General features: G+C 40.4%; 8 protein-coding genes across 8 annotated transcripts in view; 5 read left to right on the plus strand and 3 right to left on the minus strand.

Moving 5' to 3' along the window:
- Window positions 1-19905: 19905 nt before the first annotated feature.
- chst3b (carbohydrate (chondroitin 6) sulfotransferase 3b) lies at window positions 19906-26467 on the minus strand. Its single transcript, XM_076092865.1, has 3 exons — window positions 26057-26467; window positions 22287-22502; window positions 19906-22082 (listed from the first exon to the last, which is right to left on the minus strand). The coding sequence occupies exons 2-3, from the start codon at window positions 22364-22366 to the stop codon at window positions 20855-20857; spliced, it is 1308 nt and encodes a 435-aa protein (XP_075948980.1). The 5' UTR covers window positions 22367-22502; window positions 26057-26467; the 3' UTR covers window positions 19906-20854.
- Window positions 26468-27172: 705 nt separating this feature from the next.
- ghitm (growth hormone inducible transmembrane protein) lies at window positions 27173-30829 on the plus strand. The gene is made up of 9 exons (XM_076093908.1): window positions 27173-27255; window positions 27626-27763; window positions 28283-28379; window positions 28594-28705; window positions 28824-28965; window positions 29136-29244; window positions 29471-29659; window positions 29907-30078; window positions 30193-30829. The coding sequence occupies exons 2-9, from the start codon at window positions 27647-27649 to the stop codon at window positions 30275-30277; spliced, it is 1023 nt and encodes a 340-aa protein (XP_075950023.1). The 5' UTR covers window positions 27173-27255; window positions 27626-27646; the 3' UTR covers window positions 30278-30829.
- Window positions 30830-31043: 214 nt separating this feature from the next.
- Window positions 31044-44447, plus strand: LOC142951968 (cadherin-related family member 1a). Its single transcript, XM_076093909.1, has 17 exons — window positions 31044-33794; window positions 34207-34302; window positions 34639-34784; window positions 34871-34921; window positions 35137-35226; window positions 35329-35415; window positions 36356-36472; window positions 37543-37686; window positions 37762-37840; window positions 37927-38027; window positions 38118-38321; window positions 38506-38658; window positions 39209-39373; window positions 39976-40043; window positions 40768-40996; window positions 41086-41340; window positions 42845-44447. The coding sequence occupies exons 1-17, from the start codon at window positions 33734-33736 to the stop codon at window positions 43352-43354; spliced, it is 2556 nt and encodes an 851-aa protein (XP_075950024.1). The 5' UTR covers window positions 31044-33733; the 3' UTR covers window positions 43355-44447.
- A 1131-nt stretch (window positions 44448-45578) lies between these two features.
- On the minus strand, window positions 45579-47605 carry LOC142952165 (leucine-rich repeat, immunoglobulin-like domain and transmembrane domain-containing protein 2). Its single transcript, XM_076094221.1, has 3 exons — window positions 47496-47605; window positions 46512-47293; window positions 45579-46339 (listed from the first exon to the last, which is right to left on the minus strand). The coding sequence occupies exons 1-3, from the start codon at window positions 47603-47605 to the stop codon at window positions 45579-45581; spliced, it is 1653 nt and encodes a 550-aa protein (XP_075950336.1).
- A 1967-nt stretch (window positions 47606-49572) lies between these two features.
- Window positions 49573-52832, minus strand: lrit1b (leucine-rich repeat, immunoglobulin-like and transmembrane domains 1b). The gene is made up of 4 exons (XM_076093050.1): window positions 52253-52832; window positions 51399-51859; window positions 50781-51086; window positions 49573-50633 (listed from the first exon to the last, which is right to left on the minus strand). The coding sequence occupies exons 1-4, from the start codon at window positions 52372-52374 to the stop codon at window positions 49573-49575; spliced, it is 1950 nt and encodes a 649-aa protein (XP_075949165.1). The 5' UTR covers window positions 52375-52832.
- Window positions 52833-55305: 2473 nt separating this feature from the next.
- On the plus strand, window positions 55306-58659 carry rgrb (retinal G protein coupled receptor b). The gene is made up of 7 exons (XM_076092904.1): window positions 55306-55701; window positions 55943-56099; window positions 56833-56954; window positions 57045-57198; window positions 57420-57537; window positions 57842-57955; window positions 58234-58659. The coding sequence occupies exons 1-7, from the start codon at window positions 55626-55628 to the stop codon at window positions 58372-58374; spliced, it is 882 nt and encodes a 293-aa protein (XP_075949019.1). The 5' UTR covers window positions 55306-55625; the 3' UTR covers window positions 58375-58659.
- Window positions 58660-64358: 5699 nt separating this feature from the next.
- slc18a3b (solute carrier family 18 member 3b) lies at window positions 64359-65927 on the plus strand. Its single transcript, XM_076092725.1, has one exon. The coding sequence runs from the start codon at window positions 64359-64361 to the stop codon at window positions 65925-65927; it is 1569 nt and encodes a 522-aa protein (XP_075948840.1).
- Window positions 65928-68177: 2250 nt separating this feature from the next.
- The window catches only part of chatb (choline O-acetyltransferase b), a 7930-nt gene continuing 6149 nt past the window's right edge, over window positions 68178-69958 (plus strand). Inside the window, exons 1-3 of the mRNA XM_076093226.1 lie at window positions 68178-68222; window positions 68992-69183; window positions 69851-69958. The exon at window positions 69851-69958 is cut by the window's right edge and continues 11 nt beyond it. Of these exons, the coding sequence (XP_075949341.1) occupies window positions 68178-68222; window positions 68992-69183; window positions 69851-69958 (345 nt within the window). The remainder of the gene's footprint in view (window positions 68223-68991; window positions 69184-69850) is intronic.

Genomic DNA, 69958 nt, shown 5'->3' on the forward strand with positions numbered 1-69958 from the left:
TCCCAGTGACTGCCATTTGCCCCTGTTTGGTGGATATAGGAGTGTAGGTGGCAGCGATGTTGGGGAGTGGGTGGGGTTGGGAGGAGGGTGGATAAGGGTGATAGCACCTTAAAACCAACCAAGCTGCAAAAGCAATGAATATTAAATTCACGCCTAAATAGCTAGGTCTATGTGAAGCATTACTGTATTATAATTTTAGATTTGTCACCGATGGGATGCAGGTTTGACTTGGAACAACAAGGCACGTCAAAGCAATCTTTGCTCCTCTGATAACGGCACAGCTGTAAATTGATAATCTTATCATGAATTATTTTGAATTTGGCTTTTGATGGTCTTGCAATCGGACAAATGCAAATAAAGTGTGTTTTATTTGTGCTGGGAAGTGCGATAAGGTAAGACAGTGAAAATAGGCACATATAACAATTAAGAGGCAAATATAATTTCTCTTTACCCATCCATGTCCCAGGCAGAGTGTAAATGTTGAAGGACTCCCATCAGGCCATTGTATAAATTAGCCAAACCCTTACTGTGCTGAAATCCATCCCCAACTGTTTGAGTGAGAAAGCAGAGATTTTTCCCTCCTTTTTTAGATTTAATTATCTTTTGTTGTTCTTTTTATCTACCTTCAAGGATTGTCCTCAGTGGGGGGTTAAAAGAATGGGAAGTGGAAAAGACGAGGGGGGTGTCTGATAGCGAGCGCCGGGTATGTAGGGCTAGTTTGTCCTCTGTTTGATCTGATTCCTTACAATGACACAGCGGGAAATTAAATATGAAACCGAATTAAAACCACTACTTAATGAACAACGGGGAAATAAAGCTGGCTCCCTTCCAAATTAAGTGAAAGTCTAACTTCTCCTCAGAGCATTATCTCTTTAGTTCAGCTTAGTCTGAGGTAATTTTCGCTTCATTTAGACACAACATTTAGGGAAGTGTTTGATGATTTGTAATAAAATCCCAATTTCAAACCATTTATCTCAGAAAATATATCTGGAAACAGAAAAACATGAAATCTACACTGACTTTTGATGGTTTGAAGTGTAAAATCCAGCAGTTTAATTACTCACTTCACTTTCTGCGAGATGTATTGGAGGTGAGTTATCCACAGTGGCAAGCCTTCCCACATATTGATTTAATAGACCTTCTGAAGGAGCTTTGCTTTGCTCCTTTGAGAGAAACAACACATGTAGAACATTAGCTGAATTGGTGTTGTTAAATAATTTAGTATCAACCTATACTGTATGTGTGCAGTCATTCAAGTGAAGGCTGAGGTACAGTACAGAAATAAAACATCGTTATTGGCTGTTCCATTTGTTTCTTTTCTCTGGTTTGTTGCTCTGTACTTCTGCTACACTCAGCTTTAGATGGTCGCTCTTTAGAAAATGTTACAGCCGTCAGAAATATCTGGCGATAGCTGAGTTTTTGTTGTGTTTTTACTTCATTGAACCTCAACATAAATGTGTGAGAATGTCAGGGATAAGTAACATGAACAGAATCAAGCATTTAAACATTATTTAATACTAGAAATGAGCTTGGATATCTAATTGTTCTTTCACTTTTAGTTTCAAACGATAAAATCCTACCTGTAAACATATCCGCATATTGTTTCACTCCTGACAAGTGGAAATACGGAGGAATAATTTCAAACTGAAAGAATACTGAATGTCACAAAAACACTGTCGAATGATGCCTTTGGCAGGTGGAACTGCTCCCCTGCCAAACTGTCACCATTTAGGCCCCGATAACGCAGGTAATTGCATTTCCAGAAGAGCAGGAGCAGATGAAACATGCTGTGGACAGATACTGCTGGCACACTGGCCCCTTCTGTTGGAAAATTTCATTTTTCCACAAGGAAGCCATGAATGCTAAGGCTGAATCCAAATCCGTTTTTTTCCGCACTTTATCAGTGTGTGGCCCACCAAGTGGGGAGATGGAGGTAATTCATTCAGCTGAGACTCACCACCCTAATCCAATTTCCAGCCTCCCCCAGCAAGAGATAATTACAAGTATTAAAGCTGTTAGGACAGGGGGGGAAAGGGCCCTCTCTCTGAAACTCTGCTGCAGGCCCTGGAAATATCGACTGAGCGGGGGAATTTCTACTGGGAGAACTCAAGCTAAGGTATTGTTCAAAACTAAGAAAGTGTGTTAACTAATGAGGCAAAGGGATTCTCAAGGTATAAAAGGACACCCGTGGCCACATGTCATTACAGACCCCAGGACTTAAAAAAAAAAATCTTTCTCCTCGTGCATCACTTAAGCCTGCACGAACAATTGGTCATTTCATGTGTAAAGACAAGTAAGGGTTCCTGCACAATCAGTATGCATATAATAGTGCTCGGAATGTCTCATCGCTTTTAACTCCATATGAACTTCATATTCAGATGCGCCGCACTCCACTGTAACTACAGCTCTGAAAGAAATACTCTAAACTCAAGCTGTGCCTTCTCACTAGTTACTAAAATGCCAACAGTGCTTGTAAAACTACCAACAAGTAGCCCTGTAGTTTATCATAATGCTCTCTAGGGTGAAAAATCTCACTTTTTACTGTTAGTCCCCATTTCAGCCACTCCAACAAGCAGCCACCTACACCCCAACCAGTGGTAAACTATACCTTTTCATGTCTTTGAAGCCACAATGGAGGACTGGGGTTGGAGCAACACAGAGGGTTTCTTCTTTCTTTTTTCTTTTTTTCCTCTCCGCTGCTTAAACTTTGACTCCTCAAGGAGCGGAAGCGCAAAAAAAGCTCTAATTAACGGAAGCAGAGACGCTCCTGCGCTCTCCCATTCAGTGCGCCACAATAGACAAACCTGTGAAGCAGAACCAGGAATGGAATATTAAAGGAATGAATGGAAATGCACCCAAATAAGAGACCCGGCATCACCCCTGTGCACTCTTAGTCCTTGCTCTTTATTGTTTATCTTTGTTGAAGAGGGTCTGCCACAGGAGTCCCATTCTCTATCAATTACTGGAGATCAAAGAGGCATAGAGAAGAGGCATGCTGACGTAAAGAAAGGTTTTTATTTCATCTGAGAATACCTTTTCTATGATTATAGGTATGTCACACACAAATAAGAACCATCTAGTTCATTTTTAAAGGATATCCCCAAGGCTGCACAATTCTCTAAATTTGTTATTTTACAGTAGCTGTAGAAAATGTTTTTCCTCTGCTACTTGTCTGTATGAAGAATGCACACAGTGATTAAAAACGAAATAATAGGCTATTCCTAATGTGCACGATTGTATTCATCCAATTCAATTGTATTCGTTCAATTAATAAGTAGAACTTAAGAAAGTGGCAAAAATGGTAAAAGATAAAATGTTGCACAAGAGACAATACTTTGTCACTTCTCCATATTTAGATGTTACTTGAGTTATAAAAGATAAATTGTTAACTCACATTTCGGAGACTTCCCACAGCTCCATGCTTATTATTACGGCCATTTTAGAGAGATGTTAATCCAATTAATGAGACTCAAACTGGTCCTCTCCCATTGCTATGTAGGTGCTCCATGATGATTCAGTCAGCCCTGTTTGAATGTTGTGGTAATTGAAGGATTGAGCTCGAAACGTTTCTGCAACAGGTTCCATCAACATAGACGTTGGGAATGCAGTGTTGTTCCTCTTCAAAATGGTTTATTTCTGCTCTGACCTGTTTTCAATCGATGAAATCATCTCCTGCAGCAATCCAGGGTTTTAGGTCATTTTCCCCCCAAAAGTGTAAACAATAAATACGTGACAGTCAGTGACAAATGTTGTGTCAAAACATTAATAATGCAAGTTTATTTGTATAGCACCTTTCAACAGCAGGTCATTTAAAAGTGCTTTACAAAGCACGCAAAAGGCATTCAGACAAGATATCAAGATATAAAAAGACACATGAATAGGATTTAAAAAGAGTGAAAATAGATAAAAGATTAAAAAAACTGTGGCAAACAGAAAGAAGAAGAAGACAGAAAAGTCTTAAGTCTTAACCAAAGTAAGTCAGGGAGTCACAATACGCTGCAGATGAAGAATGAACTTACGATAAGCATGTGTTCACCATTTAGTAGTTTGGGTTTTGTTAATTATCCCTCTCATTAAAGAAGTTTAAGAGTGCTATACTGTATATTGTTGCCGAAGCAGCAGAGATAGCCTTGCTGCTCATGCTATTTGAAAAACTGACATTCCAATCTTTAACAAGAATGTTTGCTATTGCGTAAAATATTACATACACCTCGGTGCAGGGGGAAACTGCACGGGGTCTTGTGTGAAGTTTTTAATATGTCACAGGCATAGTGCTGTTTGGAAATGCAGTGTATTTTGCTCAGCCCCCCAATAATCTATTCTGTTCAGCCAGGCGCACACATTGACAAATGTTTCCAGCATTAGGTATTTACCTAGTGGAATGTAATGGATGTAAAGAGTTTGAAAACGCCTGGCGCACTAACAGCATGGGCAGTGGCAAGACTATCTAGACTGAGGAGAAAATACACTATTCAAAACAGAATCAATGGCTCTGAAGGATGGTGTGTGCGTTTGTGTGCATGGTCATGTGCGTGCATGCATATGTTTGTGTTTATCTTGCTCTGTATATATATATATATATATATATACGTGTGTATCTCTGTTTGTGCTCGTAAGCGCCGACTGTAAACTTACCATAAGTCACTCTCGACACAATAATAGTTCCAGCAAAATCCATGCGGTGGAAATGTAAATATTTTTCTTTTACGCCAAAAGACAACGTAGAGGCATTTAGTGTCACAAAGTGTTCCTGTCTGAAAGAATAAATGGTGACTGCCAGTGCCGCCCAAGAGTTTAGTGGTGAGAAGGTATTGCAGGCTGTGAGGATTTTTCAGAATACTGAGGTCATCCACCACAGCAGGACACCAAAAACTGCATATTTATTTATTCATATTTGAATGATTGATTCATCGTTCAGTTGTATTTTTATTGTTTTATTTTCTTCATCCCTGAGGTCTACGCCGAACATCTATTCTGGTCTGAATGCTGTTTTCAAAGAGTCGTCTGAACACTGCCAGGAATACAATTCTGGCGACGATATTCTTCCCAAAGATAGTCAATAGTCAGGGCTCAAGTTGTAGTTGTAAAATGTAAACCACCTCTGATCGCTAAATTCCTGAATTTCCAGGGAGAAATAACGAGGACAAAACCTGATCTTGTGGCCTTTGGAGCTCAGTGCCGCTTGAACATTTCAGTAGCATTGCCAGATACAGTGTCTTACATCCTGCGGTGAATATATGCACATGTTTTTTTGACTAAACGCTTTTTTTCCCTATTTTATAGCAAAACAAGTTCTCGATATGTTGGTGTTGTAACAGGTGCACAAGCATGTTTTCTAAATAAGATTAAATCATTTCATATTCAGTCAGGAAATATCTGATCAAAGAAGAAGTACGCAAAACTAAGAATCTGACAAAGCATTCGACACAAACTTTCAGCACTTGACAGTTTTGGTCTCCAGTTAAAGATACCCGGTGCTATAGACTCATTAGGTCTGTACTAAAAACAATAAAGTTCAACCTTATAGATCTACGTCTCTGGCAGGCTGAGAGACGAGACGTTCTGCTGGGACAGAGGTCGCTTTTGGGACAGTTTGAAGGGGCTGATCCCCGGTTCAGCTTGGATTCTCCTCTCAACATCTGTTGGCTGATCTTTTTCTCTTTCTCTCCCTCTCCCTCTCTCTCTCTCCCTCTCTCTCTCTCTCTCTCTCTCTCTCTCTCTCCCCTTGAAACAACTTTTCAGCCCTGTAGAGGCCTACACCAGCCATCTCATTCATCACATGTACCGTGCGTCCAGTCAAGACGTACGGGCGGGCAGGACACTTTCAGACAAAAAGGGGTAAGCTAATTTAAAGTACAACGATTTTCTAGGTCTACTAAAAGTATTACCAACACTGTACTTTACAAATAGTATCAACGTCATTGGCTTTGTATTGGATCAAATGTCTGATTACCATACATGTAAAGTAACTTCTCAGGGACTTTAAGGTCGACTTTGAAACAGTTTTGGGTTTAATGTCTGTGTAAATGGGGGGGAAGGAACATGTGCTGAGGTTTAAGAAAAGGCAGGTCTGACACATCAAAAGTCTCATATATCTTTTCGAAATAGGATTTATAATCCAGCCTACAACAGGAGGGCTGCTATGATGTGCAGTCAATATATGGGTGGCACTCCCCATAAAGGCCTCGGCCTTCTTTCTGTGTTTGATTTATTGTCACAGCAGCTCGGCTCAGACAGTCTCATGAAACCATTGTCAGTCCAGTAATGACACTGTTTTTGTTATTTGAATCATTTTTTTGCCATCCTTTAACAGTTTCTCTCTATATTCCTTCACCAAGCGAGTCACTGTTTCAACTTCTACAAACAGCAACATCACCTTTTTTTTTTTTTTTAACTGAGGATAGAACTGTTGTTTTAAAGGAACAGCTATGCTTTTAAGAAAAGAGCATAAATGGTATTTTTGCTTTTCTGTATTTTACAAATATTCAAATCACAAACTGAGTTGTCCTGCTGAAGGAGGTCGAGGCTTTCTGACTAAAAACACACTACTAAAGAATGAATTACTGTTCTTTGATGCCAATGAGCAATGACATCTTTAAACTGTACATTGTGTTTAGTGTACAAGATGAAACCGTTAGTCTGACATACTGATGGATATAATTTACCACATCATGTTGACGACATGGACAGTTATATTTTCATTTGAACAATTATTCAGTTATAGTAGATGCTCAGGTTCAAGGGTGTTGTTTACTTTACTTACAATCTTATTTTACATGGGCACATCCATTCTTTTTTCTTCAACATCTCTTTGTACTCGTAAAGTATGATGTTTTATTACAGTAAAATAAGTGTGAGATTTGTTATCCACATTACCAAATTAGCAGATTTAAGGTTAACATGGGTTTACTTACATCCCAGATCAATAGAATAATTATTTATTTTCTGTCATTACTGAGGGACTTTTTCTAATAAATATATTCCTTTATTTTTAAGGACAGACATGTCAGCTGCTGTATGAAACCAACCTTTGCCAAAATCCCCTTGTAATTTGAGTTTAATGTTGCTCCAGACAAATTAAGTGCAAGTTAATGATTAAGCCATGAATCCATGAGACACTTGGTATGGGAAAGTTTTAGGGAGGAACAGCTTGGCCCGGCTCAACAATCATTAAAACGTGCTGACAGCGATGGGAGAACAAGTTCCCACTTTGATCCGATGACAGATCTGAGCTCAGCCTAACGTCATCATCCTGCTCGGCCTTCGCTCTCTCACATTTATTAACTCTGAGGTTCTGACAAACAATGCCGACCACTTAAAATCTGCCACTTAATACTCATATGAAGGGTATTATGGCATATCAGGAGCATAATCCACCTGGAGTGCACTTAAGACCTGCGTTGCCTTGTTTAACTTTCATTCATAATTTGTTTGCGTCACAGATTCGTAAAAATATGAAGTAAAGATGTTAGGATGTGATTTTTTTCTCTCTATACTTCTTCATTTTAATAGTGTCATCATGCATTAAGATGCGGTTATTTAGTACTTAACATCTAACAATCACGCTCATTATTGTCTGTCTGTGCAATGACATTTGACATTCTTTGCAATCTCTGTTTTTGCTCTAAATATAAGTTATAAGCATAATTAAATAAAACTGATTTATTAAGAGGATCTTAAGTATTGAGATATAGTTCTGAATATTTGCATTAAACACTTTTTGCTAATAGTTAAGTTTTTTGACTTTGCGTTCGCTTTTTTAGCGTCTGACAAAGAGAGACAGAGGCAGAATAAGAAAGAAAGAAGTTTCTATGAAATCTTTGTTTGTAAGAGCAAACTTTACTGTTTGTTTTTGAAGGATTTATCAGCCGCCTGAATCATGTCCTGACTCGAGCCTCAGCTGTAGGTGACAGTGGTGTAAGTCAGCCATAAGCAGCTGCCCCAGAGTAGAAATGAAGGTCTTCTGCTGCCCCCCAGGGGTTAATAGAGGAGATCACACACAGTCCTGCAGCCAGCAGCTCTCTCATTTGAGGCGATAGAGCTTAAACGTGTGTATACGTTCATGCTGAGGGAACAGATCTCGGGACAGTAGGGTGGACATTGTTTGCTTTTCTATGAACATCATGCTCAAAACAATCCCAAACTAACCGCTTGCACTCTTTCACATTTGTGAATATGCATATTTATTTACACTGTGTCCGGGCTGCACAGGTAGTATGCAGATTTACATTTTTATATATTTTCATTTTTTATTTCTGTTATGTTACAATGAAACCAATGCACTTAATGCAATGATTAAACGTTTATTGTGTTTTCTTTTCTGCTCTGAAACACATTTTCAGAAGAATAAATCAAATTGGTATTTAAATGACAATTAGAACATCCGTAAAAAACAATCATGGCCTTTATTACCGAGTACATATTTTCTCCAGCTGCAGAAAACAAGGCCTCGACAACAAACCATGTGTAAAGACGTCTTATTGAATCGCAGCATGGAGCCCCACTGTATAAAGATGAAACGCTGAAGTGAATTAGGACACAGAAATGCTCATAACATCTGTTTCCTTTGTGTTACAGAGGATATCGCTTTTGCAGCAAGCAATATGTGCCATCAGTGACTGGTGGGATAATATTTGTGTTCCCCCCTCAAACAGACACACTGTCACAGAAGCACTTGTCTACATTTTGTAGTTGCTCGAGGAAAATAATTGCCTTATCTGCAACTGTCAAAATGATGAATGCCCCCGAGAGCACCGAGAATTGACTGATGGAATTGGGGGGAAATCTAATCCCTGATCTGAACACTTTGTGTAATACATTATCCCCTCTGGTACAATAGGCTGCACAGAAACAGATTTGTATAGACTTGCAGAAATAAATTCAACAGAGGCTGAAGGATCGATAGAAACATCAGGAGTTATGGCGTCGTCTGCACCGAGTCAAACAGAGCGTCAGGAAGCATTAAGTGTATGAAGATGCATGGAGCGTTTGAGTCAAAGAACACATGCAAAAATAGAATGTGATATAATGCAAACATATCTGCATTATCTGCCACATATCAAACTATAATTGGATAAATAGATTGTGGGACATTGAGGTGTTACAGCAGCTAGGGTCACATACGATACAAAAAAAGGTAAAAATCAAAATACAATGAAAAAGCCAAATTATATACTATAATTTAAATTCAACAAAAACTGAGAGAATTAAAATATGAACTTCAATATGCATTGAATATACACTGTGCAGTGATTGTGGTCAGATTTTGAAATGTTTCAGTTACTGTATTTGAACGTTTCATTTTTATTTTTCAACCTGGTGACAGTGTAAAATGTATTTAAAATGATAACGAAAAACGAAATAAATAACTTTTTTTCCCCTGGCAGCATAGAAAACCACACTTCAGTATCACGTGTCAGGCTTGGCGATACGGTTAAGATGAATATCCTATACGATATTTTTGTCAATATAAAATCATGTGGCAAATGTATAGAAAATTGCTTATAAAATGACCGTACTGATGTTTAATGCAGCTACCACTGAACATTTAATACAAAAGTTCAATAACTTCCTTCATACCACATATATAAGATATATATATAAGAAATGGAAGTCTTTTCCAAAAAACAAACGAAACATTTGCTGTTCAAATTGGTTTTAAAGAGAATTTTCATTAATAAGCAAAGACCAAAAAAGCAAAGACCAAAAAATAAAAAAGTTCTTCATCCTGTTATACAAACGTGCTTGAGTGCAATCTTCTCTTTAGCTGAACATTTAGGTCACAATGGCAAAGAAATGATGGTTTGGTTAAGAATTTAGTGCTATAAATGAACACTGTGGGATATGCACAGGAGGATGATGGGAAATTATCCTGTGCTCTTCCTCTATCGGTCCACAAGCAGCAGAGTGGAAAACTCACCCAGATATGAAGGGATATCTCTCTTGATTAAAAACCATATTAACTTTTCATAAGCTAATGTTCCCAAATGAAGTTTTCTAAAAAAATGAATGAATACCTCCCCCCTTTTTTGTCACACTTGGGTGAAATACATTATCCCCAATATTAGGGGAGAACATACCTGTAACAGGTTAATGACCTCACACTTTCCACACCATTTCACTTAGCGGGCCATAGCCAGGAAAAGCGACGCGCTTCACTCCCAATTCACTAAATTATGAATTAGCCAAAAGGTGAGGCGATTAAAGATTCAACATTTTACGGTTCGACCAATAGACGATCTCCTCGTTGAGCTCCGGTGGTGATATCTTCAACCATTAGCTGAAAACTGTCTTGATATCCAATACGGAGAGTATAAATATTGGAACAGGAGCACAAATAATCCAGAAATTACCAATCAAAGTGTTTGCAACCTCAGAGAGAAATTACTATCTGTAGTATAACTAAAATCAACACCACAATCTTCATCTATATACATTTATAAATAAATTACACACTGGAAAGCCTTGAATCACGGCTGTCAATTTTATCACATAACCCAAGACTGATTTTGATTATTTTCAACAACATAAACGAGCATTTCTTAACAGATGACCTGAAATTTGGAGAAAACTATTCTCACACTGGTGTTTTCCAACCATCCAAAGCTGACAGTCGCCTCGGCGTGTCACACTTCTTCAGCCTTAACTGCTCCGTAACGAGCGCTGACAGGTCACATGGCACAAACTGTGATGTCTGAATAATTTGAACAAATGCTAAATCATTGCAAAGCAGCCAGAGAGATCAGCGACGTGAAAGTGAAGTGTTTGCGCTTCCCCAAGGCTCGGTGGCATCTGTTCTACATGTGTGCAGCCAAAACATCCATGTTTCACCAATTAACTGTGCTTGTATTAGAGTAAATATTTGACTTTGAAGCGCTAAAGCGTTAATTGGGGGTCCCTTTCTGCAAGGAAGCCCATGCGTTAATATTCCACAGCAAAATGTGAGTCATTTAATGGGAAATCCTTTTAATAGGAAATCCTTTTTAAATGGTCTTAAATTCTTATTTGACATCAATGATTTTGAACTTGTAGAAGTGGCGTACATTTTCAGAATCTCCCTTTTCCTTTAAGTCTTAGAGTGTTAGTCCTGAGCACAAATCAGCAGAATAAGACAGGCTGATGGCTCTCCTTAATTCTGTAAATTGGGAGGTTGTGAGTCCTATTACGGTCTGTTGGTTCAGCTCGAGGCCACCAGGGAGAGCTGTGCTTGTTTCTCAGAGTCACTGGAACAAACCACTCCAACAGCCTCAGCCCTGCAAAGGAAAGTTAATCACTAATTACAATTTCCCTTCTTTATTGGCTTTGTTGGATTACCGCACTGTAAAAAGAAGTATTTTGTCACAATAATCTTGTCTGAGTTTGAAAAGTTCAGACGCAGATTTGAGGTTGTGACTTTCATGGAGAAGATATAGATTCTGATATTTTTTTTTTCCTCCTGCAATTATTTCAGATTTTCACAATTAGGGACTTTTTTTTAACCTGGCAAAGGAATTATGTACATGAAACCTCTGCAGGATGTGAGGTTGTTGGGGTCCGTTGCTCCTACTGGCCATTAACTGGGGATTAGTGCTGCTGGGCCACACATCCCTTGGAAGAGGTAATTCCTCACACTTCCTTGCTATAGAAAATCAGGAAGCAATCATAGAAGAAACTATGCAGATGGTCCAGACAGTGAAGCCTGTGAACATTTTTCTCTTAAGTCACAATTAAGACAATTAAGAAGAGTAGCCGCTGCCATTGTGTAAACTCAGCACATCAGGAAATCCAAGAATTAGATCCCGGCTTAAAACTGAAGGGAGGGGTGGGGGTGGGGGGAGTAACAGTGAGATCAAATGTTTTTTTGTCACTGCAAATAGTATTTACAAGCTTGTGTAACTCAGCACAGTCACTTCACAGTTTTCCATATATCTGTCAACACAATATAGCATGTGTAAGGCTGTCACACTATAAAAGCTGTTGTGAGGGGAGATCATAATGATGTCGAGGCTCGGAGAAGTTAAGAGTATATGCTAGGGAGAGTGATGAATGGGCATAAATGATTGTGCTGTGGCTAAAAAAGGGAAAGTTATTAGTGCTGTATGTTGGAGCAAACTGACCTTTACAGGGACAAAAGGTCACCAGATAAATATCTCCGTTGGGAGTCTGGGGTTCTGCTGACATTAACTTTTCAAACAGAGGAAAGTCATCTGTGTGTTATATTTAGATGTTACGAAATTCCTCACAGTTGTTCTCAAGTTAAAACACTTTAGTTTATGTGTACTGTACTACACTGTACAGCAGGTTCCTCTCAGGTTTCCTCTGGTGGTCTCTCTGGTAAATTGTTAGCATGTCGTGCAAGCTAACCGTACAGTGTTGTATATAGCACTGGGGGTTTGTTCACTCTTTTTGGGCTGTTTCTGTATTTTAAATCACTGACTTTGTAAAACCAGAGGCCGCATGGTTTTTTACTTGCAAAGCTAAATTGAAGGTTGGAGATAGCGCTTGTATTTAAAGTTAGCACGTGGGTGTTTACTCCGTTAAGTTTGACATCAGAACACAAACATGTGAATTATTTCTTTTATAAGGTGCAATTCTGCCTTTACAGAGTTTGCTTTGGTTTCTCCCAGTGAGGAGTCTGTAAAGGCACATATTTGGTATGTTTTCTCGTGCCATTTTAAATTCATATAGATTTTGTCAAACCAACTGTAAAATAGCAATATCGATCAATATCTCATCAGTCTTATTATTTACTGGTGGTTTCTCAGCTGTGTGCTTCTCAAAAACTAAAAGTGCATCATAAAGACAATCTCTTTTACAAAACAAAACAAAAGAGAAGAGATGTTCAACATATTTGGTGACTTGTTTTTAAACAGAAACCTTTCGTTTGATTCTTTTTGTGTTCCTTTTCTATTGCCATACTTACTTTATGTATTTTTTTTACATTATTTTATATTTTGTTATGTTGTATCGAGGTACTTTAATGTAATATATGAATCCTATACTGTGTTTGCACATGGACTTTCACATTTCATATCTTAATCATCACTTGAATCTGCATGCAAGTGAATTCGATTGAAAGAATAATCTCTAAAGCTCAATGAATATAACACGGGCAAAGTTACGTCACATGTAGAAGGATAACTGTGAGAGACAATATTTAACTTGATTAGACAAGAGAGCCAGATTATACATGATGAATCCACAATAAAGGGAGGCATTGTGTAAATGTGGTCATTTCTGGTTAATTCATTCAAGAGGGTAACTGTCTTATCACAGTATCTAACACCAGTAAACAATTGACTTGTGTGTTTGGAAATCAAACATTGCTTCAATCACAGCAGTCACATGTTATGTTATCTTCGTTTCTTTTAGCCAAACGTCAGCTACGTGACCCAGCTGGAGGGGCCCCCGGGGGCCACAGTCACGGCTCCCTCTGCTTCAAGCTGCTGCCATCGGATTATCGGCGGCTGGGTTACACGTCAGCCGGCCAGAGATTTGATAAGCAGCGTCTGTGGAAGAGAAAAGTCAAGGGGCAAGCATGGGAACTGACTTATCTGCCTGTGGAGCAACTGGTCATTTACGAGGCATGTGAGAGGCCCACGTTGCCTGTGGGTACTGATTTTCACTTTCTGGGGATTTTTGCATCATGCCTTTTTAACCACACATTTCAGAAACAGAAGATTTATTGTTTGACAATAATCTGCGACTTAAGAATGTTGATGACACTGAATGGAAATGAATAATTCTGGTTATGTAAAACCCAGATAATGGTGACTTTAAGTCAGTGTTTTTCCCTCCACAGATCAACTGTATACCAAATTCCCAAATGCTAAATACAAGAAACTAGGTGTTCAACTGCTGCCCTCGGAAAAGTAAAGAGAGGTGTGACTCCCCCCTCCGAGGGGCCCTCGGAGGGGGGAGTCACACCTCTCCTTCCTGCACAAACTTAACAAAGTACCAAGGTGGTTGAAAGAGGGGAAAGGAGAGTAGAGGCAGCTGAAGCTCAGGTGGTAGAGTGAGTGAGCCGTTTTGCTTGATCTCTTGCTTCCTCTGTCTGCATGTCGATGTGTCCTTTCAGCAAGAAGCTAAACCACAAATTGCTCCAGATGAGTGTGCATGCGTCGGAGGTAAATCTGTTAAGACAAAGCAAGTGAATGTAATGTAAAACACTGTGTCAGGCTGTTCTGAAATAAATACACATGATGCTCACTGATATAATCTGAAAGAATTTGAATCCTCTTTTTTGTGGAACATCCAATTCACCAATAACCTGGCCGCTCTTGAATCCAAAATGTATATTTAATTTACAGTTCATAGTACAAAAGCGCTTTCAGTCCATTCAGCTATAGTGTGCTTATCTGTCACCAGGCCTTAATGAAGGGTCTGGGCCTTACCACCTGTTCAGCATATTCTAGTGCTACGCAGATGTTGCTGTCGCTGCAGGGGACGCCGCTCTGAGGCCAGCATTTGTTGTCCTGTACGGTATGTGCAGCACCCGTCCAGTTTGCCCTACCTCTATAATAATAATAATATAAGTCTTCTCTGTTCTTTGTTTTAAAGTATGCACACCTGAATCTGTCCTCACCAGGACACGCAGGTGCACAGCAACCCAAAAAAACGCTTTATTTCTTTGCCCTTGTAGAACAGTATGGTGGTGGAAAGATTATAGCACGGCAGTCTTAGTTCCTCTGAGGGATTCTCAGGATGCGTCTCTTGAAATGTGTTTTGTTTTTGTAACAAATTCTATAAGAAGTCCTGCAAGTATTGTTATAGTTTACTATAAACCAGATTGATGGACAAAGACAGACTGGTTGGGATGGGTAAGGTGCCCCTTTGGGAGTGAATCTTGCAATAAGAAATGTGCGCATTGGTCTCTAAGAATGTAAAATTCCCTTCGGAGCTTTTCTCCAAGGGGAATTTTACAGCCACTTTCTCTGCACCGACCATCCGTATGTGTATGAGACCACAGCTTTGTGCGCTAGGAATAGAGAAGCTTTGTGTACAAGAAATGTCCGGGGCAAAGGTATGAAAACTTTCCCTTCCTGCTGCCCCCAGTCAAAGTGAGAGGCCACTGTCGAAAGGGCTGACTTGTTTTCTTCTGTGTTGACTCCTTTAGGTTTTATACAATGTATATTTATAGGAGGTTGAGCTAGAACAGAAAATAGAAGGAGAAGAGAATCATGAAGAGTTTCATTGTCTATCTGTTGTACACCTCGAGTTATAGAGCCATTGTTAGGATTGAATTTGATTTAATGTCCTGGAAATGCCTGCCCAGATTTTAGGCCACACTGTAGGTGGATTGATTTCTTGTCATCATCACTTAAAGCAATTTAAATAGCATCTTAAGTGAATGCTAGTAACATTAAGCTTGACAAATGACCATATGATCCTCATTTTGTTCTTTTATGAGTTACACGCTGGCACACTGGACAGGGGTGCGTTCAGTTATTTTAACACTGCAGTTTGTGGTCAAATGTGGACCTGGAGCTCTATTTTTGTTACTGGCCCATATTAAATTTATCTCGGTATAATAAATATAAAAAAAATATATTTAATGTTTGCCATGACAACTCCAGATTCTAAATCCCACAACGTGGTGCCACAGTCTGTAATTATTGTTCAACTTATAGTCAAAATAAACTCTGGTCCCCGGTCAGTGGTACATGACGCGTTATGAATAACACAAAATATATTTTTGTTTCTGTAGCTGCTCCTTGAAGAAGAAACCTTCGAAGTGGGCAGAAAGGTGGGAATGGAAGCCCACAATTATGATTTTTTTCAAACGTCTGCGGTTCAGTTTCTCCACCATCATTTCCTCCGTGTAAAAATGGATACTCGCTGTCTGCTTCCGGTGGTCACTCTGGTCTGCTGTGCAAACATCTTTCTGCATCTTTGTTGGCTCCTTTCATTGGTGGCAACCATGCAGCAGCATCACATGGTTGGTGCTCACATGGCATATGTCGCGTCAAAAAGGAAAAGGCCTGTCATGACAGTGTTGAGGCTGGAGATTAATCTATAGTCGGTAAATGCATCAGCACCACATCTTACAGGGAAATGAAGACGTTCTCTATTGATGCTTAATTTTTTCCCATTAGCCCCCCTGCTCCTTTTGACTCTTTTTTTTTAGTCCTAAACTGTAATGCCTGTTTTATTGTGACTAATAGTGGCACTAGAAAGGCACTTACTCCGTATTTGGTGGAAAGCCAACAGAGTGGGACAAATGGAGCGACCCATTCAGTCGTTCTAAACTTTTTTAGAGACCTCTTCGCTCTGGCTTGGTGCTGACATAAAAGGAGGTATTGATGTGAGAAAAGACTGAAGCTTTGTGTTATGCCCAACAGAACTGGCGGAGGAAACCGCTCTTTCACGAACATTAATTTAAAATGCAAATGGTGGCACATCTTGTACTCGAGAATCCTACAGTAAGCCCATTTTATGTGAGCTCTGCAGTACTTGAGTGGCACACAACAAGGACATTTAAGAAATGGTGCTGTTTTTAATGGGATATTGACATGGCAAAGTTAATATATTTATTTATATATATATATATATATTCTTCTTGTTTTTCTTTTTTACACACACTCTTGTCTAAAATGGGCATGCTGTTCAGTGCTCTGGTCAGCTTCTCTGAGGCCTAAAACAAAGAAAAGAAGCACACAAATGCATTAATAGCTGTGTGTGGCATGGCAGAAATGAATTTTGTGGCCTTGAATTGTCTCAGGAAGAATGTCAGTCTGGGTTTGAAAAATGTTCATGATGAGTGTATTTCCTCGTTAAAAAAAAGACACATTAAATATGGGAATGAAACCTTTTCACTGAGAATCAGAGCAGCCCTTTGTCATTTTGTTCTCTTTGCACCACCTGCTGACCTAAGTATTTACTTAAACTCTCCTATTACCCACAAAGCCATTGTTTGTACTGGAGGAGGCTGAGTGCAACTAAATGTCATGCTAGATTGCTAAAACCATGAAACGTCTTTGTTATTTCAAACTAGAATAGAGATCTAAATTTAGAGTGGGGGTAACGCTTAATGTTTTCTTGTGTGATTGGGTAGAGAGGTTGGCAGTGCTTTGCGTTAACACCGAGTTCATATTCAAAATGAAAAAGCCCGGTCCAGTGAAAACAAACGCAAGCCAAGAGAAAACCAAGTAGGGAAATGAAAGATTACAATGTATTTGGGTAGAAAATCCCTGGTGTTTATCGCAGCACATGCCCTTTAATAGTACGCCAACATGATCTTTCTAGAGATGAGGTGACATTCAACCCCAAAGCATCAACAAAATACAAAGTAATTGAAACATGAATGCAAATTCACTTTACACTTTTTTTGCAAGGGACATTTTTTAAGAAGTAGGATTGTTTGTTTGTATTTTGGCAAACACCTCAGAGACCGTCTGGACTTTATTGTAAGGGTGAAAACGGGTTACTGCATTTCTTTAGCGACCACAGTCATCACAATTATTGTTATTTTGTGTCTTTATATCTTTAAGTGGCAAATACAACTCGAGCCTCTGACCACATCTCGAGGGCACTTTTCACTTGTTTTGCCAAATCTAAATCCAGAGAAAATGGGCATCCATTTACGTTTTTACGGATTTTTTGGTGCTGTCAGCCACAATGGAGTTTGTTATGTGTCGTGTCACAAAGAAATCTCTAGTCTTCTGTGACAAAGCACGATGAAACAGTCGCTGACTTCCGCCTGAAAGATGAATGGACACATAGATAAGATGGCAGGGGATTTACGTAGATAATGTTTTGCAACATCCTTGATAAGTTAGAGCCGTAACGGTCATTTGTGTATCAGAAAAACTGGTGTCCTTACTCACTTCTACACTGCTTTTGCAAAGTGTGTTGACACATCAGTGCATCTGATCACACATCAGATCTTTGATGTCTGTCTATGGGTTGTATGTGAAGACAAAATACTAACAGCACTCATTAATCCCCAGGTTACCATTTCCTGTTTAAGCACAAAATTTAAAAAAAGTGTCTGGCTTTATTAACAGCGAGACAGTTCCTGTGAAATTTGATCCAATGTCAATAAAGGCCTGTGAAAAACAGGTTTTATTGCCCCTATTTTATTTGAAGCAGCATGATATTGGACAAGAAGTGCTTCCTGTGCAAAGTTTACCACAGAGCTTTGTGCAACTTTTGCTGACACACTGAAAATCTGCCCCTATGGATTTCATGTATAGTTGGAAAATGGTCAAAGATGAACGGAAACTCGATAATGGTGACATTTCCAATGCACCAGTTTTATATGACAGATAAAAACTGCCTAATGTGTCTTCTCATCACTCATCAGCTGCATACAGTCAGTTTTGTGCATAAAAGATTCTGTGCCCGCTCCTCGCAAAGTCACTCATTATCGCATGCAACAACCTGAGTTTTATGAATTGCATTCTTCAGTGTGAGATCATTTACTGTGTATTTAGATTTATGTCTCCTCCTTAGCCATCATTATCGAGTTGTATTTGCAGCTCTGAGACACGTCTGAATTAACTCAATGTTGTGTCTGTTTCTCACAGATCTTACAGCAAGGTATCATACAGATGATAGATCCTCTGCTCATGCTGTTTTGCATGTGTCAAACCCCTCATGGTTGATGTGGCAGGGCTCCATATGACAGAGCGCGAAGGGTGGGGTTACCTAAATGCCCTCATTTTACTGCGGGGGGGGGGGGGGGGTGAGAAGGCTTTAACTTCGTGGAAAGTGGTTCTTCTATATTTGCTTCAACCATACAGTTACTCCACCCTCCACAAGTCCCACATAAAGCCACTTTAATATAAGAGTTTATGAATGCGGAACCTCTTCTCATTAGGTTTAGACTCTTTAGAAGCAGCTGTAGAACCTGGGAACACTTTTTATTAAAATAGAACAACCAGCCCAAACTAACCAGATAATGATCTGTTGATATGAATGAATGTAGTTTAAGTGCTCTGATGTGGCTTTGCCATGTGTGACAGCTAAGATGAATGAGTTAACAAATGTTTGAACCACAAAGTCCCTTTTTCATGTAAAAGAGAATGACTGAGACCGAAAGACTGTAAATGACTGCCTCCCTGCTTTTTCTGTAAGCGGGCGGGGTCAGGTGGACGAAAACGACTTGGACCACGTTGTATGTAAAGTTGGTAATTACTAGGTTTGGAGATTTAAATAGCCACAGCGGTAAACACACTGTGAGTCAAGGCAGCTGCCTCCAGTATCCTTCCTTCTTGGCTCCTAAGAGACGAAGTTGGTGTGCAGAAATCTTCAACATTTGATTTAGATAGAACCGGAGTAAAAAGCCAAAGATGCGTCAATTTACCATTGCAACAGAAATGTAAGAGGCTTCAGTAAGTGGTCTTTCGCAGCTAAAAGTATGAAATGAATTGTGAACGTTTCTTTTTTCGTTTCTTTTTTGCACACAACAGTTCAACAAACTCTTGTATGCACATAAAGTTGTACTGTTAGTGGAGCAAATAACAGGAAGAGCTGAATGTGCCAGTATACTGAAGTGCTTGTCAGATGGTGGAATAGCTTCAGAAACCCCATCTCTCTACACCTACACAAATAATCTATGAATCTTTCAGTGTTGGTGAGTCTTCTTGTGCCCACTGTTCCTACGTCTGGTATAAATACACTGGCAACGACAAGCTGTAGTTAAAAGCAGACCCCCACTAACACTGATACTCAATTAGAAGCTTTACGAAGGTAGTGTTTATTGCAGGTGAGCTGTTTACTGTATCGACAGGCTGTCCTTGTATTTTAAACCACACGGTTATCTTTTGCATAGCTCTGCCACATCTACTTCCGTGCTCTTTGTTCATTAATAAGCGACAACTGAAAAAGATGACGGAATGAGGAAGTTGTGCTCATGTCAGTTGAATGTGAAACCCAGACAAAGTTAACTAAAATAACAGTTTTGCCACAGTTACGAATGCAGTATTTTCATGCCAAAAGTGAGATGTTTTACAGTTAATGTAAAAGAATTTATTGTTACAAACAAGTTGCAAAAAGAACTGTCAGGGCAGAGTATCAGGGCCTCTTTTCATCACCAGCCAAGAGACTTGTGTCAACAGACAGGCCTGCCGACAAACCTCACACAATACTGCAAACCAGCTGCAGTTGGAATGTTCGCATACAGTGGCAGTGTAAACATCTGTTTTTACAGAATGGGTTCTTCCGATCACGAGGACCACTTCAAAAAACCTTTGGCCAATTACAAACATGCATGTACAGCAAACTACAGTATATGTGTGCAAGAAAAGCACCTACGGAGGGCAAACGAACCTGTGCACATTCAGAGCTGGAGTCATTATGACTCTTAGCAAAGAAGAAATAAATAAATTAACATGGGACACTAAGTCTCATGCGTAGAAATAACAAAACATTGGTGTTTCCTCATCCTGCCATAAGCATTGCTATACAAAGCTATTTTTATTTTTTGGCTATGCATTAACATTTCGTTTCAAGTTTCTTTGGTGTAAAAGCAGCCTATGTCGCTAACTCAAGTTGCTGGAAAAAAATAACTAATGAAGGTTCCTGGACGGGTTTAAAACAGCTATCTCCCACAGGACTTTCCTATATTTGCTAAGAACAAGCCAACGATACAGTTTGGACAGAGAAAATAGTCTGGAGTGCAAAAACAAAGATAGCGTCCTATTTTCCCAAATGTAAAGTCTCTATATACACCCTTGCTACAATATTATAAAGCTTTATATTAACTTTCTGCTCAACAATACATTTTCTTCATCAAACTATTTTAAATATTACAAACCTTTAAATAGCACACACAGAAAATATATGGCTCTCTGTATCAGGATAAATGACTCTAATATATATGTAACTTCAGAGTTTTCCTGCATCTGGGTTCAGAATTCATGTCCGTGAAAGTCTATGAAAAGTTGAACACTTTGTCCTCGATCAAACTAATAGACTTATCTGTTAGCATTTCTTCACTGCTTACAAATTTATACCCAAAAAGCTTCAGTGTTGGTCCACAAACTTTCTGTACAACCTGGGCTACTTTAAATGGTAAAGTGAACCTCCATTTCTCTACTTGTTCTGAGGAGTTTTTCTGTGTGGAGTAAACACCGCTGGCCTCCTTGGAGGCCTGGGTGTTCTTCAGGATCCAGGATTTCACTTGTGGAGTGAACGGGATTCCGGTAAACCTGTACATCTCCGTCGCCTTCCTCATGGGGAACCGAGCGATGTCCTCGTACCGCACCAGCATGTAACGCCTGCGCAGCCACGGTGGCTGTCTGAGGCCGATCTCAGCCGACATCCTGATGTTGTCGCAGTTCCCTTTCAGCTTTCGCACTTCGCCATCATCAATTGGCACATCCCCATCCATAGCCCACTGCTTCCAGTTCTTGTATTTGGCTGCAAAGGCCACCATGCGCGAGGCAAGCACAGCCCGAGGATCCCGAACCAGCTGAATGAACTTCACGTCAAGGCGCGGGTCCTCAGCCAGAGGACGGAGGTTCTCCAGCTGGCGCACTCTCACTGACTTGATGGCCCTGTGCTCCTTTTGGAGGCAGGACTCAGACGCCATGGTGAAGTTCAGGGGACCACAGTGTCTAGTCCTGCAGTGATAACGCTCAAAGACCCCCTTGATGAAGGGGCTGCAGACCGACTCCTCGCATAGAGAGCTGCTGGACTCTCTGCGGAATAGAGCGGGGGTGATGTGGTCCACAGGGAGGGGGTCAATGAAACTCTCCAGCAGGGAGAAGTCACACAGTAAGAGCTGCTGGAGCACATCGCGGTAGGCCTTAACTGCCGCTGTGGCGTTGGTGCCGCCGGTCTCCAGCGTCAACATCTTCTCCACGTGCCACAGCGGCTCAAACAGGTAAAACATGTTGTCGCCCTGCTGGTTGAAAAACTCGCCCACAAACGAGGAGCCCGTCCTGGTGGTGGCTAACAGGAGGATGTGCTTCCTGCCGGTCGTCACCACCTCCTGGTGCTGGCTGTAGTCCTCCAGGCGCCGCTTCATCAGCGTGAAGGCAGAGTTCCTCTTGCCGAGTGAGGTAAAGGAACCATTGTGCTTCAGCAGTATGTGGGATAAACCACTCGGCTGCAGAGGGGTCTGGGGGGTCTGCTTTAAGGTGAGCTTATCTGACACCCTGAAAGTGCGAGAGGAATCACAAAGTTGTATTATCTTTTACTGGAAGAAGTCATAGCTGTGTTATTTAACTCGACATTTGCAGCAACTTTGTGTTGCAAAAGTTTTTTTTTTTTTAAATGTCTTTCAAGCTGGGAAGAGATAAACGCACACAAACCTGCTGGGAATCACTAACGCACTCCATTGATCACTGAAATGGACTTACCTTGAGATAATGTTGTTTTCCTTCTCAATGATAACAAGTGCCACAAAAAAGACGATGGATATTGTGTATTTGATCCTCATTCTTGGATGTAGCTGTGCCTGGATATGCTTTTACAGACTGCTTCTTAATGGGTTCTGCCAATCTTGCAAGTCTCCAGTCGCCTTCTTAAAGAGCCTTCCAGTTGTTTGTATTCCCCGTTGTAGGCGATGTTTCATCCTGTAAATGAAATGAACATCAACCTGTCAGTTACACATTTTGCACATTTGAGCACGGCGGTGAGTAAACCTACTTTAGTCTCAATTCATTCTGTCGAAACACATCAAGGTATTTGTTTTAACCACTCGTGGAAAATGGGAAGTTGACAGTATATTGCTGCATATGTAAAACTGCACTGTGATGCCGAGTCAGAGTAGTGGTTACAGAGAGCACTTCTCCTTCTCATGCCCTTTTCTATTTATTATTCCTACACAGCATCACTGTACGGTGTAATGCAAAACCAACGATGGAGGCATTTACTCAGAGACAAAAATATCATATCTCAGGAGGGTAAGAATAGAAAATAGCTGAGTGTTTAAGGCTGGAATCTGAGCCAGTTCTTACAAGGAAGTCCTTGTTATCTTTAAGTGCACCAGTGCATTTCAGGAACATGCCCAACCACCCTGCAAGACAGAAGACTGGTGCACATAATGAAGCTGTATTTATGAGTCAGTCTTAGAAACAAAGAAACAATTGCAAGAGCACAAATGAAATATGAGCCTGAGCCTGCAATCAAGCACAATTTTGTAATGAAACTGTAATTCCACAACTGCAAAGCTGCTTGCTTAAAAAAACTTGTCTAGGTTAGAGTGATTATCCAACCGCCCACTGATGGTACCAGTGTGGTCCAAACTACCAGCTGCTGCTCCATGTCAACACTGGGAGGAGATCTTTTCAACAGAGGCCCTCAGTGACATAATACAGTAGACCATCTGGTGACGGGCTAATGGCTTGCTGCTTCCCAATAATGTGTCTTTGTGCTTCTGATTTGAGACTGAAGGGGGACACATGTCCAAACGCTGAGAGGTATAACTGCAGAGTGCTGAAATTGAAGGGGAAAGCCTGCTTGTCATGGAGACATAAATTGCAGCGCTCTGAGCCTGCAGGCCGTTCAGTACTTGTGTTACTCTGTAGACGGCCGACAGCGGGGAAGTCAAATGAAGTTAAGAGTGGATTTAATGGTGCCTATGTGTATTTGGGGATGTCTTGCACATCCCTGAAAGATGATATTTTAAGATAATGGCAGCTTGGCTCAGATCCCTGACTAATCTTTGGATTTTAGCATAATCCTGCCTTACCTCGTCTGCCAGAGAAAGGGTCAATAGCACGGCAAGAATAAATGAGATCGTCTCCACCCTGAGGAAATTGGCAGTGTGTCAGTTTGATGTGTGCCCACCAAAATGCCATGTTAGGAATTTAGAAGCATATAAGTAAGCACACAGAGGGTGCACTGTACAGTCAGTCTTTTAAAATCCTGAATCAAACGTCTGGGTCTGTGAAAGCATTTGTTTATTGGATCCGTCAGGTGCTACGCACAGACTCCTGAGTGTGTCTGTGATTTCTTATGGATCAGTGTTAAACGATTGCAGGTTTAGCCTCTGGGCCGACACATTAGTGAAACTGCAGCTATTAATCAGCAGAGCCAAAAGCCAACAGACCAGCCTTTTCACTCAATGACTACAGCAATAGTCACATGTTTGACACACGAAACAAGCAGCACTGTGTAGGAAGCCTGATACACGAGCATCATTTTCTGAATTCTGATGAGCCCGAATGTCTTTTGAGTTCCAACACGTCTGGAGGTCCAGTTCTCACATCCTGTTGCAACCTCTGTCCCGGGCCAATTTTGTGCACAGAAGCCAGTCCAAATGACTGAAATCTCAACACAGGGAATGGTTGGACACTGCCTGCGAAATTCTCTGAGAGGGAATGGGACGTTTTCAGCTCCAATAGAGCACTGTTGACGTGGAACGGCGTGTAATGAAAAGGTGAACAGCTTATGTACTGAGACACGTTTTCTCCGGGAGGAAAAAATCAGCTCTGTCTTGCACCACCCTGCCGCATGCCACAACCACAAAGGTCTCTTTACACAGGGGTGACTTGAAACCTCCTTTGGGCTGAGATCGCAGAACATAAACTTGCCAGGTCACTCACACGTCACGGGGTCAGTGAGTAACCCCCTGATGTTACAAGTCCCATGGTACATGTCAGATAGTCGGTTGCACCACAGGAAACGACTCAGTCCTTTAGTGTTCAGTGGTCATTTAACATTGCAGTTACAGTCACAGTTTGTAAGTAAACCACCAGAAGATCTGAGTAAATATACCGTTATAGAACAATTAACTGTTCTTTCAGTGAAAAAAAAGTTAATTTGACATACCTTTAGAGTTCTACAATATGTGTTAAAGCAGTTTTAGTTTTCTCCATGTATGGTTTTAAATAAACCTAAGAAAGCCACATCAATAAAATAAGTGGTTTGAGGTTTTGTCATTTATATGGTAAATTAGATGTACACCAATTATCTCACCGTATTGCAGCTGCTGTGCAAAGTGAAAAAAAGAAAACACATGAGCTGACATTGTTGAATATTCACAAACCACTGAGGCATATGACACTTTTGATCATCTACTCATAACAAAACTGCCACTGCACCATTTATCATCTTGCTACAAATGCTTTTAATAGCTGCCTCTTATTTAATGTAAATCTATGTGAAGACGAATTAAACACCACCCAGCCAAACCCACTATGTCTGAGATGTTGTCAGTGTGATTCCATTCCAATCCCTAAACAACAGGTGAAGGGATTATTTTAGATCTTCTCTTAAATACAGTAGGCGTGATAATTATAGGATGTGTGTCTCGAAATACAAAAACAACAGACTAGAAAAAATGGGATGCATTGTTACTTAAGGTATTTAATTAGCCAAACACAGACATTCCCATCTGAGATGTTTCTTAATTTACTCTCCAGAGAAAGCTAAATTTACAATCACGATATAGAACACAATACAAGCCTATACTGTGATAGTGGATTATTTTCTATCTGCAGTGTTTTTATTGTAGAATGTTTATCATGACCACATATCAAAGGAAAACAAGGTAGACTGTGTTCAACCGTTATCCTGTTTGATTGGCAAGTTTGTTATTAGTCAGTTATACTGACAGGTCGGTTTTTTAGTGAGAGTTATATCATGCACCATCAAAAGGAGGTTTTGGACAGATCTTTGTTGGAGATGATCATACTAGTAGCCTATATAAGGAATGTTGCCGAAGAAATCCTTAAAAAGTAGAGCGGAGTATGCAAGCAACGGGTTTAGTTGAGGTCGTTAAAGAGTGTAGAGAGTCATACTTGTTGATAGAATATGTTGAAATGCACAGCAGTGCATTAGCCATGCAGCAACATGTCACTACAAATTCATAAACCGGTTGAAAGACCGGAAAAGTCTGACTTCTTTCATGCAACAGTGTGCAGGGTCTCTGCAGAGCATGCACTGCATTTAAAGGTAAAAGGGACAAACCGTCAAAACTGAAGTCATGCTTTCTTAATAGGAAGATACTTGAAAAGAAAAGCCACTTCATATTTTATGTCAGAGATTCACAACAATTGTATGGTGATTTTATTGTACTCAATGTTGTTTTTAGGGTGTTGTTAGAGCCTAACATGTGACATTATTAGTTCATACTTTTAGTTAATTACAAAGTAGCCTCTCAAAGTCCACTCTCCATACCCACCATCATGATGAGCTGCGGTGTCTGAAGGCTTCCCGCTTCGGTTGATCAGCCTTTCCTCAAAGAGCGACTCCGGATAGAAATTAAAGCCATTATACTTCCCAACAAGACTTCACTCGTGTGACAAAAAACTATCCGATCCGAAAGAAGAAGCAGCTCGACTAGTTTTAGGAAGTAAAACCTGTGGATCAGATGGACTCATGTTTGAGGAGGCTGCCGGTCGGGCTGCTGAACCGAATGACAAGTAGGTTCTAACAGTTGCGACTCAGTGCATCACATGGGGAAAGTTTGGTGTAAAGGAGCGGAGTTTCATGCAGGAGGCGCACCGCCACCACCCCTCACGGAGCATGAGTCAGTGATAATGAATAACAAACAAACTTTATACACATAAAACACACGATAAGCAATGGTAAAGGCATAATACTGTTGTTATGTGTTGCTGTCATTTGGTCTATTTTATGTTTTTTGTAATTTATGATGTAGTCTCAACCAATGAAGAGGCAAGCGCTCCACCTAGTGGACGAGGTGCGTCTCGATTTCTACATTGACTGCATGTGGAAATCATTCCAAAACACTTTTCTGACTATATCGCGATTCGTGTTACATCAAATAAAAAAACAAGTAATTTACTCTACTATACCTGTGATTACTACACTTCAAGAGGAAACATAGCGTACTTTTTACTCCACTACATGTATTTGGCAGCTGTCATTTGTTGCTTTACATATTAGGGTTTTGAATATATAACATCATATGAATTGTGTTTTTGTATGTATTTGTACTTATATGTAAAGTAGTTTAAATTACGTCTGATTGAGCACTCCTAACACATTACTGCATGATTTATAATAAAACAGTGATAGTGTATAGTGAAATAATAACACAGAGGGGTTATTTGCGCATTCTGAGTACCCTTCTTTTTGAGTCTTAAAGTACCATTTGTTCATAACACCTGCCTTTTTTACATTTTGATATGGTTATTTGCTTCTTGGATCTGAATACTTCTTCAACCAATGATTACAGTAATTATATTATACGATTATAAAATGCAGCCCGATTAAGAACTCCAATCCCCAACAAACCTGTCGCTTAATGATGACGCGCTAATGGGAGAATCGTCACGAAGGTTGCAAAACAATTGCGTCAGAAAATCGCGCAGTAGTTTCTGGAAAGGTGAACGACGAACGTTTCTCTCTCTCTCGGTATGTAACATTATCGTTACTTTACATCTAAATGTCTTGAAGTTAGACATCATACATCAGAAAAGAATTTGCTCGTGATAACAGTTAATCTATTTGGCCAGACGAAACACTGTAATACCGGAAGTTAACAAAGACTTTAGCGAAAAGAGTCTCAAACGTTTAGCAGCTAGCTATGTGACGTTAGCTAACGTTAGCTAGCTTACTTACTAACGTTGAATGTTATGATATGAAAGATAATGTCCTTAGCTGTTATTACTGCATTACTTTAACGCTGTTGCCTTACCGGCTTTGTGACTGTAATCATAATTACATAATTATGCCACACGACTGTTTGTCATTTACTGTAACGTTACCTCTCTTTATATTTCAGACAGGATAATATATTGTGACCATGTTGGTGGCGAGGCTGATGTGCCTGAGGAGTCTTCCTCTCTCCGGGCTGCGTCCTGTGCTGACACAGAGAGCACCCACCCTGAAGGCCTGTCCACTGCTGCTCAGGCCCCAGCAGGTACTGTAAAGTCACCACCAACAGGATGGCATTCATAGGTTTCCAACACTTCTCTAAGCTCTCTTACCACAAGAAGAATGGATAAAGACAGTAAACAATGTCTGTGTAGGAGAGAAACAGACTAAATGTGTATGTAAACGTTAGTTTGAAGCACGTCTGATGCCTCGGATTTGACTAATTACCTCGACCAAGGCCGTGGGTAGGAGCAAAAGTTATTAGCCTCAGAGGGACCTGCAGGGTCAGAAACTGCCGCCTGATATTCAGAATGAATGGCACAGTAATGACGTTACAAAATCGGAGTTGTTGGCAGCAATTCAGTGGTCTGACAGAAAGGCTTAACAACTGCCCTGTAATTAAGGGGTCACGTATTTTAAACTCTGCAGCAGATGGCTGAAATGAAGTTCAATAAGTCGTGTACCCATACCACTCCCTGGTTGTTTTTATGTTACTGGGTGTAAAAATCCAAGTCACTTAATCTAAAGTTTCGGTTTTGTGTAACATGTGTTTTTCTTTCACCAGGGTTATTCTACTAAGGCCAGATTTGGTTTCCGCCGTGGGACCAAAGAGCAGCTCAAAGAAGCAGCTTTTGAGCCAGCAACGAATACCGCTATCAGAAGTAATCACTATTACATATACTAGTTAAATGTACTATTACATGCTGTTACATAGACTGTACTGTTACATGACTGGAGTTTTATAATATCCACTCTCTTGAAAAGGTCAAGGTTGTGCCAACATACAATATACTCGCATAGTCTCAAGCTTTCTTTAATGGCTGGCTAAATAGCCAATACGCTAAATTTAAAAACAAATATTGTTGTGTCCCACAGTTGACAGCATGGGAAGAATGTTTCTGGCTGGAGGTGCAGCAGTTGGCCTTGGAGCTCTCTGCTACTATGGACTCGGCATGTCCAATGAAATCGGTGCCATTGAGAAATCAGTGTGAGTAACAGCTTTTTGTTTCCGGCAGCTTGATTTAGTTCTGAAACACGGGTCAGTACGGGTGTTCGTTCCCCTTCCAAGAGCTCCATATTCACCTGGCTCTCCGCTCTCTGTGCAGGATCTGGCCTCAGTATGTGAAGGACAGGATCCACTCCACCTACATGTACTTTGCAGGCAGTATTGGACTGACTGCTTTGTCGGCTGTAGCAGTGAGCAGAACCCCGGCACTGATGGGTCTGATGGCGGGAGGCTCCTGGCTGGTAAGCTATGTAACTCAAGTCGACATAGATCCTCACTGCTTAGCAACATTTATTTTAATAATGAAGGCTAATGCACCATTGAGCTGGTTTAGTAATCTCTTTATTTTTCAACATGTTTAGGTGTATGTACAGGTTATTAATATGAATGCCTGTTGTTTGTCCTATCCCAGGCTATTGGAGCAACGTTTGCGGCTATGATTGGTGCCGGCATGCTGGTTAGGTCCATTTCGTATGAGCAGAGCCCGATGCCCAAACACCTCGCTTGGATGCTCCATGCAGGTTTGTAAGACAATGTCCAGTGGGGAATGATTATTCTGTTATGATGTCTCACTTGGGCCTTGTATTTTGCTTATGTAGTTGCCTTAATTGGACACTAGAGGGAAGTCATGTAAAGGCTCAGAGCCTCAGCTCAACCACTACATTTAGACTTGTGGCGCAGATCTGTTTTTTGTTGTATGTTTTGAATGTGGTGTTGAGATGTCTTCTTGCTTTATTTATCGATAAGGTGTGATGGGTGCTGTCATCGCTCCCCTCACTCTCCTCGGAGGACCTCTGATGATGAGGGCCGCCTGGTACACAGCAGGAATTGTGGGAGGTCTGTCCACTGTGGCGATGTGTGCCCCAAGTGAGAAGTTCCTCAATATGGGCGGGCCATTGGCTGTTGGCTTCGGAGTGGTCTTCGCTTCCTCTATTGGTCAGTATATTGCAGTTTTAACCTCATAACCCCGTCTCAGTACTGATTGCTAGTTTTGGGGCTTACAGTTCATATACATGTGTTAATTATTAAGTGCTGTGCCAGTCAGATAAACATCTCATTGGTTTTTATAGTAACCACCTACATGCATATTAAAATGAGACAATCAGCTCATGAATTATTTAGGTCTGTATCATTTTTAATCTGTACTTGTTAGTCTCACAGCAAGTCTTCTTGTCTTCTTCAGGATCAATGTTCCTGCCGCCCACGTCAGCGTTCGGAGCAGGCCTGTACTCGATTGCCATCTATGGAGGCCTGGTCCTGTTCAGCATGTTCCTCCTCTACGACACACAGAAGGTTGTCAAGAGGGCAGAGACACACCCACTCTATGGCGTACAGAAATATGACCCCATTAACGCGTAAGTCCCTCCAGAAAATGTTCAATTTCACTTTAAATGCAGTTTTTTAGCAGAATAATGTTAGGTATGTACTTGCACAAAGATGCGGGTCTCATATTCTTCTCTATCACACAGGTGTATGGGGATTTACATGGACACACTGAACATCTTCATGAGACTGGTGATGATTATGTCTGGTGGTGGTGGCAAAAAGAAGTAAACGGCAGCATTTTGGCTTTAGCTTCAATCTTACTCTCCACAGAGCTGAACAAAATCATATTTTATTAAGAGCAGCATACGCCAGGTGTTAATTCTGAGTGACAAGTCTCATCTAACTTGTTAAAAATACGTGATTGCTTTGCAAGAGTGTGAAGAAGAGGACTGCACTCTCTGGTGCAAAGAAGACATTGATAACATACTGAGAGCTCTTACCTTGATGGTGGAATATCTGCTTTATCCTGTGGGTGACAGAGGGGCTCAATCTGTCAGCGTCATTATGCCTGCCTCACATATCGTTTGTATTCTTTATGTTTTTGTATTTATTTCAACTTTATGGTTTCTGTTTCCAATATGAATAAAAGTTCACGCAGCAGACATGCCACACACATCAACCATAGACCGGTCCAGATCATCACTGACTGCTCCTGCTCCAGTATACGTTGTTATTGCCCTTTAGTTGATGTGTTAAATCAGTGGGAACTAGTTTGTATATTTCTGAGAAAATATGAAGTAGTTTTATTAATTGAATCACTCAATAAATACGTTGAAAGTTTATTTTGTCAGAAGTTGCTGTTAGCTATTTTGATAATAAAATCCAGCAGAGATTTAGCAGACAGAGTTCCTGTTCAATGCCTTTTTCACAGAAGACATTTTGACAGTAGGAAGAACCCTACTACTATTTCTACTACTACTACTACTGATAGTGAAATACATATTTGCACACTTGGAGTTTTGGTTCTTATAATTTCTTCTTAAATCAATTATTAAATGTCATTTTTAAAGTCCGTCAATTATCTTCTTGGAATGCGACTTGATCATTTACATTAGAACGGTACCAAATGTTTATAAAATCGCATTGATCCTGGTTGAACATGTCTACTTGATTGCTGGCATTGGTATTATGACAATGTTGGAAAGAATGGACTTATCCTACAATGGTATAGTCCACCCGATTTTACGAAAAACGTCTATTGGTAGCAATCATTAAGTTGTCCACTAACATTACAAATTAGTTCAGTGACCTGCAATAACACTCAAACAATTAATTGTGAGCCGTGTCTCAAGTCAGTGGGTGGAAACTTTTGTCCACAGCCTCTCACAGCTGTTACTGCTTGAGCCAAAACCTGCATATTTTACCGTTCGTCATCCACACTCTCGGCAGCTCTGACCAGACTATGAGGGACCGGCGAGGTCCACCTTGTATTTGCTTATAAACAGTCAGTGTGTAGCAGCAGATGACAAAGGCTTAGTGCAGTAATCCTCTTGTCCACCATCTGGCTGTTCCTCTAAAATTAAACCTCCAAACCAGGGCACTTGCAACAGATGCTAACATCTGTGAATATTCAGGTGCTTCATTAAAGCACGTTCACATGGCGCAAACAGCTGCCAACAGTGCTTCAATCTCTCAGATCATGTTCACGTTTAGCACACGTATGAGTCATATATATACTGTGCATCGGCAGATGGGAGGGTTAAAGAGGGCAATAATGGATGAGATTGTGGAAAGCTTCAGCATTTGGAGATCTGGCATTACTGGGGATAAAAGTTGCTCTCTGGCAGTAATTTTCAGATTGATGACCAATATTTGGTTTGGGACCAGGGATTTGCTTAATGTAGACTTTTTTATTTGTGTGTGTGTGAGAGAGAGAGAGAGAGAGAGATAGACAATAAGCAAGTGCAGTGGACATTGACAGATGGCTCAGAGTATAGTTATAATTCCCCGCCTTTAGAACTCTGGCCTCTCACTTTGTTTTGCATTACCACGCAGAGAACAATGTGTAATCAGTTCATTTCCAAAATAGATTAAATTATCTGAACAACTATGAGCTGTTGTACAATATTCATGGTCCCCAGAGGATGAATCTTACAGACTTTGGTAAGCCCCTGAATTTTACTATAGCGCCACCATGAAATCGACATTTGTGATTTTAAGTGAAATGTTTCGACAATAACTCTATGGTTTGGTGCAAGCACTCATGTATATATAAGTACCCTATAAGAAACATTTTAAATACACTTTGATGATCCCCTGATCTGGCCTCTACCGTCATTATCAGGTCACACCTTTAATTTGCCCAAAATTTTCGTTTATGACTAAATACAAACTACTGACATTCCCATCAACCTCATCTGCTCATATTTTAGTTATTTTGCTGAAAGCATATCATTTTTACACAGTTATTTACTTATTAACAACTCTAAAACAGTTCAAAAATCTGCTGATCATGCTCAAGAAAGTTGTCGCCATCCTGCTGTTTCTTCTCTAAATAAGTAAAATAAATCTAATTAGCTCCACCTCGGTCAACTACAACGTAAAAGTATTGCGTTCATGTTAATGAATCAGTAATAATATTCCGATCATAGAATATATAACTCTCCTAAAGGGGACGTCCTGCTTAATGTTTACTTGTACTATTAATTCATAAGAACATTTTGCTAATAATACTTTTACTTAAGTAATATTTTGAATGCAGGACGTCTTCTTGAACTTAAGCATTTTATTTATTTGCATAAAACAAATATGCATATGCAGAGTTCTTCCATACATTTTCTGCCTTAAATCTTTTACCAGGTTATTGTGTCTGCTCTATAAACACTGAGCAGTCCATAGATTCTGTGTTTATTTTAGTGAGAGCCGATTCGTCATCGGCTGTGAGAGCATTGAGTGTGTCGTTGAGCGTCAGACCCTATTTTCATACCTGTGAAAGTAGGAAGTGCACAAGTCAGCACCTCTACGTGGTTAAGTCAATACACTTAAAACACCTCACAGAAACAGCAGGGAAATGTGTACTCGCATGACACCTGCTTATATGCGGCTCCGAAAAAACTCGTCCAAATTGTGTTAAACAATAAAAAGTACTCAGTTTTCTACTTTGGTCTTTTTTTAATCAGATCAGCTGTTTATTATTGGGTTGTATCTCTTTGAATGTGAGAGCAGCGTTTTGGTTTGACCTCCTTAAACTGCGAGTGATTCACAGCAGGAGGAGTTCTCATCAGACAGTGATCGTGGCAAACACCTTCTGTAACATGACAGTAAGCTGAACTCAAAATGAAAAGTATACTAGCATCTTGATTTCAAACACTCAACTGTAAAGCAGAAGCCTCAGTAAGTCTATTATGTTATAACGCCTTTTATTTAACAGTAATCACGGATTCAGTGCCTCATGTGTGCATTTTCACATGTCTGCAGAGGTGTGATGATCACACCGTATTGTGTGAAACCTGAACACCCATCCCTCCACGCACAGTTTTTCAGATCAAAATTGGAGAGGGAGCAGTGCGGTGTAAGATGTCTGTGTAAGGAAGGGATGCGTCACTGGATTAGTTCCTGAGAATCTTCCCCAGCTTCTTCCTCCTGAGCTGCTGAGACGCCACCAGAAGGGCAAGACACTCGCTGCTCGCGTTCCCTCCACCAAGCCTTCCACATGAGCCAGCCAAGCCTTGCCTCCCCACCAGGATGAAGAAAGAAAAGAAAACGCATGCTTTACTGTTTGTCCTCCTGCTTCACTTCACTTTAGGTAAGGCTTTTCTTTTCTTTTTGTTCTTTGTGTGTGGTTGAGACTTCTTGTCTTGATCTTATCTGGTTAATCCTCTAACACAAAGAGGGCATGTCCATCTTAGTGTAGACTGCTCATGCTGCCTGTACCTCACATCTAAATGTGTGATAGTATGTTTGTGTTGTGATCGTAGAAAGTTACATCCAAATATATTCATAATTCATTTCCATCCTCCTCCTACTCCCTGCTTTCGGTTCCTGCCCTTTTTAGCAAGTGAGTGCAACAGTTATGTCTTAATTATATAAGCATTTCCATTAGAAATAGAACAATATATAGACAAATTTATGTGGCTTTTGTGATTTTCTTTTCAGATTTATACTGTATATAGGCTTGCTTCTGCTCAAATAACTTGGAGCATGTTTGATGTTTACAGGGCAATCAGACTATGCTCCGTATTTTTATGACAATGGGCCCAGCAGTACACATGGGAATATGGCCTCGTTCAGCATCTCTGAGGATACACCAGTCGGTAAGTCTCGTTGTAGTAATTACCGATCTGGTTCATTTCAGTAAGGTATTCTATTTTCAGGCGTACAGGTGTAAAGATGAAATTGTCACACTGGTATTGAGGCACCAGCTAATCACTGTAACACCTTTTGGATTGTGACGTACGTCAAGATTTACGAGACGAAAACAATTTGGGCGGTGGCTCATCAGGTGACTGGATTATTAAACGTTCGATTTACACCGAATGAAAAAAAACAAGAATTGAAACGCAGGATTCACATGGTTTTAATCAACACGGAAATGTCATGTTTTTGTTTGACTTTATTGTTTATTGTTTATTGTCATTTTCACCACAAAGGCACACAGATATACATTCTGAACGGTACAGATCCAGAGGGAGATCCAGTGCGATTTGGTCTGACTTTTGAAATGGGCTCCAAAGAATATTTTAGGGTGGACTCCAAATCAGGAGAGGTGACTCTGATTCAGGAGCTCGACAGAGAGGTGAGTCTGTCGATGAGACTCTTATTTTGACTGCTTTGAATTTGCCACCGCTGTGGCTCAAAGTGATGTTCGCCTTTTCTTTGTAGAAGCAAGCTGAAATCTCAGTGCTCGTGAGCATAACAGACGGTCGCAATAAAGTAAGTTTATATTGTTTTTGTGATATGTTTATGTTTACTCTATTGTCTTGAATTCACTGTATTAATCACATCATTGACACACAATCTGCATGTGAAAGAAAAACAAAAATGATATATATGATATTTACACCTATAGATAATACGAGTTGTGTCGTGAAATAAATACCAAATGTTGAGTTTTTGTTTGTGATAATTCATTTTATTTTTGCTTTCAGGTTGTTGAGACAGTTCGAGTGTTTGTCACTGATGCCAATGATGAACCGCCCGAATTTCAAAATCTGCCTTTCATCATTTACATCCCAGAGGTACAGTATCATCTAAATCCACCCAATATAATATGATAAATACAATACGACCTCTAAACAATTAACAATGATTGAAAATGAAGTGTCTCTTGCCTCTTCTAGGATACTGCTCCGGGAAGTAGCATCTACAGAGTCCAAGCAGCAGATAGAGATATGGGCTCAGGAGGCAGCGTCTCATATTATTTACAGGTAACCCTATAGCTTCGTTGTTAATGATGCACAGTTGTGGCTCTCTAAAGCTTTGTCTCGGTGAAATTCTGTGCTAGATAGAAAAATGAAGCGTCTAAATTAGAACAAGGCTGTTCTGGGTTTTTTTGCCACTGAATTTCAGGAACACACTGGAGGCTCAGTGTTGAATTTTACGCAGTAAATCTTTATTTTGACTCGGGTGAAGAGAATTATCCAAATTTGCAATACACCCAAATATTTCCTAAATGTAATTTATCATTTTAGTTTGTCTTGCTCAGACTGCTGCATCTACTCGGGCATTGGGTGGAAAAACATCTCCAGGCTTTGATTTATTTTAGCCTCCTTGCACATGGCCCACAGTTGATTTCATTGTGATTGTAAAATGTTAGTAATCACATTTACTGTAGCTTAGCTCCAGCCTACCTGACCTCTTTACTTTTACACACTGTGATGCATCCTGAAGTCTACCAACAGGTTTATCCTCTCGGTTCACAAATCCTTTTGTTGATGTTTTTCTATTGTTTTTCTTTTTAAAAAAACAACAGGTTATTTATTATAACAACTGCACCATTATTGTCTACATGACGATGCTGTTAACTGACTTGGTGTGGCCTTAACACTCGGGCGTGAGACCAGAGGTCGAGCTGACATCGTGAGAGCTGTGCTGCCATGTGGAAAGAGGAAAAGGGCATTCGAGTAATAGGACAGTGTGTGGACAGGAAAGATTAATCTCACACCAGAGAGCAGTCTGGAAATTACTTTAGTGGATTAATTTTCAATTACATTTGAGTAAGGCACTGAAGGCTAAATAGGGGCTTAGGTTTGGTCCAGGCCAACAGCTGACAGCGCAGTAGTTGTTACTGTTCATGTGTCAACTGTGAGATAAAAAAAAAAACTATCCTTACAACTACTGAAACTGTGTGGCTTTTTACATGATCAGACCTCACAGTTTGCCAAGTTTACCATCGATGGGAACAGCGGGATCCTAAGAGTCAAACCTGGGGAGACTTTGGACTACGAGACCACGCCTACTCACTTTGTGACCGTGGTTGCAAAGGTGAGACATTGCACATATCACACTTTGTCTTTGGGTTTGTCTTCACAGGTGCCTTAAACACACATCCACGCGGTGAGCAGCAGCTTACCATCCATAACCCCAACAACCTTTGTCCATTGCTTTTTGACACGTTAAGTCTAAAAATAGAAAGTTTCGAAAGGGCTGAGATGAAACAATGAAACTATTGGCAGGAAAGTCGGGCAGCTCAGCGACACATCTGCTGCTCGCCAAAAGTCATGACAAGTTCAGTCACGAATAAGCTTTTCTGAACATCAACACTTTTCTGAATTTCCACAATCTCAGTATGTGAAGTGAATGGGAGTCTGAAGTGTTGACAGTGTTTCTTCCAGTGTGAATCACCCGAAGTGTAATCCTTCCATTGTGAGTAATAATGATGGAGAGGCTTTTTTTAGCCTCTGCTTCTCTGTACGCCTGTGGAATAACATACACGATGTCAATTAGTGCTCGTTAAAGAACAAATCAGATCCTGAGAAGGTGCATCAATGATAAAATATATGATTGTAGAAGATGTGTGTGTACCATCAGTATAATCAGTTCAACTCACTGATGGTTAAACTGAAACAACACACGGCAGCATTTTCTCCACACGGAATGAGACGGCATCTGTCGCTGTCACAGAAGCAAAATATTATAATGAACATATCCATGCAAATTAAATTACAAATTCCACTGTCCAAGTTATACTGATGTTGACATGCTAAGAGTGGTTTATTTGTAATTCTATTTAGCTAGTCAACAGAAAATCATCAAAGCCTTTCAAGCTCGACATTTGGTTACTTGCGGCCTCCAACGATATGATTTTAGTTGGGAAAGTGCTCAGAGTAAAATTAAATCTCTGTACAGGGATTTTAAAAAATACCTCAATGCTGCAGATATTACTTTATGAGAGGGGGCAGCCTTTACAAATATCACATAAATGTCCTGTACCAACACCTTTTTATTTCAGTTTTTATCATACTTCCCCATGGATAGAAGTATTATACGAAGTTTACATTAAACACTATGAAATGTGTTAACTCTCCCTTCTGCCTCACTGTTTGTTTTCTCAGGATGGAGGTGGAAAGTGCAAGGGGAAGCACCAGGTTTTGACCTCGACAGCCACCATGACAATCAATGTACTTGATGCCCAAGACATGCCTCCATCCTTCATAGGAACCCCTTACTTTGGCTACGTCTATGAAGTCTCAGTTCCTGTAAGAGTCTTCCTGTTATTCTTTACACACATGCAGTAAGTATGGATACGATTAATTATATTTCCTTTCTTCCAGGGTTCTGAAATATTCACAGTGTACGCTAAAGATGGAGATCAAGGCAACTCTAACCCAATATATTATTCCATTATGAATGGTAAGATCAATGCAACAAGAGATAAAATCCACGTTGAGCTATCTTTTATCAGACACATTCACAACATATCTTTAATCACCTTTCAGGTAGTGATGCTGTCTTTGACATAAACAGCACCAGTGGATGCATCACTCTGTCGACTTTTCCAACTCTGCTGAGAAATGAATTATATGAAATTATAGTCAAGGTAATGTTTTTTTTCTTCTTCTTTCAGTCTCCTCACAGTTATTTCTTGTAACCTGCTGTTATTACTACTGAATGCGTTTTTTAAACCCAGGCGTCTGAGGTAGGACCTAACGATCAGCAGCAGGACTACGACGTTACCACAGTGACGATCCGGGTGGTGGATCTCAACAACCACCCTCCGACCTTTTACGGGCAGAACGGACCACAGAGCAACTTTGAGGTCACCATGTACGAGCATCCTCCTGCAGGGGAGATCCTGCGAGGCTTTAAGATCACCGTCAATGACTCCGATCAGGTACATTTATTCCCACATTTCCTCGACGCATCCTTTGATTCTAGATGTGTATTGGTCTGTGTGTTCCTGCTCTGCTTCAACTAACATGCATTCATCAACACATCTGCCAGATGTTTTTCTAGGAAGCTTATTTACTTTACAAATTTACGGTTTTCTAAATTTTGCTGTTTATTTTTCTTTGCAGGGAGCAAATGCTAAATTTAAACTGAGACTAGTGGGGCCGAGTCGAGTACTGCGAGTGGTTCCTCAGACCGTCCTCAATGAAGCGCAGGTGACCATCATTGTGGAGGACACATCTGGCATCGACTATGAAAAGGGAAGAACCCTCTCTTTTAAGGTTTGACTTCATATATCACTAATGACTCAGATATTTTATCTGGGGCTGAAACTATTTTATCAACCGATTATTTGCTTTGCACATTTTCAGGATTTCTTAACTTTCCATCCAGCACCTTCATCAGGTCAAAATTTCAATTCGTCCAACAATGTGGTTTATGATCAAATATTTTCCGAATGAATGACACTCTTTTAAGCCTTAGCTGTGCGACTTTGATTGTTAGTACTACATTGACATGCACACGCTTAACTGTAATAATATTAAAACAATAATCATTTCTCATGTAAAAACTTGTATTACATTATATAACAATTCACCACTAATCCCAAGGACTAGTCTCGTAGGTTAAAGGTGCAATGCGTAGAGATTTCCTGAAAAAACAATGTATGGATTTGGATAAACTCATCACTTATGACCCGCTAAACGTGTGTGGCGGTATCTAGCAGTTTTGTTTTACAATGAACCTTTCAGTCTCACAGAGCTCCTAGTGTGACTCCTAGTGTTGTTGTTTAGGCACTGATTTAATCACACTTTGTCTCTCTCTCTGCAGCTGCTCGCGGTAGAGATCGACACTCCTGAGAGGTTCAGTGCAACAGCTGACATAGTGATCAACCTGCTGGACACCAACGACAACATCCCCAAATTCACATCCGAGTATTACATCGCCAGGGTCCCTGAGAACTCTCCCGGAGGCTCCAGCGTTGTGTGTGTAACGGTGAGTCAATCATGATTAAACTCTCCTTTAACCCGACCAAAGTGATTATATAATCCAACGGTCTTCCAATAAATGCATATTTCTCGGTGCGGTTCATTAGATGAAAGAGCTCACTGCTCCCTGGCTTTGTTTTTGTTGGTCCTAGTTATGAAATCCATGTGTCCGTGTGACTCTCTGGCATGTGCTTCTTGCTATAACTCAGGCAGGGCTTTCATTTATAGTAATATTGGCACATTTGTCTCCTCCGTTCCATTATATTGTATGTATCCTGCAACCAGGCATCAGTGTGTGGTAAAAAGCTTAATTTTACCCCAAGGTTAATCTTGCTGACCTATACTTCCATCCTCACTCATCACAGGAAGAGACTTATAGCCTGCCCCACCCACATGAGCTTAAGACCCTAGCTTTATCCTCAGCCAGTCAGTAAAAACATCTAAATGGACCACCTTCAATCACCTTGGTTGAGTTTTTTCCCTGCCAGATTTTTGATTAAATGTATCAGATTGATAAATAATCTTTCTCACAAAGTGTACATGTTTCACACTTTATTGTGTGTGCGATAAGTATTGGGGTTTTAATCTCTGTCCTGTCCCGTCCTCTAGGCAAATGATCCAGATTCAGGGCCCTGGGGTGAAGTCAAATACACGATTTATGGATCAGGATCAGATTTGTAAGTAAAAACCTTTCACTCCTGCCAGTTTATGTTTGGTCTGATCAGATACTTAACACTTGCACTTCCTCAAAGCACATGTCATCGACTAAAAACATGTGATTGGCCCCTCTGCTACACAAACAACTCGCTCTAAAATGGCTGCAAGATGCTGGCTAATCTCCTAATTGGATTGGAGGTTTAAAAATAGACAGGCCCGTCTCACGTAGGGAGAGCCAATTAACATGCAATGTGACAGCTGGAGCCACAGAAATGACAGCTTTGAGAAGCAAGGTAGCATGCAGTGAAAGAAAAGTGAGAATATATGCTCCTTTTTGAAGCAGTGACTTAATTGTGTGAAAGTTATCAGTTTCAAGGCAACTTGTGAATTTTCACAGTAGAAATTGAGGCAGCTGAATAAAAATGGCCGTAAGCCCAAAATTGAACTGGAAAGCACTTTGAGAGCACAAACCCACAGCCATGCTATGAATTCATTTCTTAAAGAGATGTCATATCATACATAGATGTGACATGATTGAAGTCTATAAGATTTTTGACAGAATATATGACATTACAGCCGAGTCTGTAATCCACTTTTGGAATAATATGTATAATTTAAGAGCGAAACAAACAAACTGTCATGACAAACAAACACAACATAATTGGCGAAAATAACTTAAATGACGCAGAATGGACAGCTGTGGTTATGACTCATACACTGTGTCACCTTGCTCTGAACCTGCAGGTTCGCCATCAACCGGACATCAGGCCTCATCTCCACGCAGCCCTGGACCAGCCTAGATGCAGAGGTTAGGTCCAAATACAACTTCTACGTCAAGGCTGAAGATTCGGAGGGAAAGTACAGCTTGTCTGAAGTCTTTGTCACCGTCCTCGACATGAACGACCACTCTCCAGCATTTGATGAAAATCTCCTGGAGAAGACCATGATTATTGGCACACCTGTCAAAGTAGAGGTACATCGTGCTAAATCATTTCGTCTTAAAAAATTGATAAGAAAATCGAAATATGCATCCATTATGTGTTATTCTGCTACTTTTCACAGGCAGTGGATGACGATGCAGAGTCCCCGAACAACGTCATTGAATACTCCATCATGACGGCCGATCCTGACAATGCGTTTGATATCAACGCAGACACCGGAGAGATCAAGCTGAAGCCGTACATCAAGACCATGGAGATTGTGCAGAACATCACCAAGCAAAAGGACTGCAAGTGGTCTCTGGTGGTCCAAGCCAGGGACAGAGGCTCTCCATCCTTCAGCACAACAGCTGTGGTCAACATCGATATCACAGAGGCGGTAAGACTTATAGCTCTGACTTGCAGCATGCTCGCAGCGCTTTCTATTCCAAGCTTTCGGCAGCACGAGCTGTAGATTCGAGCAGTTTACCATGTGATAAAATGCATTGTCGTCATGCTACGCAACTGCTTAATTCAGCATCCTTGTTTCAGCCAGTCACACTTCATTGATCTCATATTCTTAAAAGGATAATGCCGGCCATTTTTATGCTTTTATTATCACATGTTGACAACACAAAGGTTGCTCATATTAATTACTTATAACTTATATATGCCATTTGTCACTATTTAGTCTTTTTCTAAATAAATTACAGTTGCCATGTTCATCGAGATCTTCTGTGTTTTTAATCGCTTTTGGACAATATTGGAGTTTTATGGCACGGAGGCTATCATGGCTGCACGAATGATGCTTGTTAGTTGCATAAAGTCATACGGTTTCTTCAGTACATTTTAAGATATTAGTATGAAATATAAAATAACAGCAGCATTATCCTTTAAAGTTTTCATTCACATATTTTACTCTATGTTTTCACCATGTGTTCATTCCTTCACTACATGATCAGATGACTCGGTGTTTTTGGTCTTGTTTCTGTGTTGTGTATCGTGCTTTTCAGATCAAAGGTCGAATTGTTTCATACTTCATGGGCCTCAGCAAGCGTCCGCTGACTGTTTTTGGAATTTGTCTCAGCATTGTCACTTCCCTCATTTTACTAACAATCTGCATATCCACAGTCCTGTACTGTAACTCAGTGAAAAAGTCCCGAATCAACCCTGAGAGTAACTATATCAAAGTGGTGCGCAGACTCAAGTGAGAAATATTTGAGACCCGTACCTCATTACTTATTCATAACCTTTAAAAAGATGTCTATTTTTTTACTGACCAGCTATTGTCTGTAAAAGAGTACTGGAGCACATTTGAAAGAAGAATACAACATTATAGTGAAGGTCTTTTGTCGATTTTACTTTTTTATTATTTTTGAGTGGAAAATATTGTAAAACACAATATTTTTGGATTTTTACACTCTCAAATGTTCTCTTAATCAAGTAAAACACATTTTGTTTTATAGCGCATGACTCAAAGTGACAAAGATGAAGTACTTTTCTTCTGGATTCACTCACTTAAACTCCATTTTTATCTCACAGATATGCACATCTCCCCATTTTGTTCTCATGAACTGTCATCGTTCTTGTTCAGTCCTCATCAGTCACACACCGAAGAGAAATCCTAATGCACCGCACTGCCAGACGCATTCCCAACAACTACTGTTCTGCATAGTTCTTAGCTTTGCACTAGCAGTCCTGTATTGTAGAACAGGAGCAAGATGGATGACTTGAGTGTGATTGTGAGTGTGTCACATTTTTGGTAGACATGTTGTTTGGGCCTCCTCTGTCAGTGCTTTGCGCATCCATCTCATGCTTGCATGCTTTGGACAAATGCTCCGTCAACACTTGGATTCAGTCCCTTGGACTTGATTTAAACTATTTTGTATTGTGCTCTTTCACAGACTCCTCTCAAGGGGCCTATGGCAGCCTTTTTAATGAAAAGTAGGGACAGTCCTATGAAAGCTCTAGGCATGGTCACTGTTGTCATTAGCTTATTGGTAGGGGTGACTGCCTTGATCTCTGCGGCTATGTACATGCGAAACTCAAAGTCAAACAGGATCACGCCAGCACGTCGCATCATTAAGAGGCGACCCAGGGACCAGCAGCCCTGGATCTTCAACATGCCTGTTCTCAAATTCAGCAACCCTGCAGATAAGTTCCTTATTGTCAACCAAGAGAGAAGCCCGCGGCCAAAGCCTCCCCCCCCCAGCGCTCCCCCGCCCCCATGTATCACACGGCTGTATGAGAGGCCCCGGGCGGTCCCGACCATATCTGGTGTGCTGGCCTCCAAAGGTTCCAAAAAAGCTAAATCTAATCGCCATAAAGAGGGAAATATGAGCTCTGCTCTGGTGTCAGAGCTTAAAAGGAAGCTTGAGCAGAAAATGATTGAGAGCAACCAAGGTTACTATTAACTCTGTCATGTCTTGTTAAAGGTCCTTTGGCGACTCTACTTGCTCTTAGCTTATCTACTGTCCGAGACTTCTCACCCTTATGTGATGATCTGGTAGGGTGGGCCTACCTGTAGATTATTCATGAGTAAATGGAGAAAAGGAAGGTTTACAGATATTTGATGTCTTAAGATGAGATATGAAACAAGTGGGCATCCTCGGTCGACCTGGCTTGGGTAAAGAGAGGAGAGCGCTTGAGTCTGTGTGGTATAACGGTAAATAATTCACCACACTGCCATCTCTAGGAAGATTACATAATGAGAAGCACCAATGTAAATTGCCCAGGGAGAGGATTACTAAGACTTACTGTGTATACATAAGTTGCATAACTTCTTGAAAAGTGTAATTTAAAAAATATCCTACAAAAAAACCTTTCCTCTTGCTCACTGGAGCGCGCAGCTGAATGACACAGTCATGAAAAACATGCTTCTTATAAAGTGCTAAAGGACCTGTTTTAATATTTTTTACCGCGTTACATCAGCCGCTCGACAGCTGAGAGGTTGCTCTTTTGTATAATTACAATGTGCCACTGTAGGTTTTCACAGTAACACAAGCTAACAGAGTTGCTTTTATTCATTTGAGTGTTTAATTCTAGAAAAATGCTTTTATATAAATAACACATGTCCATTTTAAATGTATACATATATATATATGCATGTATGACAAGATATGAGCATTTCCCTGTTGTATCTTGTAGAAGTAAATAGGTACAAATTAAACCATCTAACTCCACTTAAGATGTTCAAAGCACAGGTCCCTATGTATATAACCTGCTTAGACATTCTCATTGTAGATATAGATGTGGAAATATAGAGTCTGTGTCGAACATTTTGGTTCCTCTCGTGGTTACTTACCATGTGTACCTTCAATGCCTTCAAATATAGGCACCTAAAATTAGAGTTGGTTAATTGATGTTGCCCATATCTTGTATCGGACTGTATCTTAACTCATAGCTATCTGAAATAAGTTGAGATAAACTATACATCTTAACTATACATTTCACTTGCTTGGTCCTTTTGAAGTAACATATTTGTACCGTCTTTGTACCGTCTTGATTTTGAATAAATATTTGAAAATGATTTGGTCTGTGCTCAATTTTGTCCCGGAGGCTATTTTGGTTTAAGTTGGAAAAGGACATTTGTGAAATCTTGGGAGGCGAAGTAAACTTGATTCTTTGTGCCGGATACAGAATATTATGCTGTAGTTCATGTTTACCTTAGGTCAGCTTTGTTTGCCTTATATTTTACCCATGGTGTCTATGTACATTTTCCTGTTTCTAATGACATTTTTACATACTACACTATGACTTTTCTGACATGCTATAATATTACTTTTTGAAAAAGAATATTGAAAATCTAAGAATACCCTTTATTTGCCTCCAATTGATATGGAGACACACAGTGAGCTTGAAGCTGTCATTAAATGAAAATATCATGTCCTGCTGATAGGATTCAGATAGAAAATCACTTTAATCTGCTTACGGGTGTATGTATAAATGCACGGGAAAACACTGCTTATGTAACAAATCCGCTGAGTGATTGTGCTAAAAAATCAGAGTATGTCTCAGCAATTCATCTCTGACTTCTCTTTAATCCACATCAAACATCATGTCATTCCATTACAAGACAGCAAATCGGGAGTTGGAGCTGGAATTGAATTGGAGTCTGCGAAAAAACAACAATCAATACAAAAATATATTTTTTTAACAAGTCGATTGAAATCTCCTTACATATCACACTTACAATTTAGTTTTGGTTGACAACAAATAAATATACACAATAATAATTATTTACATTATTCAGGATTTTTTTTTGCATTAAGTATAAAAACTTTAAGAAAAAAAAATGAAACCAAAGAACTGTCAAATGTATTTTATCACAAACTTCTTTCTGTACATGTATATTGACACAGATAATGCAAAATAAGGAAGAAAGGCATCTCCACTTTGAGCTGATATAGCTTGCGATATATTTACATGATGACTATAATATCTATAATAGCTCCGGTCTATGCCTCTCATTAGTGTGTTAGTGTTACATCCAGTCACAGAGCTTCTGAATATGATCTTTGAAAAATGTAATAATGTAATAATAATACAAGAGATGCACACTGACATTATTTACAAATACACATGTATGTACATTTCTTGACTTTGATGCTAGTACAATTGAGCTGCACTTCCACCTTTTCACCTATCCTCAGACTTCCGCCTCTTTTTCGGCTTATCCTCAGAGTCCCTGCACAGGCCTTCATCGCTGGCTGCCTGCAGGCTGTCAAAAGTGCCTTGCCTCTCAGACGTTCCCTGCAGGTTCCTTCCGTGCAGTCTGCGCCTCCTCCACAGATTAGCGCAGCGATCCACGCAGCTGAATCTAGCCTCCGTGGTGCAGGCGTACATGCCGGCCGGCACTGCCAGCATCATGGCACACACAATAACAATAATGTGGATGAGTCTCGCTCTTTGCTCCAGCTCACTGATGTCACTTCCTGTCACAAACACGATGCAGTGGCCCTCCCTCGGTGGATGGTTCTTCAGGGTCACGCACACCTCGTATTTGGTGACAGGAAGCAGGTCGCTGACAGAGTAGCTGTTGATGCCGGGACCAATGTAGATCATCTCCTTTTTGGGTGAGTCATATTTGCCAAAGTGGATGGTGAACCAAGTTTCTGCTGGGTTGTCTGTTACTGCGTACCACTCCAGGGTGATACCGTAAACTGTCTGCTTGGCGATGCGGATGTCAATGTTGATATTCTCATCGGAAGACAACATGGGGACAGGTGGAGGGAGAAGAGCAGAGGAATTGAAGGAGTTGATGTTAACTATGATGCTGACAGAGGAGTTGCCAATGAAGTTGTTGGCCATGCAGGTATAGAGTCCTCGGTCTGCCAGGTGAAGAGAGGGGATCACCAGCTGAGAGGTGACGGTCTCCTCGTCTATGTGAGTCTCTGTAGCTGCAAGTAGAAACCATAGCGTCTGATAAAAACATAGATAACCCTCAAGACGGTATTGCTCATGAATCTTTTCATAAAGCAGATGCAGCCTGAAAGTACAACCTATACCACGTTAAGTGCTCCCAGAGCAGGTTCACAACTTAATGGATAGTAGTAATAAATAAATTCTTACCTGCAGATCCTCTTATAATCTTCAGAGTGTACATCCACTGAACGGTTGGGCCTGGCCTGGCCTTTACTAAGCATGTGAGTGTTGCATTTGCTCCGAGAGGTAAAGTGATGTTAGTCTCTGGGGCAGAGGCCACCGGCTTCATGCATGTTTTTAACTGGATCTCGTGGAAAAACTTCTCAGCTTTTGAGGCGGGGCCCAAGCACATCAAATAAGAGTTCATGAGAATGATGGGAGGGCTGACCGCCCTGATGAACTCAACAAAGCCTTTGAGGCGGCAATCGCACAACCAGGGGTTATCATGCAGCGCCAGAACCACATTTGAGACTATCCCTTCTTTACCCCACGCTTTCTCTGCTGTTTGGTAAAGTGGCCAATTAATGAAGACATCTTTTGATATGACACAAAGCTGATTGAAGGATAAATCTAAGTAGGTCAGTGCAGGTAAGTGTCTCAGAGCGTGTTCGGGGAGGACGTCCAGTCGATTGTGCTTCAGGTCCAAAATCTTCAGTTTCGGTGTGTCCTGAAAGGCCGTCCATGTTACTGAAGTCAGCTGGTTCCCTTGCAGCCTGAGCTCAGTCAGGTTGGCCAGCCCGTCCAGGCTTTTTATGTTCATAAGTGTGATCTCATTGAAATTTAGCCAGAGGAACTCTAAGGCACTAACTTTAGAGAAAGATCCTCGAGGTAACTCAGTCAGGTGGCAGTTTTCAATTCGGATTTTTGTGAAATCATGTGGGATGTCCTCCGGTATTTTTCCCATGGAGGTTTCCATACATAGTAAAGACCTAGGATGGTAAGACGAGATATCTTTAGACAAGAAAAGTGCACATTTTATCTACAGCTACACATGTACATGCACCATTTGCTCACATTTAGTGTTTGTAGGATTTAGAATCATTTGGTTAGCAGGTTACATTTAAAACAACAGTGTTGTGACTAACACATAACCTACTCTTCATAGTTTGTATAGTTCTAATGGTCGCTTACCTTCCCAAGTTGTCATCTGTGCAGGAGCAACCAGTCAGACACGTTGATGATCCAGAGGTGATGAGATAAAATACCAAAGCGATACGTAATGCGACATAAAAGGCGTCCATATTCCTGCGGGAGCATGTGAAATAGGCCTGCGAGGACAGGACACGGGCTGTGTAGCAGAAAGCCTATTAGCTTAATCTTGCTTGACGTAACACTTAAAGACACCGAGTGACATGTGAGACACACATAGGTAAGGTGTATTTATAGCAATCGTCCACTTTGTCAAATCTCATCAAAAGCATGAAATCACTCCCCATAAATGTTCAACCAAGATTTAAGGAGTTAAGTTTGATATTGCAGTTCTACTTTCAGGTATGACCCCAAACTGCTTTGCATCAGTCTAATTTATTGTATTTGTCCAGCACCAAAGCAGAGGCATTGACATGACAGGAGGGCCATCTGTATTAAGTGGGCCGGAGCCCGTTGGGCTTAGCAGCACAGAGAGGGAGGGCTGCACAGAGACAGAGAGACAGATGTCTGGACTGTAATCTGACCTCAATAATCTGAACACTGGTTGCCTCTCAGGTTGTTAAATCAGCATATAAAGAATATGTGGAAAAGGACAAAATCTACAGCACTTTGGTTTCAATCCTTAACAGGCATTTTTCCTTTTCATTGGTGTCCATGCTCAACATTTAACAGGCAGAGAGAAAGAGTTTAATCAGGTGTTCGGTAATGTAGGCAACTCCCAGTTATGCGACAAGTTTTAAATCAAGCATATAGATATATTAATGATCTCATATTTTAGTTTACTTGCACAGCAAAAATAACAAATAGAGATGCACAGATACCGATACTGATATTGGATATCTGTACGATATTAACTCAAATAGCTAGATCGAGTATCGGAGACAATAGGCCGATCTGGTATTGCATACCATTATTTTAATAATAACAATTGAGTGTATTTATGTCTATGTATTTATTTGTTACATTTTGTTTTACAAAGTTTGGAAGCAATGTTTAAGTCAAGCCCGATGTTGCCTTACACATAAACTAAATGTATACTAGTCACTTCCACACAATGAGGCATACATCCGAGTAACACTGAATCGGATCGGTACTCGCTATCAGCCGCTACCCAAAGCCCGCAGGTATAGGTGTCGGCATTAGAACTGAAATTTAGCAATCTTTATAATAGCATATATTTACAGCCATTAAATTATACTTTTTAATGCACATAAGTTAATTTCTGCTTTAGTCAAGATACATATCGATCTATTCGAAAATCAATATTCTGAGATGTAAGACAAAAAGCTTGAGAGTACTTTTTGTCCCCGTTAAAGTTTTTTTGGGAGTTTTTCCTGTGCCGATGTGAGGATCCTGGGACAGACGATGTCGTATGTGTACAGATTGTAAAGCCCTCTGAGGCACATTTGTGATTTTGGGCTATAAAAAAATAAATAAATTGAATTGAACCGAATTAAATTGAATATATCAATATAAAAAATATTTATTTTGATACAGTACATTCATACATACACATATTTCAGGTCACAAATATTTACACATTATAAAATGGAGAACTAGTGTATTTTAGGTTTTTTGACCCAACAGTAAACCTGGCACATTAAATTCATACCGACATATAAAACAGACTAATAACTGGTTAATCCTTTCCCTCAATACTTTATGTTCTAAAGCAAGATTTTAACAATGCAGAGGTTACATCTTGGAATAAAAATAAAAATGATTGGGTTTTAAACAGTTTTGTGCAACATTTTTCTCAGCAAAACATCAACTTTAAAAGTGCATGATGAATAAAAAAAAAAAAGATATTTTCACACATTTACTGTACACCACATGTAAATACTGAAATTGTGTAACTGTGTATTTTTTCCCGTCCACCAAATTAATGGTGTTTTTTATTCCCACAAGGCTGTAAAACAACGTAGTTCATCCAATGCTGACTGAGTGACCACTGTCCTCAGTCTTTCGAGTCTCTGAGCACAGCAGTTCCTCTATTTACATCACAGGCTGGTAAAAAAAACAAAGTGCGTCCTCTGTAGGTTGAGGAATTTGTTTGGTTTTAGCAGAAGTACTCATTTGGTGGCCCCTCAGTCCTGGCTGTGGCCTCCGAGTCAACACTGGACCTCGCTGAGAGCAACCTGTTGGATTCGTCAGGATTTATCCTGGTCAGATACTCTCCCTCCATCCCTTTAGGTTTGGTCCCAGGGCCCAGTGTCTCAAACGTGACGTACGAGTCCTGAATCTCCTTGGACTGCCGCCCCAGCAGCTTTTGGCAGCGCTTCTTTAGCGCCCCGCAGCACACAATCAGTGTCAGGGGGACGGCGATCACACATGCTACAGTTATCACCACCACATTAATGAGCTTCTGAGTGCCACTGGCACTGGCCGCCTCATCTGTTGAGAAGATTACACACTGCTCCTTTTTCGGGATCAGGCCTTTAACGCAAACGCAAGCAATGTACTTTGTCTTTGGCACAAGGCCGTCAATGGTGACTCGGTTCTTTCCAGCACCTACGTTGACCCTACGCATGTCTCTCTCACCAAATACAGCATATAGGACACTGAATTCTGTGATGTTTGTGGCTGTAGGGGCTCGCCAGTTCAGAGAGACAGTATGGTCGGTGTCGCCAATCACCTTCACCGAACGCACTACCCTTTTCTCCGGAGCTTGCTGTAAGGACGAGGCATTGGCTGCTAAGTTGCTCAGAGCATCCAGCTGCACCGGTCTCTGAGGGTCTGGAGCCTTGCCTCTTCCCTCAGAAGCACCGTCAGAGATGCTGTAGCTTTCGACCTCATACTTCCCAGTCACGCCTTTGCCGTTGAGAGGTTTGACGATGGGTAGGGCAGCGGTGCTGGTTGGAGGAACATATCTGGCAATAAGTTTCTCCTGGTATGCTGCTCTACCAATGCCACTGGGTTTCTTCCCTCTGGTTTTCTTAGAGGCCCCCCCACCTGCTTCCTCTGACCGAAAGGAATCTGTGATCACCAAAGAGATGATGGCGTCTGCAGTGCCCACAAAGTTGGTTGCTTTGCACACATATTTCCCAGAGTCTCGGTAAGCGACTGCAGGCACGCTCAGAATCGACCAAATGATGCCCTCCTTTGAAATCTCTTCCTGAACTGAAAAATAAAAAAGCAGACACCCACAGACTAGTCAAACAGATTAGCACAAAAAGAATAACTTTAATCTCATTGACACTTTGACTTGGACAGGAATAGATACTCTTCCAATCCAGGCACATCTGGAATCAGTTCAGCAGAACTCACTGGTGCCGTTCATTTTCTTTCCATCAGCGCGGCTCCAGGACAGCTCTGGGATGGGGACTCCAACTGTGCCACAGCGCAGCAGGACGTTGTTGCCCAGTGAGCTCCGTACACGAGCCACGGCCGTGTGCACCCGAGGGCCCTGGCACCTCTGCAGCTCCGCTTCGGTGAAAAGAACCCCCGACAAGCTCTCCGGATCGGCGCACCTCAGCCGGGTGTCGATGAGAGCTACCGATGATGACGGGGATTTCTGATACTGGACCAGATCGTACAGCCGGCAGTCGCACAGCCACGGGTTATCATGGAGACCTGTAGAGGAGATGAGGTGTGAGAAAGTGCTGTCAGCAAAAAGAAAAAACATCCTCTTATAACCTACTGTCACTACCATCCAGTAGAATTTCCTTTACACGACACCAAAGAGTCCCGTTAAGACCAAGTACATGTGGCTGTGAGTTAAAATACATAGAATTAGTGACATCTTGACACGCTGGACACAATAACTATAATTAGACTAATCCCTAACTCTTTAAATACTTCTGGTGTCAAAGAAGTAGTCGTCATGCAAGGCAGCTTAAAAAGAATAAGTTCCGGCATCCAAATATGTCACAGCTTGATCCTCACCGAGAATTAGTTTGGAGGAATCTGCGTCCTGAGACGGCTTCACACTCAGCCACATGGTGAGAAAGTCAGCAGGAACGGTTGCCAGAGAGTTGCTGGATAAGTCCAGATAGGTGAGATTCTTTATGTGCACAGTGGAATCGGCAGGGATAGTGGAGATCTTGTTGTTGTGTAGGTCGAGGAGCCTCAGGTTTGGCATATCAGTCAGAGACTCCCAGGGGAAGGAGGTGAGGGAGTTGCCATCCAGCCGGAGCTCATCCAGGTTGTAAAGACCCCGGAAACTGTCAACATTCAGTGAATTCAGTGAATTGAAAGACATCCACAGAAACTCCAGGTTGTTGAGGGAGTGGAAGTTGTCGCTTGAAATACGTGTGATTGCCGTCTTTTCAATGCGCAGCTTCGATGTGTCTCTGGGAAAGTTTGGAGGAACCACAGTGATCTCTGGATCGTTGCAAAGTACACTCCTGCAAAAAAAAAAAAAAGACAAATATTATTTATTTCTCATTATGATTATTTCTAATATGACAGTTAAGGGAAACAAAACTGAAGCTACTTTCAAATTGGAAGGGTTTGTAGAAGTGGATTTAATTACAAAACAAATTTATTTCCTGCCTCTATTTTACCTAAAAAGATAATATAGGAGAGCATATATTTGAGAGAAACGTAGTAATCTATTGTTCAGTAACAAGCAAAGCAGATTAAAGGGCAACTCCAAGTTAAATCATTCCGTTTAGTGGAGGATTAACAGAAGAAAGCTGAAGTAAAAATCACTTTTGCACGCAAGAAAAAAACATTTAACACATAATGAGAATAAAATTCAAACAACAACATTCAATTTAACAAATTACCATATTTACCTTGCTTTTGACCCGTCGCTTAATTTGTGGAAGAAGCAGCTGCATTGTGCAGGACATGAACTGCTCAGGAAAGGAAGAAAAACTATAGCCAAACCGAAAACAGTGGTAAAATGTCGACTCATGTTTTCTCCTGCAAGCTACTAAACGCTATGCAGCTAGACTACAATTGTAAAAAAAATAAAAAATAAAAATAGTAGCGTTTAATGGGGCATCAAATGCATCGTAGTGGTTTGCAGGCTCTCAGCTCCATACTGCTCCGACTGGTCTGAATCCTGAGATAAAAAGGATAGGCAGGGATTAGTGGAGGACTCGGGTTATTTTCATTCACACGATTAGGCTATTGCTTCCTGGAAGCTGATAGGCTGCATAGTTTTATACTTGTATTCTCTGGGGAATAGTTTCCAATATTGACTGGATAGTTATTTAATGGACAAAGCAAACTACACAGCACCTAAGCTAAAGGTACACAAAGAAATTAACTCTTTTTCACAACGATTTTAAAGATAGATAGGATATATATATATATATATATATATATATATTTTATTTTTATTTATTTTTTTAATGCTCTAATTTTTGTTTACAATTGTGTCAATATTTTCCCATTAAGTCTGTAAGATTGTTAGGCCTCCTACCTCACATTATTAGACAATCAGTCACCAAAAACAGATTACAACTCCGATATGAAAGCACAGGGAGGTGCTTACGTTTTAGAACATTTTCATTAACATGTATTCTTGTTATGTTAGCCTGTCGTGAATCATGCAGTCTATTAATAATGTTTAATACATAGACGGACTTAGCATGAAGGCTAGAAACCTAGCAACACGTGACCACTAGATGGCGGTAGAGAGGTGCTACAGGTATTTACTGTGTTACTTACCCTCTCGTTATTCCAATCTTCAAACCAGAAAAATGACAGCATCATGGAACCAAATGCAGTTGATCACTGGCTTTAAATACCAAAAGATGAATTATTATTTTAAAAACTTCAAAGAAGTCAAAGAATTATGTGAGAATAATCTCCAATTATTAAGATTACTAATATACTATTATTAAACTGTATTATCATTTTCAGTAGTAACCTGCAGAACACATTTTGTGTGTGACACAGTTGGTGGATGACAGACGTGTTGTCACATTCTCTGTGGGGTTTTTTCACAGGTGCAGAGGTCTAAAGACACGGCTGTCCGGCGGGATCTCAAATCCTTTAATCCAGTCATCTCTCTGTCTCTTATTAATACATCTTTGTTCCATTTTCTTTCAGGAGGGTTGTCCCAGGCAAATGAAGGCATTTGAAAGAATATATGTTCTCCTAATAAAGACTGGCCCCTGTCAGTGTAAAATGATTGAAAATCCCCGTATTTGGAGGAAGTGGAATGGTGAAAAAATGAGATTTGAAAAAAAATGGGGTTATAAAATGAAGTAAAAACTTCCAAAATGTGTATCTCTAATCTGAGAAATGGTCATTTGTAGAACACTTATCATGTCAAAAATGCGAAACAAGGCTGTTTTTTGGCTGTTTTAAAGATCTGTAATTTATATTTCCTATATTATCAGTAAAATGTATTAAAAGTTTCAAAAGTAAAAGTACTCGTAATACAGAAAAACTCCTTTCAGTGTTAATATGGAATATTAAAGAAATGTGTCAATGTGTATCCACTTTTATGAACCTTATACACCAATTGGTTTGAAGTAAAGATCATCATGTGTAATAAAAAAGTACAATATCAAGTAGAAGTGTAAAGCAGGATTAAATGAAAATACTCAGTACCTCAAAATGTACTTCACTACAGTACGTTAGTAAATGTGTTTTGCTACTTCCCAGCTTCTTAGATCAAACTAAATTTAAAATGTCAACCAGCAAAGTATCTTGTGTCAGATAAAGTGGAATACAAGTTACAATGTCTCCCTCTGTGTTGTTCCCTACCTGGAGATTATATTGAGGTACAGTACATAAGTAAAGTCATTGCATTGCTTCTCGTTTCTGATGTTATCACTTGGTACTTTTACAGGAATAAAGAAAAACATTTATTTCACTTTTTCATCTCGCTCTTGATCTTCAGAGTGTGCCGGAACGAAAGAGATTCCAACAGTAAAACCTTTGTTTTATTGCAGAACCAGCAGATTATGATGGTGTAATTATGTGTTGGCCAATGCATTAATGTGTAAACACTGCAAGGGTGCAAGCGCTTTGGAATAAAAATATCACAGACAGGGTATTCAGGTCAGTTTCAGTTGTGAGTTGTATTCTCACAGTATGTATTCGTGGCTATAGCCTCTCACCAAGTCTGTATTAATTAAGAAGTTCAATGAGATCCTGATTTCTTTCAGTAAGTTAAGGCTTCATGGTGCTGACTTTTTTTAAAGGATATAACTTTTTGGTCCACATGTCGATCAATACACAGCACAGAAAGAGAGAAGAAATTTGTTGGACAGTGTTTCAACTTTCAAATGTTGAAAAAGTATTTTTGTTCTCATTCCAGCGCTCATATCATAGTTTAACGTTAGAACCGAAACTCTGACAGAAAACACAAAGCGAACAAAGATTACAATTTATACCAGTTGATTTCTGCGCCGAGCTTTCAGTGAGGACAACGCGGGCGGTTTGAGAAAAGGGTATTATAAGTCTATTGGGACACATCATTACTTCATAGTTAATGAGTTTTTGGTAATCTGTGGGCAGATTAGTGGTGCAATCAGACTCGGCCCAAATGTTACATTGTTTTAAATGTTCAGGCTGCCCTCGTCTTTTAGGGTTATTTATGAGTAAATTAATGAGGTTCTGATGCTGTCACAGACTTTTTAATTGACCTTTAAAACTTAAAGGTCAATAACTTAATTATGTATTCATTTGTCAGTCAGGTGTAAAGATCTGCTGGTTTGCACTGAGTGCCTTTTACTTTACATGCATTTTTGATGATCCAAAGGAAGTTTTTACCTAAGAGAGAGATGCTACCCTGTGTGTGGTGGCCTATATTTGAGAGTTAAAAACAACATTTCCCATGTGTCCATGTTTTCCTCATCACCCACTGCAACAGAAACACCGTCAGATGAGTCAAGTATCATAACGGAGTTGAAAGAAAAGCTGTGATGAGTTTGCAGCAGCGGCCTTTAATCAAACTCTCCACCGAAGAGTTGCGCACTATAGTCGGTGGTGAAGTTGCAGGACGTGTGATAGAAGTCCGCTCGTTAGGACATTCTTCGGAGGATTTCAAAAGTGGGGGGGTTTACTAAGATTAGTCTCGTTGTGCTTTTTCACGTGAAAGAGCCTTTATAAGGAGACATTTTGTCGGAGACGTTGGTGCGCTGCACAACAGGGAAAGGACAACTTGAGCTCGTGCAAAAGTTTTAAAAGTTTGCGCATTTCAACATGGCAGCGTTTGCATTGCCGGAGGGATTCACGGAGTTTGATATGTTTACATTCGGCTCTGCACTTCTCGTCGGGGGTAAGTTCACCGAGAATACCGGAAGACATGTTTCTGCTAGAATTAAAGAGACAGTTCAGTCTAAAAAAAAAAAACATTTACTTCGATAATAAAAGCATCTTAAATTATGACAAAAACAAACATGCATTTAATTTTTCTCATTGTGATGTGATTGCAAATATAAGTTAACCTTGCATATATTTTTGGATACATATTCAGGTTGATAACTGTCATACATTTCTCTTCTTATCGTTTCCTTCAGGCATGCTTGGATTCTTCCTCAATGCCATCAGCATCGTGTCTTACCTCGCTGTGAAGGAGATGCGGACTCCCAGCAACTTCTTTGTGTTCAACCTTGCCGTGGCTGACATCTGTTTGAATATTAATGGCCTCACGGCTGCATATGCGAGCTACCTCAGGTATCAAACAGAGGTCACACTGAGGTTTTAAAGAGTTATTTTCCTTCCTGTGAGGCCCCATTCTGTTCCATGGTGGGGTTTCTACATTTCTTTAGGCACTGAAAAGCAAGGGCTTAGTATTTGGTGTCAGCCAATGGGTCGCACAAACTAAATAAGCCTTTGGGTTCATAATCCACATTCCACCTTATTCAGTGTGTAAAGTTCAGATTTTGCAATCGGATCGGTTGGAAGTTATCCAGCATGATTATAATTAAAATGTAGCAACGTTTAAATATTTAAACCTCCAATATATTTAAAAAATAAACTGAAATAGTAAAGGCCTTAGAACTAGATTTTACCTGCATACTGGTGCGTACAGTATCAATAACAATAGCTCGCGTTAGTAATCCAGTCTTGGGCATTGGGAAGATAAATCTGAGGAGTTGCCAGATGTTTAACAAATATATTATTCTGACTTTTCTTGGCGACACATTGGAGTTTTACCTTTTCAGGATGTTGACTGAGACTATCTGAGAAGGGCACATCACTCTTTGATGCTCACAGCTCATCTTCAAATGCGGTCACATGCTAGAAAGGTTGGGAACCAGACTCAGCCGCGTGAAATCATGCCGTTTAAAAAAAAATGTCATCAAAATGCTTTTACAGCCTGATGTAGGTGTGATAATAATACTGGGTTTAGGCAGTAGGTCTCAACATTGGTGGAATATGACTCAAGTTCTGCTGTCTTTTCTAGATATTGGCCATTTGGTCAAGATGGATGTGCCTTTCACGGTTTTCAGGGCATGATATCGGTCCTGGCGTCCATCAGCTTCATGGGTGTCATCGCTTGGGACAGATATCACCAGTACTGCACCAGTAAGTACAACATATCACCAGTACTGCACCAGCGAGTACAAATAGCAGAGAAATCTCAACTCACATCCAGTGTTCTTCTTTATTCTGTAGGACAGAAGCTCTTCTGGAGCACTACTTTGACGATGAGCGGCATCATCTGGATTCTTTCCATCTTCTGGGCTGCGGTTCCTCTCATGGGATGGGGCGTCTATGACTTTGAGCCTATGAGGACTTGCTGCACGCTGGACTACACCAGAGGGGACAGGTAGAATTGTATAAATATAGGAATGATACTAAAACTGGAATGTTGTTATTTTCCTCACTATCAGTCCATATCTATATGTCTATAGTTAGCACAAAAAAAAAGATAATTACTTATTTAGACAAAATAGCATGTACACTAGTTAAGAAATGCAGCTTTCAGTAGCATTTTGACAAGTATTTACCATATTACATCTTATTTTCCTATGAATCTCTTTTCAACAGGGACTATGTGACCTACATGCTGACTCTGGTGTTGCTCTATCTGATGTTCCCAGCTTTCACCATGTGGTCATGTTACGATGCCATCCACAAGCACTTTAAGAAGATCCATCACCACAGGGTAAATGTGCAAAAAAGAAAAGTCTCGACTGACTTGTGTTAAGCTGCTCCTGTAGTACACAGTGTCTATTCTGTTTGTCGTATTTGGACAAACAGACACACAATGATGCCTCCAACATGTCAGTTTGACATTTTGGGAAATGCGATTATTCTCCTTCTTGCAGAGAGTTATTGATATAGTGCTCTGCCAGAAGGCAATACAATTGAACTTGACTGAATAATTTAAAAACGAAACCATCAGCGTTATAAATCCACTACATTGCATGTGTAATACCTACAGTAACACGATGAACTTTGTTTCCCAGTTTAACACCAGTATCCCCTTGAGGGTGATGCTGATGTGCTGGGGGCCCTACGTCCTCATGTGTATCTACGCCTGCTTTGAGAACGTGAAGGTCGTATCTCCAAAGCTAAGAATGGTGAGCATTTATTTAGTTTAATTCAGTCCAACAGTTTGTGGGAAAATGCAGTCAAAATGATGAAAAGGGAAGAAAGTAAGTCATCTTATTCCTGACTTAGTTTAAAGGAGAATTCGTAGTTTATTTAATCTGGCTAAACTGCCAGCGTGTTTACAACCTTTTGACTGCTCAGGTTTTGTTGTAACAATGTCAATGTGTTCCTATGTGTTTTAATAAACTCGTAGCTATCCTTTGAATCGAGCACCTAACTTGATGAGAATCCTTGTTTGTGCTCGCAGGTGCTTCCAGTTGTTGCAAAGACAAACCCCATCTTCAACGCTCTCCTCTACTCATTCGGAAATGAGTTCTACCGCGGCGGCGTGTGGCACTTCCTCACCGGGCAGAAGATCGTTGATCCGGTGATCAAGAAGTCAAAATAAAAGGAAACGCAATACGTCATCATCAAATCATCATTTGCTCTGATGTTGTAAACATCAATGAGCCCTTTCGATGTCTGTACAGTTGGTATGTTTTCACATGTGGACAGTAGCTGAAACTCAGGACAATCTCTGCATTTGGAGCCTGATGCTGGATTTATGTAAATCTACAAAATGTGTCTTGTGTAATTATCAAATTACTGCATAATTTCTACATTTGTCTTAAAAACCTGCACTGCTACTCCGTCCGTGTTAGACCACTTACAATAAACACATTGTGTTGCTGCTCTTCTACTGTATGCTTCATCTACTTTAACCTGAATAACTGAGCTGATGTTATAACTAAGATTTCTACAATTGACCAGCATTCAGAGATGCCCTCTCCTGACACAGCTGTCTCAACCGTTTACTAAGCAGACTGATCGATTGTGGTTTTGTTATGAAGACAGTTTGAGACAATGTAACTTCTATATATGGTAAGAAAAGCCGTCACTGTGTTAAGACTCTATTATGCAATAATACTAAAGTCAACACTTGAGGCAAAGTGAACTTCATGAACTCATTTCAAAGTAGGCGATTCTTTAAATAGCATAAACTTATAAATAAAGAGGTAGATTGTGTGCTAGATCTCAAATTGCTTTACCGTGGAGCTACTCATTAAAATATGGTTAGGGTCATGTTATCCATTAATAATACCAGCATTATAATGTACCGTTGTACCTATTTCTTTGAACTACATGCTTAACATTCTGTCTTTTCTATGAGTCACATTTAAAAGCAAGCGTTAACAGTGTCAGCGAGGGCACAGAAAATACAAGACGACAGCACTTTGATCTCTGAGCTGCTGAATACATGCAACTCCAGAAATAAACTGCTGTTACACTGACCTCAGATGCGACTGACGTTCTTGCCAGGCAGGTGTCAGCAGGTGAAATCCTCTCACCGTCGAAGGCAGCCTGTCTTCACGCAAGACGAGCCGGCTCTAATGAACAACGTTCACGCATGTTCAGAGCCATCCAAAAATACTCCTTACGTCTTTGTGGTTTTGGAAATAACAAAGATAGGACAGAAAACTTGACAATGTAGTTCACACATTCATACCTACGGGGTGAATTACATTATTTTCAAACTGTCCTATACTTTAAGATTATGACCAAATACCTAAAAAAAAGCATGCTAATCTAAACACAGCAAACATGTAACCTGCTTAGCATTGACCTTACCATTCCCCTCAATGCACCTCCGTGCTGCAGGTACGGCCTCACAGACCCTTGAGCATGGCTGTAGGCTCTCTTGTTATGTTACAACAAGACATTAAATACAAGTCAAATCTTTGGATTTTGTATTTCAAAACATTTGTGTTAATAAAAAACTGAAAGTTTCTGGTGCGATATATTTAATTGGTTTTCCAAACAATATGAAACAAACATTCTGCCAGTATGTGTTTGCTCTGACAGGACAAGGGCCCTTCCCTCCCATCAAAATCAGCCTCTCAAGGCAGGCATGGTGCTAACAAATATATATTATTAAATCGTAAGACTCCACCGTCCCCATGTTTCATGAGGTGGCTGAACGAAATTATTTTATCGTTAAGATGGAACAGATTTGTTTTAGCACACGGAAGTCACAAAACTATTTCCCTAAACCTGACTGTATAGCTCTTTGCGGCAATGTTATATATGTATATGCTGTGCAAACTCGGCCTTTTCCCTGCATGCTGACTGATGAAAAGAAAAAAGACTCCACTAGTCTTAAACTGACTCATGCAGCCGGCTCTTTAGTGTCCTTGCAGCACGCCAAACAAGCTGTTCTCATTAGCAGGTAGTAGATGGCAGGCATAATCAGGTACTTCCTCATAAACTCTCCTCATCCATTGGGCTGATCAGGGTTTTACCCAGGAAAGACTGGGGAATCCAACAGATTAGCATCAAGTTCTTGGGAACAGGTGTCCCATTGACAAGACAAGCATTTGCGGACCAGTGATCTAAATCGGTCACGGCTGTAGATAGAAGCGACAGTAATAGCAACGAGCTCACAGGAAGAAAGGAGAACAACTTGTCTGAGAGAGACGCAGTCTCATTGAGTTGCTAAATCCGTCAACAACCCTTTTCATTCAGTCGAGTCAGGATTTAGATTACCATCCACCCACAAGGTGAGGTGAAGGTGTTCCTGTCTGTGCTTGAATAGTGATCATAGGTGTGTTAAATATAATGCTAGTCACAGACAGATGGTGTTAAAAAAAAATAATAAAGAAAACATCTGTCACAAAAACAATTCCAGAAAGAGGAGAGGGAAAAGAAATGCACTCTGTAAGGGTGATACAAGCTTTGGTGGCTCTAAATCGTTCCACTAATAAACACCGGAAAAACTAAACGTATATTTTATCGAATTCAACTGTTCAATCAAACAGTACAAACAATCATACACATATAGAGACGTTTCCAGGCCTTCTGCACACTGCAAGGAATACAACTCAGCTGTAGAAACACTGAAATGATTGTACAATAATAGAAGTATGATTGTTTTACCTAAAATAGCCGAATTTTCACAGCACATTTTTAAATGAGCCTCAAGATATCACCTAAAAGCCCCCAAATTCTGAGAAACAATATTGAGAACATGACACTCTGTATGATAGCTACAGCCCTAAAGAACTATGATATAATAATTATGATTTGAAGAGTACAAGATAACGTAAGAAATACTGTCAGATTACCTTTGCCATTCTGAAACACTTCAAGTTCTAGGTTTTGTAGTAAGAGTACAATAACGCTTACCGTTAACGCTATTAACTGCTGCAGAATTAGATTTCTACAAAAATCAAAAAGCACAAGGACTCTTAAAAGGAGGATTATGGTTGAAGAGCACTTTATTTTACATCAACTGATGATCTGTTTAAGTGCACAAGATTCCCCTGCTGAGTTACAATTTGGGAAATAAAAGAATAAGCAGAGCATAAAATACTTTACCGAGTAAAAGGTGAAGCACAGAGGTCGATTGAGGGAAACAGTGTTTGCATAAATTCCCAAGTTAATTAGTAACTTTCTATTGGCCCACTCAACACAATGCTCGATGTTAAATAATAATTTAGCCGAGAGTTACTTAGAAAAGAAAAGCAAAGGCCAGAGAGAATCCTGCATTACACGTTGCAGTCAGCAGGTCGGATTAGATGACAGGCGTCGACATGTCGCATGACAAAAACAAAGATCTTACGTAACACTGCACATGTCTGTTCATAAGCCAAAACGATTTCTCTTTCACCAACTGATATTTTGATTTTATCACATCAACAAATTGTGTCAAAGATGTGACACACCTCCTGTGGATTTTTCTTGAAATAATATCAAAAGGATTGTCTTCCAGAGTATAATCTGGATTAGATTATATTTGCGTCACTAGCCTTCACATACAGCTTTTCTTCTGGCGTCATTGATCGATTGATCTCTCACAACGTTTTCACACCGTCCATGTCTCAACACAGACGAGAAATCTCACACTATGAACTCCAGATTGTCAATGTAGTCACTCACATCTCTGCACTGTCACTCATGTAAAATCTGTATATTAAAAAAAAACAGTAGTGTGTTTTTCTGACGGCTGCTGCTGTGCCAAGCCTCTCTCATTAGTGAAATTGGGCAGTAATTTGCTGTGATGTGTTAATCCTCCCGTTGGTGTATTAATGTTGCATTTTTCTGCATCAAATAATCCACTGAACACCCTGGAAACACCCATCCGCTGTCTGCTGAGATCATCATCCAATATTCTCTTTATAACTATAATTATCAAAAAGTGTTGATATCAACAACTAAAAAGATGTCGTCTTAGCTGGGGCTGTTACACATACAATACTAACATATGCAATAAAAGTACTGCAACACTAGTCACATTTGGTAGAAACAGATATATTCCCACACAAAGTGAGGCCTCATAAAGTAGTAAATAATTGCATGTGGAACATGTTTGATTGTTATTACCTATTTGAACTTTAAGGTCCAAACTTTAATTTGTATCTATTCCTTGGGGCGACATATCATTTAAATAATAGTATAGTTTATACAAGTATACATCCAAATTGAAGAGTTTGTCATACAGGATAAGTTAGGCCTGTTGAATTGATCTTTTCATTACTTGATTTTGGTGTAGTGTCAGAAAATGTTTTACAGTCGGATCATGGATTACACATGTATCATTTGCAGGTCTTCATTGCCCTCTACTGGCGAATAACAGTTCTAGTTTAGTTTAATAGTTTTAGATTACAGTTAATTTTTTTTTAATTAACAAGGCTTGAATATTCTTAATTTGCTGGAAAATTCAAATGATGTAGATTTGTTGTTGTTTTTTCTAACGCATACATACGCATTAAATATGAATAACAAAAAGAATCATCGAAAAAAACCTCAGACTAAACTGTAAATGATGAGTAGCATCCGGTTACAGTGGTTGTAATAATGTAAAATATTTACTGACTACTTCATGGACAACATCGCTGAGTAATGAGATGATCTTTTGTCGATGTTGTGTTCACTTGTGGATTTTCACCACACGGTGTCGCTGTTGTCTTGTGTTAAATCTTTCAAGAGGTCCCCTCATCTCCGTACTGTCGGGTACGATTCCATCTCAGGACATAAGAGCAGAATGCAATGGTTTCTATGTTATCACACAGTTTAGTGTTGTTATTGATATGATTTGGTTTCTTGGATACATTTTAACTAAGTATACTTTTTTTTTGTTGTTTTTCATTTACGAAGTAAGTGACAATCTCCTCGGCTGCCTTTCATGTTCGTCTGCGGTAACGGGTGCTGTCCAAAGTCTCGTGGTGCTGAAATCTCTTCAGCTCCTGCTGCATTCGTTTATGAGTTCTTGTCTGGTACACATTCAAAAAAGCAAATATAGTAAACTAGAAACTCTTCTTTTTACGCAGCTAATGAATGTAGTGAATTTAATATTTGAGTGAGTTTTAATATTTTAATTTCTATAAACATCTATATTTATGAAAACTATTTGGCGAGAAGTGAGATAGTTGTTTTATTTATGCTTGCACTGTTTTAAGTCCTCTTTAGATTTTCTTATAAACTATGCACTTACGATCTGTGTGCGCGCGCACGCTTACTTTTTTTAAACAGTTTGTGTTTGTCTATCTCATCTTGAGATTAATATCGGATAGATCTTCTTTGTAAAAGATGCATTACCCACGATGTCCTAGCTTTGCATGTCCGTACACGTCTATGGATTTATATAGAATCATTGAAGAATAACACCAAAGTCCAGAGTCGCACACTGGACAAGAATGAGAAAGCCTCTTTTTCTTCGAGGCTCTTTGTAGAGGGGGTCGTGTGATGTGGTGCTCATTGGCTCTTATTGGTTGAAGTGATAGCTGCCATGGATGGAAATTAACATAAAGGAGGCAAGTGGCGAAGGGATCCACTTGGGGGCAAGCTGGTGATGCGTCACAGCTCTTGGTGAAAAGAGGAGACAAAAAAGGGACTAAAATAGCGCCGAACCCGCGGGTTTAATGTGCACCAATGGCCACGAAGTCACTCGTGGTCTCAGAGCTGCGCGCAAAAGTGCCACAGGTGATAGGAGGAATGGACACAGAGATGAGAGAGTTTGAGTGCCCTCGGTGTTGCAAATAAGTAACCAATTTCGCTCCAAACAAGCTTTGCCATGTGAGATTAGCGACCGAAACCTCTGCACGGTGCAGAAACTCTACGATTTCACCACGTCACTTCTCGGGAGATCATGAAACAGCATCGGATGTGGCTGCGGCAAAGACACGTTGAGAAAACTGAGGAAAACCATCTTCACCGATGAGGCAGCGGAGTTCCCCTTCGCCTCTCCCTTTACGCACAGGCGAGGTGAGGACGGAGAGCATGACATCAATGTAGAGAAAACACCAATACGTCATCAGAGGTGTTAAAAGATCGGCAACAGACGGGAGAAGCACAACTACAATTTTTAAATCGAAAGTCATAAAAAAAAAGCACATCATGGATGGAGAAGGAAGATCGTCCGGGCTGGTCAAATCAGCCGCGGTAAAGCTGTCCGAGATGGGCGAAAGAACCAAGGAGCTAGGCACCGCGATGAAGGATCCTCACCAGCAAAGACGGATCATATTAGTGATCGTTTGCGTGGCTCTCCTGCTGGACAATATGCTCTACATGGTAATCGTGCCAATTATTCCAGACTATCTTGCAGAACTGGAGAGTGAGCAGTCAGAGCACGTCCACGTAGTGATGCACCGCAACTCTTCATTCAACAGCACAAGCCAAGACAAAATCAACAAGAACAATTTAGATATCCAGATTGGAGTACTTTTCGCATCTAAAGCCATCCTGCAGCTGTTAGTTAGCCCGCTGTCGGGAACTTTCATAGACCGGGTTGGATATGACATTCCACTTTTAATTGGACTGAGCGTTATGTTCGTGTCCACCTGCATATTTGCAATTGGGGAGAACTACGCGACGCTCTTTGTGGCCAGAAGTTTGCAGGGTCTGGGGTCGGCTTTCGCGGACACCTCTGGCATCGCGATGATAGCTGACAAATACACGGAGGAGTCGGAGAGAAGCACGGCGCTGGGCATCGCCCTGGCGTTTATCTCTTTTGGGAGTCTGGTGGCGCCTCCTTTTGGGGGCATCCTGTACGAGTTTGTGGGCAAGAAAGTGCCCTTCATCGTGCTCGCCTGCATTTGCCTGGCGGACGGCTTTCTGCTGCTGACTGTGATCAAGCCGTTCTCCAACAGGACTAGAGAGAACCGACCAGTCGGCACCCCCATATATAAACTCATGGTTGACCCGTACATAGCTGTGGTGGCCGGGGCGCTGACAGTCTGTAATATCCCCCTGGCCTTTCTCGAGCCCACCATATCCAACTGGATGGAGACCACCATGCACTCCACTCAGTGGCAAATGGGGCTCACCTGGCTCCCAGCCTTCTTTCCTCATGTCCTCGGTGTGTACATGACAGTTAAATTGGCAGCTAAGCATCCAAATTTGCAGTGGTTTTACGGAGCTTTAGGTATGGTTATCATAGGAGCGAGCTCCTGCACAGTCCCTGCATGCAAAACCTTTGGGCAGCTCATCGCCCCGTTGTGCGGCATTTGTTTTGGCATTGCACTGGTAGACACTGCCCTGCTGCCGACACTTGCATTTTTAGTTGACGTGCGTCATGTTTCAGTGTACGGTAGTATTTATGCCATAGCAGATATTTCCTATTCTGTTGCATATGCTATGGGTCCTATAGTAGCCAGCCAGATAGTGCACAATATCGGGTTTGTACAACTTAATTTGGGCATGGGCCTCGTGAATGTGCTTTACGCACCAGCCCTGTTGCTTCTGCGCAACGTGTGCCAAATGAAACCGTCCCACTCAGAGAGAGATAACCTCTTGGAGGAGGCTCCGCAGGGGCTGTACGATACTATCAAGATGGAGGAGAGGAGAGCTAAAAAGAAGGGCTACCGTTCGGCAGGGAATTGCCTTGCAGTAGATGAAAATGGGTTTGACAATTTCAGAGCACAGCGGTCCGCGTCAGAGGAGTCGTCCGGTCCGGAGTACACTTAGCCCGGCCACACTCTCACCGCCCCCCGAAACATTCCCCAGGAGAGATTTGGAGATGAGGCAGGTTATAGTCAAGTAATTTAAACTTTTATGTAAGTACCGATGTGCAATATAAAGACCCAATCACCAAAATCATGGTGTGACCCGCTTTTATAGTTTCTTTTTGACTGTGATTTCATTGTGTCGAACACGTCTATGTAGCGTTTGTCATGGACGTATAACTGGAGTTTTGTGCGAGATCTATCAGCTACCGTTGAATTCGTGTGTATCACTATTGTAAAAAGATATAAATAGATAAATGCACGCACAATACTATATGGGACCAACTATATGCAGCACATTTCCCCCCTTACACAAAAAAAATAGCCTATATTTTTAGTCTCTGAAGAAACTTTTTTTACTTGCACATCAAAGGCCTGATTTTCCTTTTAAGTTGTTCAAAACAATTCGTGAATTTTGATTTTGTAACAAGTGGGCCCGTTTGAAATGTTTTTGTTGTATTACATGCATCATAATAAATGGATTTTGTACATATGTGTATATGTGCACAATTTAAATGGTAAAAACATACGTGGACCTCTACAAAGTACGTGTGCGTTTGTTTGTTTGTGTGTGCGCGCGTGTGTATGTATGAAACATTTTGTCAAGACGTAGCTAATGAAGTCAGTCTCCTTCCGATGAAAACATATGTATTCATTTATCAATTGTCGTTTTAATAAATCTCTGTTTGGACCTGCGTGACACTGGTGATTTCATTGTTATTTCAAGCTTCAAACGAACAAAAACAAAATAAGTCTGGAACCTTTTTCGTTAGAAATACCATGAATTCAGATTATGAAAAGCGATTCAAACTCCATGTTGCTTTTCTAGAAGTATTAAAACACCATGGCTGAAAAAAGGAAAATCTCATCAGGATTCCATTATGAAAAGTGAGAAAAATATTATTCGTCCTGTTTATTGAAACAAAAAATACATAAAAATGTAGAATCTCACAATTTGGCACATTTGCCACAATATAAAACAAAAACACATATAAAGCTTATAGTTTAGAAAATGAGGCTACAGCTGCAAAACAGATCTATTGTTTCACAAGGGCATCCCGTATTGATTCAAATCAAGATGACAAACTCGGCAGAAAGCGCACAGGACTTAAATCTGAACCGTAAAAGCACCATAACTGTCATCTCTGTCGACCCGCAGGACCAGGACCTATGAATGACAAACAAAAAGCGAGTCTCACTACTTTTTTTCTATATAAAAAGTATTATCGGATGTGGGCAGAGGGGGGAGGGGGGGGGGGGGGGGGGGGGGGGGGGGGGGGGAGGGGGGGTGCAAGCTGTCAGCTAATATGTTCCGCGAATAGATTTCAATGGGAGGAGTTTCTTGCCCCAAGGGGGTAGGTATAGACGCAAACACCTTCAGCATCTTTTCCAAGGCGCACTTTAACGTGGAGTCGCAGCCTTATGGCGAGAAGAGGGAATGGAGGAGAAGTCCGGCGTCTGAACGGAGCTTTACACTAATATGGGATTTCACAGCGTGGACGTGGGCGGCAATGTTAACTTCCACACACTCATCTGACCTCTTGAGTCGTGCACCGATCAGGTAAGGTAACTTTTCTTCACTTTTAAGTAAATGTTTATTAAAGAACGGTATAATGCGCTGGGTGAGTTTCTTTGGCGCACAGCATGTACGATTATGCATCTTTGAAACTCATTTAATTTACTCTAAAGTCCACTGTGCTGTAAAATTTGTTTTTGCAAAGTTGTATTTAATTGTTAATCATTTAAGTTGTTGCCCGACTTGCATCCAGGGATACAGAATTATCTATAATTTTGTATATCTTTTAGCATTGTGTTATTAAAATAAGTACACATTTTCTCCCTTCATTGGCTGAATTTTCATTTGTTTTGGGAAAAATGAAGCTTCGAGGACTGAACTAGAGATGAAATGAGTTTTTAAGATGCATATCTCTTTGCAGTGGTGAGCGATGAGGCACAGCTGGAATTCAAGGACATGCAGCAAATTGCATTATGGCTGCAAAACGATGAAGAATGGAAGCCTGATGGTTCACTTTCAGACAGCACTATGTAACTCCATTGCTCAGTAGGCCTCATTTTATTTACTGTAATTTTTCTATACTTGTCTGCACTCTTTCTCAAATGTCTTTACATGCTTCATGCAGGGAAGACTGACCTCAGATCCTCTCGAGAGGCTTTCCACATTATTTCCCTTTGACTGGACTGGAATGCAAAGATGCCAATCATGGAGAAAGAGGCGGCCAGTGGCCGAGACAGCAAAGTATGAAAACATGTAATTCCTTTTATAGTGAACATGTTTCTTTTCTTTTCAATCAGCACTCTGAGCATTGTCGCTGTCCATGGTCCTGAAGTTGGCAAAGTAATAGTGTTGAATTTCAGCACCACTGACAGCGGCTGCGCCACTTATGCTAACTGGCCGCTAGGGGCAAAAAAGACAGCGGGCCCTTCACCGTCCAGACATTATTGTACTATTTTGTGTCGTTTAATCCACATTGAGCCAGTGGAGGATTATGATATCATTGAGTTTGCATTGTATTTACTGTGGTTTGATTGGCTCCAAATTTTAAATCTAAGTTTTTCCAAGCATAACAATTTATATGACTTACTAAAAAAACATCTCCACAAAACCCATTTCCAGGAATCCATAGCTAGGAAACCTATTTTACAACTCCAATGTACTTGTCAATATTAACATGTGGGGCTTCTAAAAGTACAGTTATGCAAATGATCAAACATCAGACAGAAAAGATAATCAATTTGCGTTTTCTATTCTAATGAAAACAAGTGGTTCAAGTCCCAGAGGGCTGGAGAGTTTATTCTCAAATAAGCCTTGAAGCATTTAAGTTGAATTATTAACGTAGGTTTTATTTATTTTTTAAGCATAAAGAAAAGATGTGAGGGAATTACCACTTTAACTAATAAACCCTCAGTGAATCAGGTGAAAGACTTAAAAATAGTGAACAGCTGCTGTCCTTTCATCACTTATTATGAGTAATTATACCAACCTGTGTTTCTTTTAATGACATCAGATGTTGCCAAAGGTCCCTGTGCCCCCACTGAAACAAACCCTCGACACTTACTTGAAGTGTGTCCAACACCTGGTGAAGGAGGAGCAGTTCAAAAAAACAAAGGCCATCGTGGAGAAGTTCGGGGCTCCTGGAGGCGTTGGAGAGGTTCTCCAGAAGAAGCTTTCAGAGAGGAGGGACAAGACGACTAACTGGGTAAACTCTAATATCTGCAAGATAAAATAAAAACACTGCTGCTCCATGCCGTAGGTCCCCTTGTATCAATTAACTTTGTCTTTGTTTTATTAGTCTCTAAAAGTATTTGGATGCGTTTCTCCTTTCTAGTTCATCAAACGTACATTTGGAAAAGTCAATATTGCAAAATCATTCTCTAACGATTTTTCTACAATCAACACACTCTTTGTATCATTCATTATCATTATAATCCAATTTATTGAATTTGACCTTTTACAATATAGTGTCTGTAATCAGCCTCAGCTTTGATTGTATTTGTTTGTAATAATACTGTATCAAACTCTGCCTCTGCTCTAATGAGTCTGACAATAAAAATGAAATATATTACCCATTCATAAAAGAGTTGAAGAAAGTGAAACACCTTACAATAAAGATTTATTGGAGCCTTTGTTGCTTCAATATCACCACCTGCGTCTGGGTGATCGGTCAGACCACAACTCATCCAGCTCAGTGAAACCTATCACGCTCCCACTCCCACACTGACTCTCTCCCACTCTCCTTTCCACCTGGCAGTGATACACTGTAATGGTGTTTTTACTCCATTGCCCAACTCTGACAGCAATAACTTAAGTCCAAAATGCTTGACAAAGCCACATTTCTCAAAAAGCGTCCCTGTGTTTTTATTTAGGTGTATGACTACTGGCTGGAGGACATGTACTTGAACAACAGGTTGGCCCTACCGGTCAACTCCAGTCCTGTCATGGTGTTTCCTAAGCAGACGTTTAGAGATCGTAAA

Source organism: Anarhichas minor, unplaced genomic scaffold (genome assembly GCF_050575085.1).
Source record: "Anarhichas minor isolate MPS153535 unplaced genomic scaffold, ASM5057508v1 ptg000017l, whole genome shotgun sequence".
In the NCBI taxonomy this organism is placed as follows: domain Eukaryota; kingdom Metazoa; phylum Chordata; class Actinopteri; order Perciformes; family Anarhichadidae; genus Anarhichas; species Anarhichas minor.

What these genes read in the sequence shown, in the direction of transcription:
- chst3b (XM_076092865.1), bottom strand. Translation starts at nt 22,366, where the DNA reads ATGAGGATCAAATACACAATATCCATCGTCTTTTTTGTGGCACTTGTT. An exon ending in GAAAACAACATTATCTCAAG is followed by an intron (nt 22,083 to 22,286) that starts GTAAGTCCATTT and finishes TCGCACTTTCAG; the next exon opens with GGTGTCAGATAAGCTCACCT.
- ghitm (XM_076093908.1), top strand. Translation starts at nt 27,647, where the DNA reads ATGTTGGTGGCGAGGCTGATGTGCCTGAGGAGTCTTCCTCTCTCCGGG. An exon ending in TGCTGCTCAGGCCCCAGCAG is followed by an intron (nt 27,764 to 28,282) that starts GTACTGTAAAGT and finishes TTCTTTCACCAG; the next exon opens with GGTTATTCTACTAAGGCCAG. An exon ending in AAATATGACCCCATTAACGC is followed by an intron (nt 30,079 to 30,192) that starts GTAAGTCCCTCC and finishes TCTATCACACAG; the next exon opens with GTGTATGGGGATTTACATGG.
- LOC142951968 (XM_076093909.1), top strand. Translation starts at nt 33,734, where the DNA reads ATGAAGAAAGAAAAGAAAACGCATGCTTTACTGTTTGTCCTCCTGCTT. An exon ending in CTCTGAGGATACACCAGTCG is followed by an intron (nt 34,303 to 34,638) that starts GTAAGTCTCGTT and finishes TTCACCACAAAG; the next exon opens with GCACACAGATATACATTCTG. An exon ending in GCGTCTCATATTATTTACAG is followed by an intron (nt 35,416 to 36,355) that starts GTAACCCTATAG and finishes TTACATGATCAG; the next exon opens with ACCTCACAGTTTGCCAAGTT.
- LOC142952165 (XM_076094221.1), bottom strand. Translation starts at nt 47,605, where the DNA reads ATGGACGCCTTTTATGTCGCATTACGTATCGCTTTGGTATTTTATCTC. An exon ending in ACAGATGACAACTTGGGAAG is followed by an intron (nt 47,294 to 47,495) that starts GTAAGCGACCAT and finishes TTACCATCCTAG; the next exon opens with GTCTTTACTATGTATGGAAA. An exon ending in GATTATAAGAGGATCTGCAG is followed by an intron (nt 46,340 to 46,511) that starts GTAAGAATTTAT and finishes TTCTACTTGCAG; the next exon opens with CTACAGAGACTCACATAGAC.
- lrit1b (XM_076093050.1), bottom strand. Translation starts at nt 52,374, where the DNA reads ATGAGTCGACATTTTACCACTGTTTTCGGTTTGGCTATAGTTTTTCTT. An exon ending in AGCGACGGGTCAAAAGCAAG is followed by an intron (nt 51,860 to 52,252) that starts GTAAATATGGTA and finishes TTTTTTTTGCAG; the next exon opens with GAGTGTACTTTGCAACGATC. An exon ending in AAAGAAAATGAACGGCACCA is followed by an intron (nt 50,634 to 50,780) that starts GTGAGTTCTGCT and finishes TTTATTTTTCAG; the next exon opens with TTCAGGAAGAGATTTCAAAG.
- rgrb (XM_076092904.1), top strand. Translation starts at nt 55,626, where the DNA reads ATGGCAGCGTTTGCATTGCCGGAGGGATTCACGGAGTTTGATATGTTT. An exon ending in AGAAGATCCATCACCACAGG is followed by an intron (nt 57,538 to 57,841) that starts GTAAATGTGCAA and finishes TTTGTTTCCCAG; the next exon opens with TTTAACACCAGTATCCCCTT. An exon ending in TATCTCCAAAGCTAAGAATG is followed by an intron (nt 57,956 to 58,233) that starts GTGAGCATTTAT and finishes TTGTGCTCGCAG; the next exon opens with GTGCTTCCAGTTGTTGCAAA.
- slc18a3b (XM_076092725.1), top strand. Translation starts at nt 64,359, where the DNA reads ATGGATGGAGAAGGAAGATCGTCCGGGCTGGTCAAATCAGCCGCGGTA.